At 44.9% G+C, this 72,089-nt stretch overlaps 1 protein-coding gene, 1 non-coding gene and 1 pseudogene across 2 annotated transcripts; all 3 read right to left on the bottom strand.

The window, feature by feature from the left end:
• Positions 1 to 13,156: 13,156 nt before the first annotated feature.
• Positions 13,157 to 48,452, bottom strand: ENDOD1 (endonuclease domain containing 1). Its single transcript, XM_028517237.2, has 2 exons — positions 48,033 to 48,452; positions 13,157 to 17,302 (listed from the first exon to the last, which is right to left on the bottom strand). The coding sequence occupies exons 1-2, from the start codon at positions 48,330 to 48,332 to the stop codon at positions 16,100 to 16,102; spliced, it is 1,503 nt and encodes a 500-aa protein (XP_028373038.1). The 5' UTR covers positions 48,333 to 48,452; the 3' UTR covers positions 13,157 to 16,099.
• LOC114501085 lies at positions 26,117 to 26,220 on the bottom strand. The gene has a single exon (XR_003684859.1). It is a non-coding gene; the product is annotated as a U6 spliceosomal RNA (small nuclear RNA).
• A 7,749-nt stretch (positions 48,453 to 56,201) lies between the features above and the next one.
• LOC114501053 lies at positions 56,202 to 56,371 on the bottom strand (annotated as a pseudogene).
• Between the last annotated feature and the right edge of the window lie 15,718 nt (positions 56,372 to 72,089).

Genomic DNA, 72,089 nt, shown 5'->3' with positions numbered 1-72,089 from the left:
GCAGGATTGGGAGACTTTTGGAAAGGAGAAGGGGATAGTAGAATGTGAACTCAGGACCCAGGGGCACATTTCCCTCTTGGTTTCTCAGTTTGGGTACTTTTCTCAAAAAGAGGGAGGAAGCATGGTGTCCTGGCAGTATGAATATGTTTTGGCAACATTTTAAAAATTGTGCCTTTTCTGATAAATGTACCCAACTCTAGTCTTCACCTCTTTTTTTTTTCTCTCGTTTCATCCCATTGCCCTGGAATCTCAATTAGGCCTTTTGAATCTCAATTTCATCATCGGAAAAGTTTGTCATTGGAGTAATTCATACAGTCATGATAAGTATTAAGTGAGATAACATATTCAATAAATTAATTCTATCTTCCTCATTGTTTCCTGTTCCTCGTTGACTTGTAATTCTCCTGTCTTCTCCTTCTTCCTGTTCCCCACAGGTAGTGAAGCCGAGGCTAGAGCTAGACCCGGTGCAGACATGAGGTCTGGGAAATGTACGATCCCTTTATTCATTCCTCCCTCTGTGGACAACACCCTGTGAAGATGAGCATCATTATGGTTGGCTCTTAACATCTTTTCTGCTAACAGTCTTTCACCACCAGCCTTTACTAGTGAATAGCTCTTGAATTACTTACTTTTAGGAACTCCTCATTGGGTGTGTGGTCACCATTTGGAATCCTAGAGTAAATAAATTCAATACTGTAAGTTGATTCAATTTGAGGCCATGCCTAAACCCAACAACATTAAAAATGTACCAGCCTAAGCTGCAGGCTCCTTGGGCAAGTTATATAGAGAGACTTTCAGTGTTTATCTGAACTTTTTGTTTGGGCTTAGAGATCTGGCTTCTTCTGAGGATTTTCTGAGTCTGGGCCCCAAATATTCTAGCACTGTACGGGAAAAGACCATCAGAGTCCAGAGCAGGTCCGGCTGCCCTTACACATAAGTGTTCCTCCCTCTGTGATGCTGCCTCCTTTCATAGTTCCACCCAGATTGGTTGCTTGATCCATTTGTTTACATGGTAAACTATTTGCTGTGATGGATGACTGCTATGGGGGTTGGGTTGGTAGTAAAGGTCTAGATCTTTTCCCCCTATCCAGGATAGCTCTGAAGGGTGATTTTGACTTCAGAGCTCTCCATGGGCCTGCTGAGTTCTTTGTTCTGACTGTATCACAGCCCACCTCCTCTTTGGCTGATCCTCTGTCTGTCCCTCCTGCAGCAGGTGTCGGGCCCTGAGCACTCCGCAGTTGCTCTCTTCACGCTACTCTCGTCTCAGAGCCTGCTTCCTGAGCCCAGTCTGCACCGTGGAGCAGCACAGGAAGTGGCCTGAGACATGTACCTGTGTTTAAATCCTGGCTGTGTCATTTAGTGGCTGGCTGACTTTGGGCAACTTGTTTAATCTCTTTAAATGTTGCTTTTCATCTGGGGAAGACAGAGTATTATGGGATTAAATGGGTTTATATATAGTGCATGAGTACCTGGGCCATGGAAGCAGCTCAGCAAATGTAGTTCTTCCCTCAGTAGTATTTCTCGTGCAGGACACTGCAAATCCTACTAGAACTCATTTCTAGTTTATAAATGTTACTAGATTTATGTCTTTACATTCTTAAAAATAATAGTGCATCTTTTAAAGGGGTGACTTTCACTATTAAAGTTTTAGAACACTGTCTAAAGTGGAGCATATGGTTAAGGCATCAGAGGGCATACGGGTTTGGGTCTCCTTAAATAAGCAGGCTAACCATATGGCCTAGCCAACTGTTCCAAAATGTTTTCACCTGTAAAATGGGATATTAACAGTACAGACTAATGGCAGATGGTATTTTCCTGAAATACCTACAAGTACGTTTCCTATCCCCGCTGCTCTTCTGAAATGACCTTGCATTCCTCCACCATTAGATAAAGTCTAATTCCTGTCCCCTCGTAACTGGACTGGCCTCAGTGACTTGCTTGACTATTAGCACAAATAGGAGCAAAGTTCTGGGACTTCCATAGCTAGTCCACATGAGGCTAATCATTTTGCCTGGGTCTCTTGTAGTGTTTTCTGTTGCAACTCAGCCCCGTGCTGTGGAAAACCCAAGCTTTGGAGAGGCCATGGTGTAGGTGTCTGCCTGTCAGCCAGCATCAGCTGTCAGCCAAGGGTGTGAGCCATCTGGAATGGCCAGCCCCTTTGGGCCTTCGGATACCTGTGGCTCCAGCCAACATCGGACTACAACTGCACGAGAATGGCCCCACTGAGCACAGTCAGCCTACAAGCTATGACAGACAGTGATAAACTGTTGTTATGAGCTGTCAAGTCACAGGGTGGTTTGTTATACATACAGCAATAGAAACAAGCACGCTTCCTCCTAGGGTTGTTGTGAAAGTTAGATAATGCATACAAGTTGATTAATAAAGTACTCAGTAAATATTACTACACTTATCAAAAAGGGTGAGCTAATTGTAAGGGGAGTAAACCATGGGTACAAATAACCCCAATATTAAGCAGGCATTGTTCGATTCCATATTTAGGGAGCACCTGTCACATTCCAGGCTCTCTACATGGTCATGAACTCTCTGAGTAGCAGAGAACCTTGGAATTCTTCTACCTCAACCTCTTACCCAGTGAGGACATTCCTTTTTGAATGTTTGTTTAATCCAACAATTATTTATTAACCCTGCTCTGTGCCAGGAAGTGTGGTGGATGGTAAGGCTGGGTAGTGCTGTGGCTGAGACACAGTCCAGTACCAGGGGGCAGACGCGCGGGCAGTTTCTGTGAAGGGGGCCGCATTTTCCCTGTATCACATGGGGTGAGTTGTCTCACTGTCGGCCAACTCTGATATATATTTTCTGTGTATCAACTTGTATTTTGAGCGGCAGTTCTTGGGTTCTTTGCTTTCTTGCTGCATATCCTGAAGCCAGCTGTTTACACATCCACTTACCCATCTCCACTCAAGCTGACCCTTGTGCTGGAAGGTGGGCTTTGCTTGGTACTTGAACACCAGCCCGCAGGCTCTTTGAGGGCAGTGCCTGGGCCTGGTTCATCACTGGGGCCTCAGCTTCTAGAGCAATCAAAAAAAAAAGAAAGAAAGTGAAAAAGAAAACAACAACTAAAAAATGCATCCCATTATGTGTGGGTTCAAAAAAATGCCAAAGATTCTTTTAATTCAGGTTCATTTCAAACAACGACAGCACAGAAAACTACCAGCATAAGCTTTCTCAAGCTTCACAAGCAACACTATGATTTTAATAGGCTGAGATTTTAATTGGTGGATGAAACCAGTTTTTTAAAACCCCCGAAAAGTTCACTTTGAGTTTACTACAGCAAAGTAGTTCCTGAGCCAACTGATGAGCCATCACTGTTTCCCATGCATAGTCATGTTTTATGGTTTCTGAAAACGATCTTTAAAATTGTTTTCCACACCATGAGCTTGATACAGATCTAAGGGCAAGGAATTTTATTTTAAATGGTAAACTTAAGTTCTACATCACATTTGAGAAAGCTCTTCTCTTCTATTCTTTAGAAACAGAACAAAAATACCACCCACCAGAGCAAAGACACAGCCCCCTGAATTGGGCCCTTTTCCCCCAGCCCCTCTCACTCCCAGGTGTTGGGGGCAGGAGCAGGTCACACGGAGACGGGGAAGTTTGCTCCAGTGCCCCACAGTTTGCCTTTAACCCTAAGTCACATCCCTTCTTCTCATTCCCTTCCTCCTTATTTTAAAATATTACCACTTATTTGTTTGTATTGTTTCCCTGCATGACTGCAATTGCAGTTTATATAAACATAGTACAGGGCTCTTTTATTTACAATTCATCATATTTTTGTTGCTATCATATAGTCGTACCATGGCAAAAGGGACAGAATCTGTTTAATCAACTTTAGACATAGGGCATCCTCTATACAAAAAATCACCCAAACTTTCCTATGGAGAAAAATATAGAAAATCAGAAGAAAAAAAGAAAATTGGTGGGGAAGGGGCAGAGCTTTACATGGGCAGAGAGGGAGAACGTTTCCAGGAACTTCGGAGACAGGGGGACCTCTCGTCGGGGAGCTGGGTGCCCTGTACCCTGTGGACTCTTGGACAAAGTCTCTCTCACCTGGACACCCACTCAAGGGAAAGACTGTTTGTGTGATGAAGGGGGTGAATACAGTAGTTTTCAGGGATAACATCGACGTACTTTTTTCAGTAATTAACAAGAATCAAAATAGATGCTGGGGTTTCTTTACTGATTGGCTGCATTTTCATTATATTCAAAACACTATCTCCCTCAGTGGGGATAGATGTAGTTTCTCATTATTGATTTCTCTTTTGTTCTTTTCACTAACTTAGTAAAAATCAACTCCCAACATTGTTCTTACTCATCCTTTTAAAAAAAGCAGTATCATGTCCTTACATAAGTTAGCCTGTGGAGAAATCCCTAAACAATGTCTGACTTCTCATGGTGAGTAATTCTGAAATTCAGTCCTTGCGGTAGTGTGCTGGAGAGAGAGGTGTGTGAACATCAGATCACCTGCCTTATCTTCTTTGTCCAGCCCAACCGCTTGGAGTTGGAGCCTTGCATAGAACAGTCTCAAAGTGCTTTTCTCGGCAAGAACATGGCTTAAGGGGCTGTGGCATGTGAGCACTTGCAACAGTATCACAAACCTGCAACTGGACTTCACACCCTCCACTCAGTAGCCTGTGGGGGAGTTAGGAGGCGGGGCAGGATGACTCCCAACACCTCTGAACAACAGAGGCTATTTAGGAAGCACAATGCATGTGCCCATCCCACTTTTCATCCATCACACTCTTCACAATGTAGTAATAACTGGTAATAAGTGAATAATTCCCCAGGATCACAAGGTTCTGGGAACATGTAAGTAGACAAAGAGGCAAGGACACCTGATGAACTGATCAATCTGAGGGTCAACTTGACCATGAGTTCCTCGAGGATCGGTTCTTCAGCTGACTCAGTTTTATCTCTGCAGACCGATGCACTAGAAGACTTACTAGACAGTTTCTGGACAGTGGCTTAAACAGGCCTCAAGGTTGAAGAGAGTGAGATTGGGTTGCTCATAGAGCAAGGTAAATTGCAAGATGCAAAACCACACTTAACAACTGTGGCCACCACGATGCTGTGGACAGCATTACAACATTGGGGATGGGGTTAGAGGAGCTGACATCTAAGGGACCTTGGACATTCAGAAGCACTTGGGAACTCCCTAGTGTGGCTCCTCTGGCCTGAGCCCTTCCACATGCAATGTTTCCCCGGTCAGCCTAGCAAGAGCCTTCGGTTGCTCTTCTGAAGCACCTGGGCCCCCTCGCTGAGAGTCTCTGTCAGAGCTTACTGCTGGGTTCTTCCTGTCCTCTGTCTCCAGCACAGGTGTGCCCACGATGTCACAAGCTGATACAGCTTGTGTACCACTGTAAGCCTCCACTGGCAGTCTCAGGGAGAACACCAGGTCTTCCCAGTGTGCAAACAGATCTTTTGTGTCTGAAGGACTGCATAATTGTAGGTAAAAAGAACAGCCAGTGGCATGCTTCACATGGAGCTGTTTTTTCTCCTGACTATAGATGGACAACTTTGTAAATTTCAAAGGAAGCAGCCTGGTCAGCTCCAAGCTCTTGGCTGACTTGGGTCCCCTTCCCCCGGTGGGTCGGTCATGACTGGCACCAACTGCACAGCTAACAGCCAGTCACACCAGCAGCATGACAGGTAATGTGAGGTCGGGTCCGGTGGATGCGATGCCCACAGTGACCATTTGCACATTGTGTGCACATTAAACATTTTTCTTTTGCTGATCTGGATAAAGTCACTCTCAAACTTGGGGTGTGCTTAAACATGGGGAGCTCGCCCATGCACAGCTGCTGCTGCAGCTTCCCCATGAAGCTGTGGAAGGCAGGCTGTACATGGCTGCTCTGGGCGCTGCCCTGCCATAGAGTCCTGTCGCTTCCCTTTCTCACTTTTTTCCCTCCTTCTTCCCTCCCTCCCTCTTTCTTTCTTTCTTTTTTTTTTTTTTCAGAGAGAGATTGAGAAGGGAAGGCAGAGAGAGAGAGAAAAAGATCAAGTTGTTGCTGCACTTACTTGTGCATTCATTGGTTGCTTTTTGTATGTGCCCTGACCAGGGATCAAACCCGCAACCTTGGCATATAGGGCTGAGTCTATAAGCAACTGATCTCTGTCTTTCATTAAGACTGCTGCATGCCCTCTAGTATGAACTACAGGCCGTGTGGGCCAGGCCACCTAGAAGCTTTTGCTGCCCATTGTGACCTGCAGCTGGTATGCACAGCACCTCATCTTCATCCTCATCCTCCTGCAGGAAGCAACAGCATCCTCCTGCAAACAGCTGCCCAACAAGGGCATGGAGAGTACTTGGCCTGTTTTTTTAAAAATAGTTAAAAACCAAAGTATCTGGTTCAGATGTAGTCCACTGATAAAGGCATAACAGCTTTATAAGTCATAAGGCACCTGATATTTGTAAATGGCATCGTTATATGCCGTACGTAAATCAAGCTGTGAGTCTATGAGGTGCTCTTGTAGCTGTCTACCTTGAAGCCCCTCCTCTGTCTTTCCTCTGACATCCAACACCACCATCCATGACCGGGCTGGGCTGCGTGTGTCACCGCATCTTCCCGGCCACAGTGATCGGCCCAGGATGGATTGTACTCAGTGGGGAGGGGAGGGGAGGGGAGGGGAGGGGAGGGGAGGGGAGAAGAACAGAAGAGAAAAAGAAAACTTCCTGGGAGTGTTCCTAGCCAGAGCTAACAGGGCTTTCCTCCCTCCCTGGATGTGAGGCCATGGGGGTGAAGATCCAGAGCTGCCTGTGAGCCTGCTCCTGGCTGTGTAACAAAAAGGCCATCGACTCCAGGGCTGAGTGAAGACAGCACAGAGAGTGTGACAGAAGCCTGTCACCACATGAGTCTCTGGTATCAATGAGCTTTTGTTACATGATCTAGTCAATTTGGAACTAGGCTAGCTTAAAGGGGTTTCTGTTGTATGCAACCAAAGGAATCCTGACAAACACATTTTGCCATCTTGAAACACAATGGCAGCTGACGAGTTTTCATCAAGTTTCAACACATTCCCGTAATATTTGGTTCATAGGTAGAGGATACATGGGTAGGAAATGAGCCTTGAGAGAAGAGATGGAAACGTGGCAGAGGTCTCAGGGAGGCGAGCCAGCGCTGTGCAGAACTCTCTGTGTTGATTTGACACCACAGCTTGAGAGATTTTCTCAGATTTGAAAGCACAGATGTGGGCTCTGATGAGCTTTGAGAAGTTATGTGATTTAGCAAAAAAGGATTCACACAAGGAAGCCTAAGAGGTTAAGGGCAACAGCACAGTGATATTTCATTAATTTACACTGAAAACACAGAGGTGATGTATAGACTGAAACACTTCTATTAGTATCTTTTTTTAAAGATTTTATTTTTAGAGGGGGGTGGAGAAAGAAAGAGAGAAACATCAATGTGTGGTTGCCTCTTGCAAACCCCACACCGGGGACCTGGCTTGCAACCTGGGCATGTGCCCTGATTGGGAATCAAATTGGTGACCCTTTGGTTCTCAGGCCCTTGCTCAATCCACTGAGCCACACCAGCAAGGGCTCCATTAGTGTCTTAATATTGATACATTATGTTCTAAAGCTATACAGGAAACCAAAACATAATCAAAAGCTACTTTGTTAAAATTTGCTGTGATAAAGCATTGTCAAGGGGGTTTGAAATCTATGTGTTCACCATACTCTAGCCATAAAGGTAAACCAACAAAAGAAGGCAGGTCATGATAGAAGAATAGGACTGAAAAAATCCATTAGGGTAAATTGAGGTTTAATGAAACTGAACTAAAAATAACTTGATACAATCATTTGACAAGGCAGGCATGTAGCCTTTAGAATTGGAAATCATCATAGTTCAAGTCCCAAGCCTTTTTCTCTCCTAGATAGTACTCATATGGGCATGGCCACAGTCTGTCTCAGTCAGTTTTCTTCCTCTGCCACATTGTGGCTGATCCACAACTTTTCTGCTGGAAACACTTTTTTCCATATAAATCTGACTGCACTCAATGGGATTACAAGGTTGTGGTACGGTGCAGAGGCCCCCAACCCCTTCGGCTCAAGAGCAAATTATGTGTCCCTCTCCCCGACTTCGCTTTCAGTGACATCACACTGGGAGCTTGAAACCAGCCACGGTGGGAGTATTTACACTACAGAAATTGGCAAACACTACAAATCAGGGTTTATCCCTGCTGCCCCAAAGCTGGTTGTTCATTAACTAGCACACCACCGGTTAGGAGTCAAATGGGCCGACAGCCTTGTTACTTCTTTCAGGTGTGTATTTCCACTTTGGTCCATTACAGGGCAGAGAACAACTGACACACAGAGAACAATTTTTGGCATTATTTCTTAAAGGGCAGCTCGCTGTGTCTCAGCCCCCATATTAATGGGCTCGCCTGGCTATGGCTCCAGCCCTATGGGAAGCTGGTCTGGGACAGCACCCCTGACCCTCGCACAGTGCTTCCCACCACCCCTCTCACCAATCAAAACTATTTCTGTGTGTTGTTCCAGCTACTGGGAAGGATTCCATAAAACCATTTATTCTAAGTTAGTATTGACACAATGTACTGACTCGCCTCAGACTATTTGTATTTTCATTGGAAACAGAGAATGTAAGGGAAGAGAGCCAAAGGGCGAGATTTCTAGCAGCATTGCAGACTGCTACAGGAGTTATTTGGGAGTAAGGAGCGTTAGGGTCTCTCTCGTTCTCTCTCTCTCTTTTTTCTTTTTTTGGTTGATTCTTACACGTGTCTCGACCAGGGATTGAATACACAACCTCCTTCACTGGGATGACTCTCCAACCAACTGAGCAACCCGGCCAGGGCAGGATATTTCTTTTTTTAAATTTTTTTTAAAGATTTTATTTATTTATTTTTAGAGGAAAGGGAGGGAGATAGAGAGAGAGAGAGAAACATCAATGTGCAGTTGCTGGGGGTTATGGCCTGCGACCCAGGCATGTACCCTGGCTGGGAATCGAACCTGGGACACTTTGGTTCCCAGCCCGCACTCAATCCACTGAGCTACGCCAGCCAGGGCTAGGATATTTCTTGAATGCTCTCAGGTTGGCTACCACCTAAGGGTAGTCCTGCCAACTAATTTTGCAAGTCTGGGAAGGAATGCTAATAATAATGACAATGACGATGATGTGGATGATGATGGTTCACTGTCCTCCTTGACAGTGTCCCAGGGGATTTCTCTGACTTTTGGTAATCCTTAAATAAGAGAGATAAGTTGACAAAACTTGATCAGAATCTCTGTGTCTCTATCAAAATCTCTGTGTCTTGATCATATAAAAGTACTTGTTGAAAAGCAAAGAGTTACTACTTGCAATTTGGCAGACCCTAACGGTGGCCCTGATCTGCAAATATACCAACAATGACATCCAGAAAAGGCGCCGTAACCCAAAGGCAGTGAACTCAGTCAGGTCTTGTGCGTCCCGGAGCACCCTCCCCTTTGACCAGACTGCTGATTCCTCACTTCTGGAACTTCCACTGCCCTGCAAGTTTACTGCTAGGTCCAGGGAACAGGACACACCTGGATTTGTCTAATCAATGTATACCTTGAGGAAACACACATTCATGAGAACCTTCAGATGCGTAATCTCAGGAGCCGCTGCCTGATGTTCTTGAGGACGGATGACTCGGTGGCAGGCCTGGGCTGGCCTTCAGTTTGCAGGCAGCCAGGAGAGGCCCAGGCAACTTCTGCCAGTTCTCAGAGGCTCCCCTGGGACTCTTCACTCTCTGGCACCTGCTTCTTGTTAAGCTCTTACTGTTTTATGACTCATACGGTGTCTTCTATTCAATGCCTATTATTTTAGGGATTCAGCTGACTCATGCAGGAGGAAAGCAAAGAGGTATGAGGTGGGTGCAGAGCAGTCTACTGAAGAGAGGGTTTATTGAGTTTTAAGAAAATAGGACTGAGGGATATGAGGCAGAATTCTGAGGACCTGAAGTTCAAAATCTTCCCAGAGCATAATGTTCAACATCAACCATCAAGCCCATTTTTTTGTGTAATTGTAAATGCAAATGGCTTAGCCATTTACTGCTTTTTCATTTATGTCTACTGCTCACAAAGCAGTAGACATAAGTGAATATTCTGAATAACTGCTTTAATTTTCATTTATGTCTACTTGCCTTCTTAAAAATGAACCATGCAGTAATTTTTAAGGAAATAGAACCAATCCCGAGGCCTCTTGTAATAATATATCTTACTTCTATGGTGCTTTATAGTTTACAAAGCATATTGTTTTGTTTGACCCTTACAAAAACCCATGAGGTTGATACTTTTGTTACCTACATTTCACAGAGAAGGAAGGAAAGCTCACAGAGGTTGGGTGCCTTTCCCCAAAGTATGATATCAAATGAAGATGTGAACCAGTCTGCAGAGCCCAGAGGGTGGACTGAAAAACAAACAAACCCCAAACCTTATACCATAGCTCTTCACAGAAACACCGTTGTGCAGAGTATAGTGATTTTGAATTTCATTTTCCTTCCCAAGACGCCCAAAATACCAAAGGCTCTGGTCAGGGCCTGGCCTGTCCTGCACCCACAGAGTCTTAGGGGTGGTTATTTATAGCCACCTTCCAAGTCAGAGTAGTATTGATTAATACAGCGCTGGAGGAAACTTCTCTTTTCATTCATAAAGTTTTTAAAAATCTATTTTTTTTCACTGAATATTGGCCTATCTCAGTGGTATACCCTTGTCCTACCCAAAAGAGAGCTGCACCCTCCCTAGGGAAAGAGGATGGAAACCGTGGACTCCGGCGGTCAGCGTCCAGAGGACAGCGGATGACCTGCTGACCCGCTGGGCTCACGCAGTGCTCGGGAAGATGCGATGGGTCCCTGCGGGAGCTGGGACTCCTGGAAATTTGGGTTCCGTATGGGTGAGTCTGTCCACTTCGGAAGAAAAGGAAACCTAAAACTTTTTCAGATGGGCAAGGAGTGTCCAACATCATACTTGTCTTCAGGAAGGGCCTACAGACGTACGTGAGAATCTTAATGTGCAAAACATCTACAGGCCCTCCTCCCCCGCCGTCACCACATTATTCTACATATTCTAAAAGCCCTTTTCATTAAGCAGGGAAAATTACATTTTTCCATACTTTAAAAATCATGTGAAGTTTAACTCTGGGTGGTTGCATGGGCCAAACTCCCCTTGTTACCTGTGTAAACTTCTCCCCCCACCCTGGGGCCTTTGCTTGCATTTGATGTGCCCAGGAGAAAGGACCTGTCTGACTGGGACTGCCTGAGCAGCTGCCCATAGGGAAGGGGTTCTGGGTTGGAAAAGTGATCTTTCTGGAGTGTGGCTGTTTCAAGACAAAGGAAGCAAGCAGGTGCTGAAGGGTCAAATCTTACAAACCTGGGAGGCACAGAATCCATGCATCATTTGGAGTGGGAGGCAGAGAGGAGATGCCCGGCCAGGAGGCCAGGAGGAGAGAGTGGAACTTGCCAAGGAAAAGGGTGGTTCACGAGCCAAGTCCACGAGCTCTGAGCTTCTGTCAGCTTCACCCTCAGTGTTTGAACCAGTGGTCCCAAGTTAGGACACGTAAAATAGATGGACCTCTTATTATTTCTTAATTATCAAAGTCATCTTTTGGTTCATCCGATTAGTATGGGTTCTTCTTTATAAAAATAATCTCTTAAAGAAATTATGCAGTCTTCAGAGGTAGAACACAGGTTTATAGCATACTCAAATCTGCAAAGTCAAAACCTGTTGTCAGTGTCTGTTTTGGATGTGGGTGTTAAGGACTAGATGAGATCCCCCAAAGGGGGCACTGAGGACAACAGGCAGGGCCTCGTGGAGACTGTACCTAGTGAATGGGTGGGGGGCATGTGGGTCGTCACTCTAGAGCAGGGCCCAGGGGTCAACCTTAACCCACCTCCTGAGAGTGTCTCCCTGTGCGCTTCCACACACTCAACACAATAAACAATGACAAGTGCTCATGTGCACTTTCTTTGTGGAAATTTAAGCTAAACAATACAGTTGACCTTTGGCTGGATGGCTTGGTTCGTTGGAACATCCAAAAGATTGCAGGTTCAATTCCTGCTCAGGACGCATATGGGAGGCAACCGAACCGATCACTATTTCTCTGTCACATTGATGTTTTGCTCTCTCTCCCCCTTTCTCTAAAATTAACATTTCCTTGGGTGAGGATTGAAAAAAAATACAGTTGGCCCTTGAACAACACTGGGGCTAATGGTGCTGACCCCCACATAGTTGAAATTCCATGTGTAACTTTTGACTCCCCCCAAACTTAAGTTGTCCCTTTGTACCCATAGAGGGTTGGTTCCAGAACTCTGTGCGAATACTAAGATCTTCAGAGGCTCCAGCCCCCTGTGTGAAATGGTGCAGAACAATGCACACAGTCAGCCTGCCACACCCGCAGACTCCTGACGGTGGGACACACAGTACAGGTATTTATTCTCAGAACTCTGCACATCAGTAAACCCACACAGTTCACACTCGTTGTTCAAGGGTCAGCTACAATTGGTTCAGAGAGTAATTGTTAGAAATCAGGCCAAGATCTGCGGGAAACGTATCTACAAAAAAAGAGACGGTGTGAAATCTGAGAACCCATTTATGAAAGGCAAGCAGTACACACTATATCGCTCACAGTGTCATTCTAAAAATTGCCTGTTGTGCGGTGAGCTTAGGGGAAATGCTGAGCAAGATAGTCACATATGTGAGCCTGGCCACCCTGGAAAGGCAGCCAAGGATTACTTCCACCTCCACCCAGAGAGGGCGCTACCAAAGGCCTGGGAGGAGACAGTGCCCCTGCAGAGACTGCTCATTATTTCGGACACCGTGGGAGTTTCCTAATGAATAAGCAAATAATTGAGTGTCTCTATCATTTCCTTTGTAATTCAGATCAGTGAAGTAATATGCCTTTGGTGCTTATTGACAAAGAACATACCACAGATATTTGCTATCCCAAATAGCTTTTCAGAAAAACAACACTAAAAAGTTTCACTGATCTAACCTTCTTTATGTTTTCCCATGTAGGATTCAAAATTTAAAAAAAAAAGCCAGGTGTAAGTTGAAACTGCTTGAATGGATCAAGAAAATGGAAAAAAACTAAAATCACAGGTAATTCCCAAACCTCATTTCAACCATTAGAATTCTCCCCGTTCAGACATTTAACGAAATGGCTAATGAGCTGTCAACAGTTACTTTATTGAGTGTTGCAAGGTGCACAGCATTGTATATAGCTTGGAAATGTCAAACTGACTTGTCACACCCTCTCTAAAGGCTTCCTGAATCTCCATGGTCCTGTGGTCTTTCCCCTCCTGCGCTCCAGGGAACGGGCTGCTGGTCAGTCCCTTTGGTGGAGCACTCACCATGATGGGTCACACGTCTCAGCTGCACCATGTGGTCTCTCCACTGGAGTTCTGAAGAAGGATGGGATCCATGTGTTTATCTCTGCAACCTTGATGTTCAAGTACACACTGGACAGATGAAGGACTGAATGAATGAAGAGCGCTTCACTCTAGTTCCTTCTCCCCACTCCCTAGTCTGTGTTTAGCTGGAAGTGTTAATGCCGAGTGAGAAGCCAACATTCAGAAGGCACAATGGAAAAGGAATGTCCACAAGTGTGGCTAGTCCACACCCTAGAAAATCGGCTTTATAGTAAAAGAGTTGGCCGACTTCCCCAAGAGCCTGAGAATACAACAGAGCCACAGACAAATCTTCAAGCCAGAGATGGGATTTATCAACCCAAACTCCCACCTCAAAACCCAAAGTAGCTCATGGGCAGCAGACCAGCAGTCCAGCCACCTGCTGGCTCACCAGTGAGCCAGAGGCACAGCCCCCTGGTGGTCCAAGGCAGAGAGTCTCAGCCGCCTAAACTTAAAGATTTTTTTTTTTGCTTTATTATCCCTTCCCAGAGTTCAAAAAAGGCCACACAAGAATAAATAAATAAGACACTTAACAAAAAGCAGTGAACCAGAAGATATTTCCAAATGGCTCTCAAGAAGCAGTCTGGATGCCTGCTCCTTGCATGGTTCCAAGGGGCTCAAGCTGCCACGGGGGCCTCCCCGGGCCTTGTGGTTTGCAGATATGCACAAGTGCGAGTGCAGAGTCTGTGGGAGGCGCTATGTGTGATGTTGTGCATGGATGGCTAATAGTGTCATCACATGGACCAAGCCCAACCGATTAGTCTGTTTGATGGATGGTGGAGCAAACTCCACCTCGGTCCAGGCAGGCAGCTGACCTGAACCGCTCACACTGCAGAGCTGACATCCCAGGTGTGATGGGGCACATGCAAAAGCTCCTGGCTCCTGCTATGCCATCAGGCAGCCGTGAGATCGAAGGCAAGCCCGCCTCCCTGTGCCTCGGGTTCCTCATCGAATGAAGGTTTGGCCAGACTGTCTCTCCAGTCACTTCTAAGATTCTGTCTTTAATCTGGCAGATGCTTGACCCATCAGTGCCCTCACCCTTCCACGTACCTTCACACTGTTGAGATGGAGGAAAGCCTGACTACAGATGTTAATGCTCACAGACAGAAGTGTTGGTGAAATACTGCTTAAGATTCTTAAATTCAGTTCAGTGCTCCCTGTCATAGACCAGTGTGGCGTCAGACTCCCCAGCCTTCATCACAAACTGATCAGGATGCCCTTCTACTTAGGGGCCAATTCAATTATTTTTCTGCAAAATGTACCTCACTACATTCATGGTTCTCACCCACCAACCCAAAGTAAACAGTTGATCCACCATTCTCTCCTGTTGTCCCACCGGACCCCAGGTTTCTGCATCTGTCTTTCAGATGAATGGTGGCCTGCTCCTCCCGCCCCCACACCCGTGCTTTATAACCTCACGGTGGCTCTTTAGAACACTCAGAAAAATCCAGACCATTTTTTCTCAGCTGCAGAGAGCGGAACAAAGTCTTCCTTTTCTTATCACTTTCAGTGCCAGGTTTTAAATGACAAATGTTTGATGAAAACATTGGGGATTAGCTCTCAAATCAAATTTGCATTAATGGGAGCGTTATGTTTTCAGGCCTCCAACACCATATACAAAAAAATTGCCTAAGAGATAATTCTTAATCAAGTTTATACATATATAAACTTTCCAGATAGCTAGAATAGTTTTTGTTCTGTGGCTCCTTTCTATACATTTATACCAAAACAATTATTTAAGGACAGAAGTCAGAGTGCTTTACTGAGCTGGGCATCTGCTCAATGGATGAGAAAGACTGATCTAGTAGGTTGCAGAGTGTGAATTTTCCTATTAGCTTAACATGTAGGTCTTTGAGCTCAATCTTGTCAGCCAGAGATTTGATATATTTCAAGTGAATCCAGCTTGGCTAGGGATGTCCTGGGACTTACAGCACCCACTCAGAGCTGGGCTCTCACCCTTGCGCCCTCTTGTTTATACCCAAGAAGACTGTACTACACTGTTCAAGGGGCAACAGTCTTTGCCCTGGCATTCAAAATGTGTTATGCCATGCTTGGCATAAAATGCTTATCATTACATACAAGAAAAATGCAGCAAAATTCAACTTTGGAGACAAAGTGTCCAAAGTGTCCAAAGTAAATGTCCTTGGGAGCCATGGAAAGCTAAAGGATACAGCAGATTCCACACCCTAAGAAAGTTATTTCAACAGCGAAGCAAGTCTGAACTTCACCAAGGTCAGCTGAGTCGAGGAGAAAGAGAAGCAAAAGATAAATTGGCCAAGAATATTCATATTGGTTTTGCCTTGAGTATCAGACAGTAATAGGAGGAATAAGATTCTTTCTCATCGTCTCAAAAACCCTTTGGTTTAAAGCTGTCCTCTAATTATTCCCTTTTGTAATTTTTAATTATCACACCTGAACACCAGAATATCTCAGGTGGTCATCTGTATCAGAGAATGTAACCAGTTTAGAAGTTTGCCCATTCACATCAGATGACCTACACATAACCCTACCCTGAACATTTCTTCGGGGTCAAGTCTAAGGTATACCATCTTCCTTTGCAAAAACATACAGACATCCCCAGGAAAGGCCAAAATATAATGATAATTGATAGTGAGCAGAAACCCATCATACAAAGTATTCCAGCCTTCTCTATTTAAAAAAAAAAATCAAATGTGACTGGTCACTATTAGTGTTTTGAGTTCTATAACTCCCCAGAACTGTCAAAAGCAACCTTGTAGCCAATTCGCTGGCAAACACTGAAAGCAACCTGAAACAGGCCACCCACTGTACCAAAAGCAGTGTCAAAGAGCAGAGAGATGGTGCCACCAAGGCCCACTGCGATGTCCTTGCACACGACCGGGATGGCGCTCATGGTGTACACGGGGAAGGTGGCCACGTCCACGAGGACTCGGACCGGGATGCCCAGGATGCGGCAGACAACCTTCAGCAGACAACAAAGGATCCGGAGAAGGGCCCTGATGATTTTGACTATGACTTTGAGTACCTTCCAGGGAATGCTTGCCAACTCTTCCCCAATGGCCAAGAAGTACGAGACAGCGGCTGAACCCAGGCGGTAAAGGCAACTTTCTATGCCATTGACCACCTGCTTGGTGACACACCACAGCAAACACACAATGCTCTTCAGGATTCCCACCACAAGGTAACAAATTAACTGGAAAAGCTTGATGAATGGGGTAGCGATGAAGCCTATGAGTCTCCCCCAAAAGCTACTCCTCTCCTCAGGTGCGTCGGGAGGCAGCAGCGCAGACCTCTTGCTCCGCGTGCCGGAGAGAGGACCAGAGTTCTCCTTGGAGCGCACCAATCGCTCTTCATCCTGGACCTGGTTAACCATTTCCAGGATTTTTTTCATTTTCTCTGTGTCCTGTTCTGCTTCACCACAGTTGTTCTGGAACAACTGAGGGCTAAACGGAAGCAGTTTCTCGAGTTCTTTCACCATCACATCTTCTATGACATCATCATCCCTGGTGTACTTGACAAAGCCCATGGCCCAGCCTCCTCCAGGGACAGCACAACAGGCTGCCAGCCAAACAAACTCAGGGATGGTCACTCTGTCTTTGACTCTGCTGTCTGAGGGCACGGCACCAGTGATGATATAGAGGTCATCCCCACTGCCACACTGTGGGGTCAGGGCCTGGTCCATCAGGCTGTTGAGATTCATGTACCACCGCTCCTGGAAGGTTGGGGTCATCGGAGCTGAATTTGTGAGAGTGAACATGACTGTGTGGAAGCCACTGCCGAGGGAGAATGGGTACAGCTGTCCTCTCTGATAATCAGAATCCAGGTAATCTGTGCTCAAGGCTTGCTTGCTTCCCAGGCTGCTCACAGTGGTGATGGCGTCGGCCTCATTCATCACCTCCTGAAGGTCGCTGTTGGGGTCATCGATCTGAAAGAAGAGAGGGAGTGTTCAGATGCACCAGTGCACAGCAGAGAGGGTGCCTTTGAATCACCCTGCCAAGATTCTAACAGAAGTCCCGGTTCCACTTCCTGCACTTGGGTTTGGAAGGGCTTGGCTTTCTGGTGCACACACACTTCATTCTGATATCTCCCAGTCCTGGTGTTCGAAAGCATCTTTCGAACATGTTTCCTAGTTCACACTCTGTGCATCCTCCACCCCTGCTCTGCAGCAACCCCCCGTCGCACACATATACCATCAGGACATCCACTTTCAAACTGCTGAAGTTTTATGAATTTCACAGCCCTCCTTTGGAATATTTTTCCATGAGATTCAAACTGACTGCACAAATGAAAACAAGGGGAAAGTAGATCTCAACAGGCCCCAAAATCAGAACTACAATTCAGATGATCAGCCACCAATGTTGGCTGCAATTTAATGAACACATTCTTAATGTTTATATACTTTGGGTTATATGAAAAAATCAACTCTAATCAGAGCATCTAAATCAAGTAAGGGAAAACATACAGCTATTGTCAGTTATCAGATACTTACCAAGCTAAACTAAAATTCAAATTTCACCAATTGCTCTTTGAACTTAATCTCCTTATGACATTGGCTATTATCGACAATTACTTGTCTGTCTAGGTCAGTCTACAGGTGTCCCAATACCGTACTAGAAAACCTACTTTTGCCCCACCCTGTGTGTGTAATCTTGATTTTACTTTTTCTCTTAAATTTTAAGTCGGCAGTATGATGCATTCCTTCACTTTACCAACCTGAAAGGACAAAAGGAGAGAGCTCAGTGCCGACCTGAAACTCTGTTTTCACCCCTCAAATGAGACCGTCAATTCCCGACACCTGGGCCCTGTGTATTTCCCACAGGACCCAGCCACGGACGGACACGCCGTAGAATCTCAAAGTACGCGCTCACTTTATGCCCTGAGGTAGTCGTCACGGCAGAGCAGCATAACAGTGGTTTCACATCTTCAAAAACAAGGAAAGTTAAGTAAGCGAGGTTGTATCTGTTCTGAAATATCTGAAAGTCATTGAAAAGCGTTGTATAGTAGTTATGAAGAATTTGAAATGGTGGGGAAATGTGTGCTATAGTGTTGAAAGGAAAAGGAAGGATATAAAATTTAATAAAAACAATGTTTAAAGCCTAAAAATAGTCAAGAAAAACTCTGGAAGGAAACCCAAGAAACTGTCTGCAGTGGTTGTGTGATTCCTGGGGATGCTAGTGATTTTCCCCTCTGTTGTTTTTCTCCCTACACCTCTCCTACTGACATCAACCCATGCATTATTTATATTATGTGTTACTTTCAAAAGAAAACAAACAAAAAAGAAACAAGTTAAAATAAGTAAATTCTTAATAACTGATGTCCTAGAGTCAATGCTGCCTATAAACCCAAGGAAGTCGAAGCCATGTGAATGGAGCTGTCCCTTCTGTCCGGAGGGAAGCCCGCAGTGCGTCTCTTTACCACGGCCGCAGCAAACGGAGGCAAGCCCAAGGGAGTGACACACAGGGATAGCAAGGGCAGTGGGTGAGCAAACTCACATGAAAGCAGGATTAACTACTGAAGTCTAACGGATCCCTCTGCAGCCTCACCCTCCAGGCTGTTCCATCCCTTCCCCCAGTCTTAGAATCTGCAAGGATCCTGGATGCTCTCCACTCCCACCAGATCCCCAGAGGACAGAGATAAGCAGCTCATTCATTTTGTAAAGCTTCTGCTGCTGCTCTCCTATGGCTGAAAGATATACCGCATGGAAATATCAGCCTCATTCCTGAATCATGAGCTCAAGGTACAGTGAAGCCAAGATTGTGGAGCCCTGGGTGTAAGGTCAACGATTTCAAGGTGTGTGTGTGTCCACGGTTCCCAGGTATTGTCTGCATTTAGTGCACAACTTCTGGATCCCCTCTAGGGAAAGTCTGGTGCTGGTTTTGGAACTGGTAGCCCTGTGTCAGCACAGGCAGCATGCTGCTGTGCTTTCAGCCGAGGGGCCACCCAGGGATGAAACAGTGACTGCAGGGACACATGACAGGCCTGGAACAGGAGCAGAGAAAAGACTCTTGGATGCAGAAGGGGAAGGAGCAAAAGAGAGAAGCAAAAGGGGAGGGGTAAAAGAAGAAAAGGGGAAAGATAAAAGGGGGAAGGAAAGGAGAGAAAGAGAGAGACACAGAGAGAGAAAGGCAGTTGTGTATATGTGTGTGAAAAAGATAATATTCTTTTAGGCTGAAACGAAGCCTGTGGGTTGATTTCATCCCAAGGTTTAGAACATGGTCTCTCGGCTGCCAAGGTCAGAGGAGACTTAGCTGGTTTCTTCTGCATCCTCTTGGGCCAGTTAGGTTCAAGGGGCTTCAAATTTCTGCTATGACCGAACACCTGGCAACCAGGTTAAACCTTTTCTGCCCACACTTCATAGGTCTGAGGGAAATGGGCCAGGAAGGCACCGAGGTTGCTGGGAAGGCCAGGGCCTACTTCTACAATGGGCTCTGTGCACCTCCCCGCCTTGGGCCTCCCTGGCAAAGGAGTAACTACACTATGTGCTGTGGGTACCCAGGCAGAAGAGAACCCATCTTCCCTTCCTTTGTTCTTGCTTTTACAGAACCCCATATGCATGGTCACTATATTCTTATGATCTCCAAATGTGGCTCTATGGGTTGCTGATAAGATGGAATATAATGTTGGAAATCAAGACAGAATGCCTGCACACTGCACCTACATAGTGATGCGGTGCAGGGTTCAGGGACTAATACAGTTTAACGACTAAATAACTGTTTTCAATGTAACACTATATGGAAGGTATTTTTTGCCTTATTTTATAGATGGGGGAACTATGACACAGAGAGACGATGTAACTTTTCAAAATCACCCAATAGTTAGCAGGAACAGGATCTGAACTTAGAACAGTCTTTTTATTCCTAAAGCATATATCCTTTATTAGTAAGTCATACTTTCCCTGATCTTAATGGACAACAGAAAACTGTTACACTAGTTTTCTCTATCACAGAGTAGGAAAAAAAAATGCTGCACCATCTGTAGTCTCCTTTGCTGTGTGTGTCACAGAATAAATGAAATTCCTCAAGGTTTCAGGGAGAGAAGTGGCCATCTGAGCCCCTGGTGCTGCAGCCCCAGGCTGGAGAGAGAGCAGAAAGGAGAAGGTAAAAGGCTGCCTGCACGACTCCTCTTTGCCTTTGCCCGGGGACCATGGCAGCCGAGCCACCAGCTCCACTGTCTAACAGTGTGGCAGCACAGGTGGGGGGCAGCTGGCCAGGGCAGTGCCCAGACTACGGTTACCCTTAGGAACCAGTTAGTGGTCTGGCCCACACGTTCCTATTAGCGCCTCACTCGGCTACTCCCTTCCCCCTCTATACCAGCAGGGAGAGCAGAGAACAGCAAGCACAGGAAAAGTTCTTGGACAAAAACTGTAAAATCAGTCCCCTCACCACAACCTCCTCCATTCCCACTCCACGGAATGGAGCTAAACAGTTAGAAAGGGGACTCTCTACAGCCGCGGTTACCTTAAGACTTTCTAGTGTGCTCCTTAAGACTTTCAATGAACAAAGACTCATTTGTGTTACCTCCTGGAAGGATGGTTCACTGGAAGGATAGATACAAAGGCACAGAAACCAAGAGAAATTGAACCAATAGGCTCCTGAAGACCCAGAACTGTGTAGCTTGGCATTGCTAGAGCCAGAATGGATTCCAGGCAGCTCTAAGGGATTTTGGCACCAAAAGTCTGTGGTTGAGACTGAATCGACATTCCTGATTGCCATCATTCTGCCACATTTGACCTATTGGACTGTTTCTATCTCTCCATCTTGGCTTCCTCACCTACTTCTTTCTGCATAGCTCTTTTCTACTTCATGGCTTCCACTGACTTACGGCTCTGTTTCATCATCACTTGAGCTTGAACATGGAGCCTCCTGGCCTCCCCAGACATGGACCATACAATTAACCTGCAGTTTTAGTTACTTCTGCTAATTTCCTACTTCAAATGTTCAAGAGACAGAACCCGATGTACCCAGCTTAACTTTTCATACAGGCCATGTCAAGATGAGCCTATGGGGGATGGCCATCCTGGAGTTGCAGGCTCACCCCTGGCTGATGAGCTTGGATGGGTGCTGGGGAAAACCTCTGGTGGTCCACACAGGGCTTCCCCACAGTCAGAGACCGTGGATGTGTCAGGCATTCTAGGTTTGGCTTGTCTAGTCATAACCTTCACTCACTGCACTAAATCAGTGTGAATAACTCTAGCCAAAATTAAAAGAAGAAATAAAAAATAAATTTCCCAAGGTTTATCTAATCCAGTATTATGCTCAGACAGAAGTAACAAAGGATATCTTATAAGATGACTTGTTGATCCTCCAAAAACCCTTTATTCTCTTCTTTGAGGATCTGATTAGATATACATCAAAACCTCTCCTTCTTTCTGTGTCTTTTTCATACTTTATATCTCATTAGCTCTCTATATGGTATCCTAGATGAGTTCCTCAGATATATCTTCCACTTCACAGGCTCTCTCTTTAGCTGTGTCTAGTCCACTAGTTTTGTTGAGATTTTTCTTTTTTCACCTTGACTTTTTTTCTTTTCTAGCATTTAAATTTGGTTCTATTTTAAATTCTCTTTGATTATTTTTTCTTGTGAAATTTGTTTTTATCTTTCAATAATTTAGACAGGCTTATCTTAAAATTTCTTTAAAATTTCTCTGTTTTTTATCAGTTTATTTTAATTGCTTTCTTTTATTTTATTCGTTAATTTCAAGATGGTGGGTATATTAAGTGTTTTTCAATTTTTGCTGGTGAGCTTGTTTTCCTAAAGAGATCTGTGCTGTTTTGTTGAAAAAACAAACAAATTTAATAGGATTACTCTTGAGGTTCCCTCTGCCAGAGCCCTGAAGAGTTCACTAATTCTGAACTACTACTATCTGAGTTACTTTTCAGCTCAGGGTTTCTACAAGGAGCAATCAGGGCAAATTTGGACCCACATAAAGGACAGATGCTGGCTCTAAACTTGCTTCTGGGCGTCTGACATGGGTAGGCAGCTACTTCCTTTAACAACTTGCAGACAATGTTCTGTTGGTTTACCAGGGCTGTAGCAATTTGCCAGCTTTCAGCTTTACTGCTGGAGCCGAGTTCAAGCTGCATGTCCTGAGTAGGGTGTTGTGACCTTGACTCCTGTGCCTGCCCAGGTAAGAGTCCAGCATCATGTGGCTTCCACTCATTGCTTTGGCCATTGGTTTCTCACATGTTTCTGGCACCTGAAAATGTCTTACTTTGTTGCTGAAATATGAATGTAAGTAAATAAACATATATTTTCAGTTTTTTAAACATCATACTTCGGTGTGACTGCAGTGGGAGGAGGGAGAGTCCACATCTGGCCAGGCATTTTGTTTTCCCCACTCTCTCAGGGTTAAAAAGTTTTCCGTAAAGTATGCCTTCTTTCTTTCCTTTTATAACTCATTATATATTTACTTTGCTTAAATTTCTTTTTTTTCCTATTTGAGTAGGAAAAAAATACTGTTCTGCTTACACCAAACACTTACCGAAGTGTTTGGTGTAAGTAGAACAGTATTTTTCAACACTTTTACTGATGATGTCAAGAACATTAGAGCCTAAAAGTTTCTCACTAAAAATAGGACACAGGGACTCCCCACCCTTTACCAAATTACATCAAACAGCCTACAAACAACCCGATTCTGTTTGTTTTGTTTGTAGTTATCAATTTCTTTGCATTATCTGTTACCTACAATTTTTTGTCTATTCATTCACAGGTATTTCTGTCTTCCTGAAGTTTATTTCCATTGATTTTATTTCTACAACTTTGGATTCATTCAAGAAATTAGTTATTACATTATGAAGTCACATCACCATATCAATTATAAAACATATTAATTCCCAAGGCCCTATAACAGTTTCCTAACTGACCTCCATGGACAGAAATGCCTGGTAGGGTTCCTGCTCCTTACCGTAACACCAGTTCCTAACCTATGGCAAAGCTTTCTTCTGATCCCAAGATGACTAATGTTTTATTATCTTTTGCTAAAAATCGCCTGAAAATCTACATAAAATCACTATGACAGCTTCCCATCATCACCACGCCTATTTAACTCGACAACCCAGTATATCTTGGTAGGCTCCCACTTTCTGAAGGAACCTGAAAGTGTGTGTGTAGCTAAAACACCTAATTCGTGTACAGGGAACAGTATTAAAAGTAGTACAAGTAGTTGATATTAAAAATCTAACATATTCTTTGGTACAGTGTCATGTAAAGGGCAGATGTATTTTTCCATGCTCTCTACAGACACAGTGTAGTGATCTGGTTATTGCAATTACAGTAAATTACCGACAACACTGCTCCCTAAAGACAAAAATGCACCTGTGATGTAAGAGGTAATTTTAGATTACAGTTTCTGGGCTACACTTACCCTTTTGTATGCACCATTAATCTTACTCTTTGGTTTCCCAGCAGGATCTCTGAAGTAGGGGCAGGTACAAAGATCTCTCTATGTAATCCTCCTCCCTGCTGACTTAGTCCCCCTGGGGCTGTCAGAGTAATTTGATATTGTTCTTGTGTTTAATGGAAACTTTTTTTCTAATCACAACATGTTAAGTAGGTTTTAGAAGAATGAGCTCCCTCCTCTCCCAGCATCCTGCCCCATAAATAATCTTATAATAAATTCCTTTCAAATTTAGTACCAAGAAAAAAATAGTTTCTCTCAACAAGCTGGTCTGTTTCCTTCTCCTGGACATTAAAAGCAACTTAAACCCATGGGATTTCTTTTTTTGCTTTGGAATTAAATGAAAGGAGACTTTCAGTTTTCCTGCTAATATGCATATTAAAAAAATCAGACTAGTAGAAAATTGAAAAGCAGTACTGGAGGGAAAATATGTGGCCATTGAACAATATTTATTAATTTATAATATTTGTAAGCACATATTTTTGTGACTGGAGCTGTGGGAGGGAGTGTTAGGACAGGTTTTGATAAGAAGAACAACAACAACACTTACCAAGCCCTTTATGCCGGGTGCTATCCCGAGAACTTTACCTGTATTAAATCAGTCAGTGGCTGTGCTAAGTATTGACTCATTCAAACTCACAAAACTAGGTCCTACTATTATGATCACCTGTTGACAGGTGAAGAAACTGAGTCACATCAAGATTAAGTGACTTGTTCAAGGTCACACAGTGAGTGAGTACTGGCATCAGGGTATGAACTCAGGAAGTCCAGTCCCACAGCTGGGGTTTTTATATGCTTCATATGCCTCAAAATAGGCCTTTACCTCAAGAAACTCACTGTCTGCTTAGGAAAACAAGACATAGATGCATATGAAGTTGCCCTGGAAATCAAGAAAAAACAGTGTAATGCAGTTTATGTTAAGTGCCAAATATTAAACAGTATAAAGAGAAAGGAACAATCAGATTTCTGAGGAAGGAAGGGCACAGTGAGTGCAGTCAAGGAAGAGCTTCTTGGAGAAAACAAAAGCTGAGGTGGGATTAGAAGGATGTGCAAGACTTTGACAAATTTAGAGAAATAGAAAGGTCAATAACGCTTAACAAGACTTTACTTCTGCACAAAGGCTTGGGGGTAGAGATGAGTAACCTGTGAAAACAGGATTCCAAGTAAGGAAAAGTGAATAGTTTAATTGGAAAGGAGAGCAGGGGACCAGATTATAGGTGACCTGACATACAGGTAACTAATCCCAGAATAACTCTAACGACCACTTATTGAGTGCTCTCTGCGTTCTAGGCACCAGGGTAAGAGCTTTACCTACGGTATCTTCTTTAATCCAAACAGAATCTCTGTTACTTCCTTTTACAGCAGGAAAACTCGAGGCTCAGACAAAGAAACCTGTCAGATGTCACACTGCCAGTGAGGGTGGCTGAGGTCACAAACCACATGGTGTGACCTCGGCAGCTATAACGCACTACTGCTCCGTTCAGCCGCTGGGCACTTTCAGTGCTATGCTTCCAAATTTGGCCTTTACCTGGACACAGTGGAAGTTCCCTGATGCATCTAAGGACCAGAGTATCACTAGGAATGGGTAGTTCCAGGGAGATATACTTGCTGCACTGGGCAGGAAAGCCTGGACCACAGAGGCAGAGGAGGGAATGGAAAGGGAAGGACATGTGCAGGACTCCGGAAGGAAGCGGCTCATCTGGGAGGGTCCATGGAAACTAAAAGATGACAGCAAGGGCCCGAGCTGAGATCACAAGGAAATGAGGGACTGTGGAGGAAAAGTAAACAGGCTGACCTTTAAACAAAACTAAACTGAGCAGCAAAAATATTTTATAGCAGCTGGACATTCAGAGCTGGAGTATGGGTTCAGAAGCAAGGTGGGAACAACAGATAGGGAGTTAGCCATGGAGGCTATGAACAGCGAAGACTCAGCCTGCTCACACCCTCTCCGTGGCCCAGGCGCTGTGGCGGGAGACTCGCATGAGAGGTTCATGCTGCAGTGCATGGAGGCCCGTGGTACCCAGAATAACTGAAGTATATATGAATGAATGTTTTTATTTTGATTGCTGTAGATTTATGTTTAATATGTCCTAGGAAAATAGGACCAGCATTTCATATACATCATTTCCTGGATATTATTATTATTTAGGAAAATACTAAGTTGGCCTGCCAAGGAGTTGATTTAAAATCAGTGTAAAGGCCAATTTCTTTTTTCTTTTTTTTTATTTTAATCATTGTTCAAGTACAGTTTTCTCCCTTTTACTCCCAATCCAGCCCACGCACCCAACCCTCCCCACTTCCCTCCCATTACCATCCTCCCCCTAGTTTTTGTCCATGTGTTCTTTAAATTTGTTCCTGTAAAATTTGCGTGTCATCTTTGCACAGGGGCCACGCTAATCTTCTCTGTATTGTTCCAATTTTAGTATACGTGCTGCCGAAGCGAGCACAGGCCAATTTCAAGTAAACAGAAGTAAAGGTAGTACTAGATATGGCAAAAATTACAAAGCAGGTTTGCAAATGACTACAAACAGCACCGCTGCAGCCCACTTACTCGTCACCTAAACCGACCACGTGGGCACCGTTATCACCTGACACACAGCAAAATTAAAACTCAGATGAGTGACATGCACAAGGTCATCTGATATGTGTCAGAGCCAAAGCTCATGCCCAGCTTCCTAGACTCCAAAGCCACTCACCACGTGCCCTCAGCAGCCCACAGCTCTGGATGAGAGAGCCGCAGGGTGGCCCCTTTGGACGTCGGAGGGAGGGGACAAAGAGAAGCTGTAAGACACAGATGGAGCCCTAGGAGAATCAACTGTCTAGTGTCACATCAAAAAGAGGACAAAGCTTTGTTCAGGGAAGGATCCACAGCGCGGCACCCGCCTCAGAGAGGAAAGGGAAGATGGAGACAAAAACCAAGGCATTTCATGATTAGAGACTTCAAAAGGCAATTTCCACAGAGGGCTCAGGAAGGAGGACAGGGGGCGGCAGTGCCTGGATATGGGCAGGAGGAGGCCGCAGAAACAGACCTCTTGTCTTTAGGTGAAGGCAGGAGATAAGCAGGACCTTAGCTTGAGGAGCAGGATTTACAGGGATAAGCAAAGACTGTCTTCCAGCCCCCCACCCCCCAACATACAGAGCCCAAGGAAGAGGGGGCATTGGCAGAGGGTGTTACTTAGGTCTCTGCACAAGGGAGCATCTTGGGGGGGGGGGGGTGGTGATGAGAAGATGTCGGCCTAGAGGAGCAGTGAGCCACTGAGCAGAGGCCCAGTCCCTGAGGGTTTCTGGGCTGTGAAATCCCTGAGAGCCTCAGGGACCACGGTCACCTGGTGCAGATCTACCACAGGGAAATTTGTCAGGGAGGAAGTGGGGGAGCTGCGTGTTGAAAGTGGCGTTGATCTGCAGGAGAATGCAAACGCGAAGCTCCAGCACTTGTCAGCCCTACTCTGCTGACATACACACTCCCCCCACCACACACACTCTACCCGCCTCCTCTGCTTCCTCGTCTGTCCTCCTTCCTCTCACTCTCTCCTCAACTCCTCCACGGACAGAATCACACTAACTGCTCAAACTTTCTGTAACATTGATCAGAGATGTGGCAGGTACAGGGGAGTCCCTTAATTCCCTTGCCAGCACCAAGCCTGCACAAGAGTTTTGATGTGACAAAGAACCTCACAGGGCCAGGAGAGTAGGAATGCAGCAGGGGCCCAGCTAAGGCCCCTAGGCTAGTCAGAGGGAGGGGTGCACCACGGAGCAAGGGAGTGGGGGCAGCTCTGAGCTCCAGCGGAGGGTCACAGAACGTCTCAGAACACACAGGAGCACAAGGAGGCTTTGCAGAGGGCTGGGGTGACTGGGTGGGAAGGTCGGGAATGAGGAGCAGCTTACACTTAGTTACCATGATTAGTCTTAACGAGCAGTCACCCTGGACCCAACAGGGGGCTTAAAAGTCAAAAAGAAAGAGTTATCAGAGAGGGAGATCTGTGCGCAGGAGGACTGCATTTCTGTGTGTTCACTCCTATCTTTACAGCCGGTGAGCCCTCAAGCATTGAGACAGCCTCTTGCACAATACTTTCGTCTGCCTAATGACAATGAAGGCCTTGCCTGTGGCAGGTCTTGATAGGCCTTTGCTGACCACTATGCTATGACCACAGCAGTGGCAGAGGGGAGGGTGTCATCAGCACAGGACTGACGCTGGAGCTCAAGGAGGAGAGTCACCCTGGCACGAGGGAGCCTCTTCTGAGAAGGCCGGAGAGGAGGGTCCATGAGGACCTGGTGTTCTCAGTTCTCACAAGGAAGTGGTGGTCAGCTTGTCTGCCACAAGCGGGAACATAGTGGCCTGACTGTAGGGAGGACAGGGATGGTCTGCAAACCTCCTGAGGTCACTGTGCCAGGGAACTCTTGAGAGGAAAGAAAGGCTGCTGGAAGGAAAGGAAGGCTCTACAAAGGCCAAACAGGATTCACGGGGCAGGCCAGCTCTGCTGAGACCAGGCTGGTAGTCTGGCACTTACCAGGGACAGGTATGGAGAACAAACGGGCTACACACTCTCTGTGGTGGGAATGAAGTGTGGGGACCTTGTCACTGCGACCAACTGAAGTGCCTGACCTCGGAGCCCAGGTAGGCAAGGGACAAGGGTCGTTGCAGGTGGGACCTAATGGCATTCCTAGTGTGAAGAGACTGTTAACTCAATACGCCAAGGTTGTTGGTCCAATCTCTGGTCAGGGCACATATAAGAAGCAACCAATGAATGTATAAATAAATGGAACAATAAATTAAATGTATCTCTCAAAAAAATCAATTACAAAAATTTTTTTTGAAAAAGAGACTGTGCAGGTACAAGTACAGGGGAGGAGCAAGACTGGCTTCGGGGCCATGGGGTGGGGGTTGGTGGCTGAAGAAAAGGAGCATCATGTCAGCAGCTGGCAGGTGGAGGGGACAGGTGTGACCCTGCTGCTGATGGGTGGCTGAGTGGGCGACACCAGCAGACAGTCAAGTTAGACAGGCTGCCCACCAAAGACAAAGCGGGGAGACGTCTGCCAGGCAGAGAGACGACGCGGATCCATCAGTCTGTCCCACTGAGTTGGAGGGTCGGGGCCAGTGCTTGATGATCTGTGTGTCCCCTGCCGCTATTATGAGGGCCCTTCAACCAGGCAGTGACCAGCATTTGTTGAATTATCTCATTTGGCCTGCACAACAATCTTCTGGTGCACCCCTGGTTTTCTCCAACGTGTAGACATGAACAGACAGCCCTAGAGAGTAGGGGCTGTGCTCTAGATCTGCTCCTGGATCTGCCCGAGGAGAAGGTGGCTATCGAAAAGAACCATCAAAACGGTTACGAAACTTTGCAATGATTCGGGAGGGGTGGCCTTCCCTTCCCCTGGTGAATCTATGGCTGAGGACAGATAAGCAAATACAGGGACGATTCAGACCAGATCCTGTGGTCAGGAGACAACCTACTGAGATCCTACCCAACCCTGTGGGCAGAGAGAAGCTAGGTCCTCTGGGGTTTGTTTTATTTTTCAACAAGAGTGAAGAAATCAGATGAGCTGAACAGTAGGTGTTCCAATTTTGTTCCTGTTCAGTTTTTTGAACTATGAAATTCACACAGAAGAACATTTAAAGAGATGCTTTCACCCCACTGGCCATCACCAGGTGGGAGACAGGGCCTCTCGTATAAGAAAATGGAGACAACTGTATTCAAAAATCAATTAAAAAGTTAAAAAAACAAAAACAAAACAAAACAAAACAAAAAACCAGTGAGTGTAGCTGATAAGTGGAGCAGCAGATAATCTCATCGGAGCTGGATCTGGAAGGGGCAGACGGGCCCCTGCAACTTCACGTGCCCTGGACTGAACTAGATCTGAGGCTGGGGTGAGTCCACAGAGAATGCGCTCACCACAGAAGATACTTGGCACCAGGAAAGAGCCCCTTGGAGAAAAGAAGCAGGAGGCTGGCAGGGCCACAGAGCCCACGAAGACATTGGGAGGAATCAGTCAGGAGAACTTGGAGCTCTCAGGAAAGGAATAAACAGAGTTCCAACCCACCCATTTTAAAAAAAGAACTCCTCCCTGCCTGAGATCCAAAATATTCTTTATCCTCTTGGGGACAGAAAGAGCTTTAGAAGAATTAGAAGGATTTCTTTCTTTCTTTCTTTTTTAAGGAAAGAGAAACTCAGAGCTTTTCCTTTCCTGACCAGCCGACTAGCCCTCAGGCAGACTCCTGGGTCCTCTCTGCCTTCCTCCCTGTGAATCACCCTTCCTCTGGGCTCCCAGGGCCACTTGCACACCTTCCTGCCTTCCAGCAGAAGCAGGCACTGCCAGCTCTCCCTGTGATGTGCAAACTGTAGGTGTTTAGCAAGTGTCAGGTGAACTATGGAGATGCAGAGGCAAATGGCTCAAGAGTTTTCTCCTCCTAAAGTCAGAAGATTATGGAACAGGAGAAAGAATGAAAGGACATTCCACTTCTGTTTTACACTTTTCTTTTCTTGAAAATTAAAAGAATAAAATAAGGGGGGGGGGTAGCAAAAAAAAAAAAGCACCAAACCTGAACTGGTGATACATGCAGGCAGGGGAGGCCTGACGGGAGACCAGGGGGCAGCCTCAAGGGCAACTCCCTGCCCCCCAACCCCCATGGGACTCCTCTGACTGCCTTCTCACACAAAGCTCCAAGCTTCAAACTCCTGGGAGCCTAAGAAAGTGTGCCAAGTCCTTTAAGACCTTTCCAGAACTGCAGTACCTTCTCAGGTTACATCATCCCTGGTCTTCTCTGGTTTCCTTCCTCATTACTCACTGAAGTCTGTTTTCCACTCTGGACTCTGCTTTCTTTTCCAGGGCAATTATTCTTAGCCTTTAACTGTGTGGAGCAGAATTCAGAAGAGTCAGTTAAGGGGAGATGTCTCCATTCCTAATGTTTTCCACCTTCCAAGTTCAGACAACATAAGAGGTTCTTAGGCCTGGCTGCTCAACAGAATCACCTGGAAGTTTAGAAAAAAAAAAACACCTCCAGGCCTTACCCCAGACCAGTCAAATCAGAATCTCTGGGGCAGGGGCAGGGCTGGGAATCAGGATGTTTTTAAAGTTCTCCAGATGATTCTTTAAAAAATTTTTAAAAAATATTTATTATTAATTAATTAATGGATTTATTTATTTATTTTAGAGAAGGAGAAAGAGAAGGAGAGAAATATCAGTGTGTTGTTGCCTCTTGAGCACCCTGTACTGGAGACCTGGCCTGCAACCCAGGCATGTTCCCTGACCGGGAATCGAACTGGCAACCCTTTGGTTTTCAGCCCGTGCTCAATCCACTGAGCTACACTAGTCAGGGACAGATGATTCTAAATTACGAACCTGCTGGGCCAGATCTTTATCACATGCTTATTTATCAGTCTGATGAAATTAAGCCCCTGACCAAACTGATGCTACAAGAAATTAGTAATGTGTCCTTAAAGTACTAGTTCTCAAAATTCACTTTGTATTAGAAGCACCTTGGTCCTTACTTAAAAATGTGGATTCTTGTGCTTCACACCCAAGACCTATTCACTAGGTCTGGAGAAGGGTTCTGAAATGCATTTTCCACCACCACCCCTAGCATTACTGATGCAGAGGGTCCATGAAGCCCACACTGAAATACAAATGTTTAAATTATCTTTGGTAGAGCTCCAGCTGGGCTTAATTTATTCACATACCATTCATACTTTTTGACAGGTATTATGCACACATTTCAAGAGCTGTGATGATAGCAAAGGAGAGCACAACGTGTTATAGGACCATCTGGGTCCTCCACCTATCAGAGCAGCTAGTATTCCAATTATAAAAATGTATAAACATAGATTTCTTGCCTTATTCACATATGGAATGAAATGTCTGTTTCTGCTCTTTCTACTCTTAGAGTAGTGAAGCATATCTCACTACTCTAACATCTTCAATAACATCCTGGTTAGTGACAAACAGGCATATTCATGGGGTCCTTCCAAAACTCCTCCAACTCTGCTCTCAAATCTTCCCTCACATTCAACCGAAACAGGCCAATCAACCATGTCAATTTTATGGCTATAATATAAGTGCCTCCCTGCTTCTCTCTGTGCTGCTGCCCATGTCATCAATGGCTGGGGCTGCCTCTGCCCTTCCTTTAGGCCGCATACATTCTACTTGGATGCCAAAGCCGACGTCAACCTCACAGCTCTTGTGCTGGGCAGCCTCTCTTGGCCTCCCAGGTTCTCCTCTCTCCTCTGCCCTGCTCTGGGTCGCAGCAGGCTGGCTCTTTGGGACACCATCTGAGCTCTCTTGCCCTCTGGCTTCTGACTAGAGCTGCCAATGGGATGGTGGGAATACAGAGACCAGAGTATCTATTCCTTTGCTCCCTCCCCACCTGGTTGCTGCAGTTCTGGCTCTGGCTGAGTTTCTCTGTAGTCAGGGCTCTCACTGGGCTTCCTGCTGACCCTATGGAAGAGGGATGGTGACAATTTCCTATGATGGCTAGGCCCCAGGTGCTTCACCATGTCTTGCTGACTCCCTTAATTCTCCAGAAATCATTTCTTCATTCAGTTCTGTTGGTTAAGCTACTTTGAGAGTTCCAACTATTTCTTTCCAGAACCCTGGTTGATACAGTCACAGTGAGATCTTTCCCCAAAACCAACTCACCCAGTCCTGGGAGATCATACCCACCTCAGGGCGTTGGTAGCATGAATTATATGGATAGTACTCAGAAGAGGTTCTGCTGATATTCTGCTGAGTAGGGTCCCTCAAATACCCAATCTGGCTGCCCACTCTGGGCTCTCCTAGCCAACTACTGGGTATACCAGCCCTTGTCAATCAATGTGCCACAGTCAACTTTCACTTCTGACTTAACTGAGTAGTTCTGACAGTCTCTCTGAAACAGCAGCATTTGTTACTCCATGACCCCCTCCTACACACTTCCATGTCTTGCCAGCCACAACCAAGGGACAGCCTATCAGGCCAACAACCACCCCCACAACTCTCTTGGCTTTCCTGTCCAAGAAACTCAGTGAATGACAACAGTCAGGGTGTGAAAGTTGTCAGATGCAGTTTGGAGTTGGCAGCCAGGCAGACCCATGTGAAAGCAGATAGAAGACAGAGGGTAGGAGAAAGACCCGGAAGACTAGGTCCCCACTTGGCCTGTAGAAGCTTCCCAGCCCTGGTTCCTTGAGGCTTTTGTGATCTCTGTTCCTGTGCCCTGGCCCTACCAGTGATCTCGTACAGCAGCCCTGCCCTTCACCCGAGCGAGCTCGGGGAAGCTTATGATTCATGCACCAACACGTCTGAAATGTCCGGAGTCCAAGTGTTAGGAGAGCTCAGCGCGCTGAGGGAACCTGCCCTGCCCTGGTTCTGTGGGAACCAGGGCAGGGACCTTTTAGGCATGGAACCTTCTAGACCCCTGGATTAAATCTTGGGAAGAAATGAACATACAAGGCTGCCTTGGCCCCAGAAGTCTGGAAATAGATCAGAGGGGCAGATAGAAGGAACTTCTGTCACATTCTTCAACAGAGAATGGACAAAGTGACAGAGAGGATAGTGCAGGAGCAACTGAACTTGGAGGCAAGGTGGCAATGGAGCAGGGATGGGGAATTTTGTTTTTGTTGTGACAGGGCTAAGTGGCTTTATTAGAGAAAGCTGGTATTACAAAGGACTTCACAGCTGGCATCGGAGCTTTTCTTCTTTCCTAAAGGTGGCCACGACATGGACAAACACCAGCTGTACTGCATCTGTCGCTTGGCCTGGCCTGGCGTCTTCTTCTCCTATTTGGCCACCTTGGGACTGTCCTCTCACTTTCCCATCATGGACCAAAGAGCCATTTCAGCCATAACACTAGGTCAGCTCAGGAGCACGGTAACCCTCATCCTGATGGTCTCCAAGGCAGGCATACTCTGAGACACACAGGTTACTTATCCATGCAGCATGCTTAAAGTGTTTGTACTGAGTTCTCAGACACAAGCAGAGTGCCTGTGAATACACTATCGTACTGAATCTTTCTAACTCCTCTGTAAAACAGGGATTTCTTAGCCCCATGCCATCGACGGGAAACTGAGCTCCATCAGATCTGGTAACATTTCCAAGGTCACACAGCTGGTAAATGACAGAGCTGGGATGCAACCCAACTTTGCCCCTTTATGAAACCCATTTTCTTAACCACTTTGTCTTTCAGTCTTTGCTCTTTCAGGGCTAACAGTCTCTTGAGGGAAAGAGTTAAGTAAACTACTTCTTTTTGGTCAGGACCTGCCTTCCTGACTAAGCAACAAGACACCTGCAGGGAGGGACCAGATCTTGTTCCAGGACCATGTCTTAGACTATTTCTTGGCTTAGTCCTGAGAACTCAATAAATGGTTTTGCTGCTGCTGATGGTGACAATACCAATAAAAGTACCAATCAGCAGTTGGAGGTCTGACTATTCCTCTTTTCCTATGAAAAAATTCTAGACCTGCTGACCAGGAACAAATAAATGCACAAACAGATGATAAACAGGGTCGGAGATCCTGTATTCCCCTGCCTACTTGCCAACCTCTTAAACCCCAGCTCATTGATAGAGAAGAGAACAAATTTATGATCAACTACTGCCTCTGACTGGTCATGACCACGTCTGAGATAAATGAATGAGATGGAACACATGAGCCCTGGCCTGTGGCCATACAAGAGGGACAGAATGGTACCTGATACTGACAGCAGCAAAAGCAACAGCAGGAACAAGCCTGGTCAATGAGCTCCCTGGGCACAGCACCGCAGCCTGCGAGTCACCACTGTCACCGCAGTTAGGGACTCCCCTCCTCAGAAAACTGGGAAAGGCTCTTAGCCTGTTTCCACACAGGATTACAGCTGTACAAGACAGGTAACAGGCAAAGTGTGCCCATCCTTATAAAGTTCATTCCAGAAGGGGACTTGACAGCCCTTAGACCTTTTCCCACCACATAGTGACTCTCACTGTCAGGAAATGGCTTATTTGCATCCAACCTAAACCTTCCCAGATTGTTCAAGTTTGTATCCTCTTATCTTAAGCACAAAGGAGATAGCATCTACTGCTCCATGTGGTCTGATAAATACCATTTCAAGCTACTAAGGCTGCCTCAGGTAAAATAATTTCCATTTCTTTCCCCCTTTCTCCAGTGTTTTTGGAATGTCCCTCTTTTTCAAGTTCCTCTAAACAGGGACTGTAGGGCAGCAGGGTTTGGAATCAGAAATAGAGGCCTCAGCTGCATAGCTCAGCTGGTTAGAGCATCATCCTGATACGCCAAGGTTGCGGGTCTGATCCTGGTCAGGGCGCATAAAGGCAGGAGCCAATGAATGCATAAATAAGTGAAACAACAAACTAATGTTTCTCTCTTTCTAATCAATAATAGAAAAAAAGAATTAGAAGTAGAACACTGGGTTAGAAATGAGGCGATCTGTCAGCTCTGCCACTGACTGTGACTTTGGGCAGACAGCGACTCCCTAGGCCTCTGTCTCCATCAGAGGGAAACACACCTTCGCCCAGGAACACGGGAAGGGGAAAGATGGCAGGATTATTTCAAGCCATCCACGAGTTATGGGTGATATAAACTTGAAAGAAAAATGTGATGAGCTGGACTTTGCATTTGCAATCCCTAGGTCTCCTATTTCTAAGTGAAATAAATAGTTGTGTTGATCAAAAGAGCCCCCTCACCCTCCCACTCCCCGGGTACGATGGCTGTTTGAAAGCCTGTTAAATATGGCTCCACAGAGTCCAATAGTGAGGTGAGACTTGTTGACTAGAATACAGGGCGTGCAAACATACACGTACATCTGAATGATGGAAATTCATGGAATGTTAGCACAGGCACATATATGAACTGTAATGATTTATTATCTGTGAGAAGTGAGATCTTTGTCTTTATTTACTTCCAAAATGCTCAATACATTTTATCATAAACACACATTACTTGTATAATCCAAAAAACCCCCCTAATATTATAAATAATGACAACCACAACCACATTTAAAAGTGAGTTGAAAACTCCAGGTCTAGACCTAGGGCTGCCATGACACAGCAGGAGTAGGACTGCACAGCCTTCACATCTCACCGTTGCTGCTCAGTCCATATTTGCCCAGTGCTCCACAGGCCACATTATTAATCACTCACCAAGTGATGGCATTCTGCAAGACCAGGAGGTGGCAAACTATAGCCTGTGAGCCAAACCCAGCCTACCACCTGCTTTCATAAAGTTCCCTTGGAACATAGCTACACTTATTCATTTATGTATTGTCTGCGGCTGTTTTTGTGCTCAAACAGCCCGGCTGAATAGCTGCAACAGAGACTACATGGTCTGCAAAGCCCAAAATATTTACTATTTGCCCCTTGAGAGAAAAGTGTATTAGTCCCTGCATTAGACATAAGGATTCAGTGGGGAGCAACAACAGCCCTGGGACCTGCCTACCCTCATGGAAGTCAGTGTCTAGTTAGGTGGCACTCAGTCAGTCATGCAAATACATGTATAACTGCAACACACTAGCACAAAAAGGCATGTCTGCTGCTCCTAGAGAGTACTCCAGATAGTTGGCCTAGTTGGGAATATCATGGAAGATAAAACAACAACACAAAAACCAAAATAAAATAGCAGGTACAAAGGTCCTATGATGGAAGAGAAATAGACATTTAAAAATTTGTTTAAAGTTTTCCAGCCTCGATCGAGGCCACCCCTGCTGTGTTTTCTAGGGCACCAGTGTCTGGATGTTTTCTCCCTGCTCGTGGTGGCCACCTTGCTTTCTGGTGGAGGCATGAAGTTGGTGGCCACAGCCTCTTGGCTGGGATGAACCACGTTCTTGGTGGAGGCAGGGGAGCCGAGCTGGAGCCACAGCCAGCACAGTGGTCGCAGTTGGACCGACCATCCTTGCTGCTGCAGGATCTTCAGACCATTGTATCATGCAAGCCATGAAGCATACGGAGCCTCAAGTCAAACAAGTTTTTCAAAGCCTTCCAAAGTCTGCCTTCAGTGGTGGCTACTACAGAGGTGGATTTAAACCCAAAATGAAGAAATGGCAAGCAGCATTAATACTAGCAGTAAGCCCTACTGCCAATAAAGGAAAAACAAGAGATGCTCATTGATGAATTATGCTTTTAAATCACCCAGACAATAGAAATATTATGATGGAATTAGCATTAAGTTGTTACAGTAGACTCATCTCATTGGGAAGAAAGATTAAGGTACACAGAGAGGTAGCTCAGTGGCTTAGAGCTGTGAATTTAAAAGTGAATTTAGTGGCACCCCTGGATGATGTGGCTCAATGGACTGAGTGCCAACCTGTAAACCGAGAGGTCACTGGTTGATTCTTGGTCAGGGCACATGCCTGGGTTTCAGGCCAGGTCCCAGCTGGGGGTGTGTGTGTGAGAAGCAACCAACTGATATATCTCTCACACATTGATGCTTCTCTCCCTCTCATTCTCCTTTGCTTCCATTCTCTCTAAAAATAGATAAATAAAATCTTTGAAAAACGTGAATTTGGACACAACTTTTTTTTAAGAAAGGGGGTGGGAGGGAGAAAGAGAGGGAGAAAAACATCAATGCGTGGCTGCCTCTCACACACTCCCTACTGGGGACCTGACCTAGCCCTGCAACCCAGACATGAGCCCTGGCTGGGAAATGAACCAGCAACCCTTTGGTTTGCAGACCGGTGATCAATCCACTGAGCCACAGCAGCCAAGGCAGAGTCACAACTTTGACCTAAAAAAATTGATGTAGTTATATATATATGTCACTGACAGAATTCATATTTCATACATTAAAAACTTCATAAAAATAAATAAACACAAATAAGCCAAAGTGGCTAGAGGCCAAGGCCTGGCAAGGAGGTCTGTGACACCAGATAAGGCTGGGAAGGGATGGCAGACAGACTGCGCAGGACTCTGGAGACCCCGATAAGGGCTTATTTTTATCTGAAGAAAAGTGGGGAGTCCTGAAGGGTTTCCAGTGAGACTGTCAGAGGCATGATGGGATTAACATTTTGAGAGGACTTCTCTGGCCTCAAAGTAGAGGAAGGCAGGGGTTAAGCAGTCAGGAAGCCGCTTTGCAGAGGGGCCTGGATGAAGATGTGGGGGCCTGGACCTCAGAGTGCAGATGGTCGGGACTGCGGGGGTGAAGTCTGTCCAACCGAGGGGCCGAAGCAAGGGCATCGACCATCCCAAACAGGCCACTCAGCCTGACCGAATCATCTGATGTCGTGGGTACTACAGTCCAGATACAACAGAGATAGTCAAGAATGAGAAAGGACTTTTTATGCTTCATAAACTCAGCTTTCCTTCCCCCATGTGCCTGTGTCCTGAGATTATGGTAGATGCCCAACCTTTCAGAAACATAGTGGCCATTTTCTCACATGGCCCCTGTTTAATCCTGTGTCTTGGTCAATTGAATCAACAAACTGATGCGACATGGATCAACTTCTTCCCTATGTTATAAATATGAAGATAATTTTCTGAAACCAACACTGCCAACTTCCAAACACACAGCAAAGGCTCATTTACCACACTGGGTGGAAGCTAGATAAGCCAGGACATGAGGGCAAATGTAGGAACCTGTACAGGGTAAGGACTTCAGCTTGCTACCGGTCATAAAGGAAAAGGGAATTTCTGCCCGTTCGAGGAGGTCAGGCGTTCTGCACTGGAGCGAAGGCCCTCTTCTCATCCCAGAGCAGAGCTTACTGCATTACTGGGTTAAGTTTAAGGATGTGCTGGGTTCAGCTGGCATCACTTCCCTGGGGAAACAGGCTGGGTGCATAGCAGGGGCTCCTGAATTGATGAGGGTGAAGAATGAATGAGTGGCTCCTCTACTTCTGCACCACAGATGCATCCCTGGAGGGGAAGGGGTTCGCCTGCACCCCTTTCCCTCAGGCAAAGGGCACCTAGTCAGGATCTGGGCTCACCCGAGATTCAGGCACTATACCCAACCCACCTCCAGCAGCCACAGCTCAATGTCCCCACAGATGCAAGACCCCTTCCTTATTCCTGCCACATTCAGTGTGACCCAGGGGACAGCACTTACTGCTTGGCAGAGTTTTGGGGTGATCCATTCTCCTCCACCCCACTCTGGTACATTATGGAGGATGTCCGTTAGAATAGTGACCACAGGAAGTGCTCGCCATGGATAAGAACAGAGCAAAACTGCAAAAGTGGGCAACAGCACCCTCAGCCCAGTGTAGCACGAAGGCACCAGAGGCTGTGAGTGTCGGACATGCACTGGCATGAAGCTATGGGGCTGCAAACATGCTCTGCTCTATAAAGTCCTAGTAAATGAATGTGTGACCTTTCAAAAGAGAAACTTCTTTCAGGAGAGTTAAATGGGGAGTTCTCCCAATACATTAATGGTTTGTTAACGCTGGCAGCTGCACGTGTTCTCCAGTGTCAGACAGCTCAAGTTCAAACCCCCGTTCCACCACTTCCCAGCTCCAGGAACATGGAATAATTTAACCTTCCCATGCCTCGGTTTCCTCTTCTGTCTAAGGAGGATAATAATAGCACCTATTTCCTATGGTTGCTGTGAGGATTAAAAGTACCTATGGAACAAAATGCCTGGAAGCGTGCCTGGTGTGTGCTAAGTGCCCAGTGAGCTCTACACCTCCACTCCCAGAAAACCTGAAGGTGTCTCACACACACTCAGCACGTCTCGCACCAGCTTCTCCACAGTGTCCTCACCTTGGTCATGGCAGTGCCATTCTTCCGGTTGTTCTCGCCAAAGTCCTTCGAGTCATCTGTGACTCCTCCCTCTCTCTCACCCCAAAGACTCTTGGCTCTTTCTTCAAAATATATCCAGAACTAGACTGTCACTACCCCGTCCAAGCCACCACTATCTCTTGTCAGATTACTGAAGTCCCTTGTCTGGTCTCTCTGCTTCTGTCCTGGAACCCCAGAGTCTGTTCTCACTGTGGCAGCCAAAATGACGCCATGAAAATGTAAGTCAGCTCTCCAGTGACGATCTCCCCCTACAACACGCCTCATGCCGAGGATCGCCCCATGCAGAGCCCCGGCTCCCACTTCATGGCTGTGAAACGCCCAGGGTGCTGTAAAATCACCGCTGTCACTGGCTGAGCAGCAGCGGTTGTTCTGGGGGCTGGCTGCTCCAGCGGCCTCTGTCAGCCCGGAGAAGGAGAAACAAGGCTTCCGGAGGACGCTTCTTCAGAAGGAAGCAGCACTAAACGCACCCTGAATCAAGATAAGTGGGAAACCATCCCAATAAACACATTTTGGATACAAAAAATATATGTCAGATCATATCAAAACTCTCTGCTCCAAGCTGGTCTCATGGCTTCCTGACTCAGGTGGAGTAAAAGCCCAGTTTCCTACAAATAGTCCAGAGGGCCTTAAATGACCTGTCACTTCCTGCCCCACCTGTCTGACCTCATCTCCTGCTCCTTTCCTCATTTATCTTTCTCTAGCCACACTGGCCTCTTCTTCAAACACAGGGGAACTCACGCTTCAGGGCCTTTGCACTTATTCTTCCCTCTATGGAGCAATCTTCCCTCAGATACCTGTATGACTGGCTTCGTCACTTCCTTCAGGTCTGTACACAGAGGCACCTCCTCAGTCACGTCTTCCCCGGAAAACCTTCTAAAACTTAACCTCTTCCCTGATAACATATCCTTCTACCTTGCATTTTTTCTCCTCAGTACTTTTTACTATTTAATATGCTATGTCTTTTATTTATTTTATCATCTGTGTCTTCTACTAGATATTAAGCTCCGTGAGAGTAGGTATTTTTGTTTGTTTGACTCACTGCTCTATCCCCAGAACCTAGGACAGTGCCTGGTGCATAGCAGGTGCTGGAATAAATATCGGAGAACCCAGGGCTTTGTTAAAGCATTAAGTATTCTGGCCGACTGAAGGTTAGCTAAATCTTGAGACACTACTCTTTAAAATGAAGGTGAAAGTCAATGGGAACATGTAATTTAATTTATATTTTTAAATACTATTTCAGCCATCTGTTTACTTTGCAAATGAAATGTACCCTTACTGGCAGTTTTCATTGAAAATATGAAATGCCCTCAGCTACACCCTTCTGACTAAGCCACACTTCCGTCAAGTGTGGTCCGGTCAGTAAAAGGAGGACCAGAATGCTAAGTGCTGCTTCTAATTTTGGTTCACCCTATGAGTCGGTTTCTTCTTTATTTCTCCTTCATTTCAGTGGCTATATAGATTGATCAGCAGGCAGTGAATTGTTGCTGCCACAGACGTCAGGTTCTATGGGAAGAAAGGGTATGTGACCAATCGGAAGACATGATATGCAACGTGAAGGGGAAACATTCTTGCACTGACAGTAATTCTAGAAGCAAGACCACTGGAAGTGAGCACTACTGGCAAGTGGGAGGATTTATTTTATCAAATTTTCACTTGTTGAACTGACAGCATAAAAGAAAGAGAAATTTGAAACCCAAAGAATAAAATCTTTATTTCTCAAGGAAAGCACCATTCAATTACCAAAAGTGAATAACTGAGCTAATGACAATCCGAAGGCAGAATTTTCAGAATAGTGTGTTAGAAGCAAAGCTGTAAATCATCCAAAGAACTGAACTGATTCAGCAAAATAAAAATAAAGTAACACATCTAGTCAGTCGATTCGGAATCTGGAGAGAACACACTGATATTGCGATTGGAAGACAGAACGATGGATGGAAAGAGGGCTGAGAGCTTTGGAGGTGGGCAGCCACAAGCTTCCACCCAGCTTTGCCACCTGACAGCTGTGTGGCCTTGGTAAGTTACGTAATCGCTCTGAACCTTGGTTCCCTAAACTGTAAAACATGGATCATAATGTCTAGAGTTATATGAATCAGCTAATTTGTGAACATCTTTGCACACAATAGGGGACCAATAAACAATAGTTCCTTTTCTGGACTGTCCACATGTAAGTCTAAACTGGAAGAATGGTGTACAGATCTGTCACCACAGAACTGTTTCAGGACAAGATGTCCCTGAAACGTTCTGCCAATGTAGGGCAAGTACCTTAACTTGCTCTTGAGAATGACCACAAATCAAATGGAAACACAGAATTCAGAGATAAATAAAAAGCCACAAAAGGAAAAAAATGCAATGGAGAATAGCCAACACGACTCCTGTCTTTGCGTTTTGCATTCCAGTAAAGAAGAAAGTAAGCGACTGATGTTGGAACCATCCCCTTGAGTCAGGCGCTTCCCAGCCCTACCCAGGACCAGTGTAATAGATTGGAATGTAATTGCTTGCTGTTTGTTTTGTGACAGCATAGCTCCTGGTTGATCAGGACAGGGAGGGTAAAGGTATTTCTGGCACCTGTTTTGTTTTTGTTTTCTCAGTTACCTAAATCCACCCATTTGATCTTCCATTCATTCAACCTTCCACCACGCACTCTCTGAGCACCTGTTGTGTGAACAAGGGCCGTATGCCTTGTATTTGAGAAGATACGCAGACTGACATTTCATGTTTTAGGAGAGATTTATGGAATTGTAGGAGTCACCTGTGTATTCCAACATCCGTGTATGTGTGCATTTGTGTGTGTCTAACACTTATTACAGTAAGATCTTAATAAAGTGTTCACATGAATATTTGCTGAGACCTCACCATACTCCAGGTACTATGCTACATGCTTATATGTGTTATGTTTATTTGTCACTACCACCTTATGAAAATAACAGTTGTTATACCTTTAATGAACAAATCATAAAAACAGAACTGGAAGAATTTAAGGTCACATAGACTATAAAGGTCAGAGAAGGGACCTGAACTCGAGTCTCTTAACTAGGAAGTAAGAGTCAGAATTGTCCTATTTGCTGCATCCTTTATGCAGAAATTGAAGCATGTGATGTCTTTGTTATATTTGTTCTCTGATCTGATGAGAAGAGGACTGATTATAGAGTAAATTAGACAGATTGGACAGTGTGTCTAACAGTCTCAGGGTGTGTAAGCAAGAAGCCACTGGTAGAAATTAAAGATCAAGAAATTAAGGCCCTAAGTTGTAACAACTATTTGCATGCATTTACTAAAATTCAAAACGGGATCTCACTGGGTGCTTTAGGAAAATGCTTCTGTGGCTAGCCAGAATCTCACCTTCACTGCAGAGCCACTGATGCCTGAACAACGTTTATGCAGCCAAATATGTGCTCTAACTTGTATTGGGTTGGCCAAAAAGTCTATTTAGTTTTTTTTTTTCATAAAATAAAAGACAAATTTTTCATTTCATCAATAACTTTACTGATTTGGATATTTTGAGTATGTCAGCTATCTCCCACATGGTATAACGTTGATTGTTCTCAGTGAATGTCTCCTTTGGATCACTATCAACATCAATGGGTCTACCTGACCGTGGAGCATCGTCCAGTGAGAAACCTCCATCACAAAACTTTACAAACTGACACATTCTGACACATTCTGAAAACTTTACAAACTGACACAACTGACACATTCGATCAGTCACAGCACCTTCTCCACACGCTGCACAAATCTGTGTGTGTTTCAGTTGTGTTTTGACCTTTCTTGAAATAATAAAACATAGTATGCCAAAAGTGTTGCATATTTTCTTCCATCTTCAGTACTAAAGTAACCACACAAAAATTCACCGATCTGGTAAGTTTTTTAAAAAAATGCATGCTGGGCCCTGGCTGGTGTGGCTTAGTAGACTGAGTCCTGGCCTGTGAACCAAAGGGTCGCTGGTTCAATCGCCAGTCAAGGCACATGCCTGGGCTGCGGCCAGGTCCCCAGTAGTGGGCACGCAAGAGGCAACCACTCATTGATGTTTCTCTCTTTATTCCTTCCCCTCTCTCTAAAAAGAAATAAACAAAATCTAAAAAAAAAAAAAATGCACACTGACATGACAACTGTCACAACACAATCTAACAAAATTGTTTTGAATGAAGTTAAAGACAACTAAGTGCTACTACAGCCATCTTACAGAAAAAGAGAACCAAATGAACTTTTTGGCCAACCCTAATACAACTGGTTGAGAAAGAGAAATGGAGTAGAAATTAAGATTCTTATATAAAAGATGAGAATTGAATTCCTACCACCGTTAATGTAGTGGATCTCCTGTGAGGTCAGAGAATCTCCATGGAGCATGGAGCAAAAAGTCATGAGTTCAGATTCAAGCTGTGTGATCCTGGGCCCATCAATTATTCTCTCTGAGCCAGTTTCCTCATCTCTACAATAAACAGAATGATATGTACCTCACAGGATTTCTGTAAGATTAAATAAGTATGTGCTGAATATAAAACCAGATCTTCCCAGTATTCATGTTTATAAAGTGATAGGGTCTTATATGTTGGTTTCCAGCATGAATGGACAAAGTACTTTGGAAAGGCATCACTGGCACCTCATCCACAAATCCTCCCATTAAATGGAAAGGAGTTCAGAAACTGAATGGTTTGGGGCTCCCTATACTAAACCAGAACCCAGTTCTCAGGTATCTGGAGTCTTGACTGGAAACCTCTACACCACTGCCATCGTGCTAGTGGGAACGAATTCTTCATCTCTCATCTCTCTCTCTTTGCCTTCTCCCCATTCTTAATTAAAAAGCGACCACATTCCACATAGAACTTAAGACAATCCTGTTTTCCCTGCTTCTTTTATTTATTTTTAATTGATTTTAAAGACAGAGGTGGGGGGTGGGGAGACATTTGTTTGTCATTCCACTGATTTATGCATTTATTGATTGATTCTTGTATGTGCCCTGACCAGGGACTGACCCACAACCTTGGTCAATCATGACAACACTCTAACCCCTGTAGCTACCTGGCCAGGCCTCTCTGCTTCCTTTTAAAGTTCTCACTCTGTTCCTCAGAAGACCCCATTTAAATCCCTCCATCACTAGCAGTCATGGGATCCCGTGCCTGATGCTACAGAGCTGTTACAAAGAGCAGAGATCCAGATTATCTGGGGGTGGACTTAGAGGAAGACCAGCTCTGCCCATGAAATACGTCTGTAGCAGTGGCTGCTGGCCAGCTGTCGGCCCAGCTTCCACAGCAGAGAGCTCCCCACCAAGAAAACTCAAGCCAAACATCTCACCCACTGCCTGATTGGACCTAATATCCAATTATGTTATTCAACACTTATTGAGGGCTTTCTATACCCTAGGCACTTGGAATATAAGCATGAATATGATGCAGTCCTCAGGGGTTCATGTCAAAGAGATAGACGCATAAGCAGGTAATTATAAAACAATGTGGTAAGTGCAAAAATAGAGAAATTACAGGATCACTGAGAAGCGAACCTAACTCAGGTGGGCAGTTCTTTCTGGAGGAGGTGACACGTGGGCAGTTTTACAGGATGGCTCAGGGGAGGAAGAAGTGAGGAGCGGGATGGGGGCAGTGTGGAAAGGGTGTTTGGGGCAACAGCAATCAGCATGAGCAAAGAAACAAATGTCACAAACAGCATGGTTTATGAGAGGCACTCAAGGCCTCGGAGAATGCCAGAACCTAACCTGTGAGAATGGGACTGGAGACAGGGCACGGGGGCCCTGTATGCTGTGTTCTACAAGATGAACTTTGTCCTTAGGTGTGGGGCAGCCAACTCTTTAAAGGTTTTAAGCACAAGAATGATGCAGTTTCTATATTCTTCCATTTAGTTTTTTTTTCCCCCAAGGGGAAACTGCAGGACAGCCAAGAAAGCTACTGAGCTGGGCTTTGGGGATCCCAGGGCCAGTGCAGCCCTGCCTGACTCATGGCCAAAAGCAAGCCCAATTCTCTTTCGATCTCTGGCCTCTTCCTCCCGTCTGCTCAGCCTCTCTGTAATGCTGACCTCATTGGAAGGTGATGTGGGTACAAGGTGACTCAGTATTACAAATGGCTTTGAAGCAGGCAGAAGGCCACACTGAGCCCTGGGCATCTTTCCGCAGAGGGGACCTTGGCAATGAGGCAGGCCTGGTGAGCAGGCCACAGGGCGGTCAGGTTGACTGCAGCACACTCAGGAGCCTGGCTGCATCTCATCTTGCAGCTTCTCCTCCCTCCCTCCTAATAGCCTCTGGGCCCTGGTTGGCTTCACCTGACATTGTAGTGGAAGGGGGCGGGCAGGAGGACACAAGCCCACCTTGTAGAGGGAGCAGCAGTCACTGTGGCCACTGGGACCTCCCCAGCTAAGAACTCTGGCTTCTATGCTTTTCCAAACCACTGCATGTCTTACCTCTAGAGCTGCCATTTGAAACTATCCCCCACCCCCAACCTCTTTTATCTCCTTAGTCCTATTCCTCACTACCTGCCCCCACACCCAGAAGCCCAGGCGTAGGTGAGGTTCTGTCCACTTCCTCTCTGCTGAATCCTGCTCCTCTGTGACTTGTTCAATAGCTCACTCCCTAAGCCTCCCCTGATTACTCTTTCACACCTGACCCCTCCCTTCCATCATTCCCCTTCATTCTGAACACCTGAGTAGATTAAAATCTACTCACTTTACAGTTTGGCTGCTGTAACCACTTCCCACACTAATCACTAATCCCTGAATCTCATTTCTCACTTATGATGTTCCCTCCCCATGCAATGTCTTCCTCCTCCCCCTCCTCCCCCTCTGACCTCTGCTTCATCCTTCAAGGCACAGCACAAATGTCATCCTGACCCTGAGGCTTTCCCCCATCACCTCCAAGACAGATTAACTCTAATAGGAATTTGTTTACCTTTATTAAATTATGGGGTTTTGCTTATATCATAATAACCTAGTACTCGGGTGCCAGGCACCTCTCAGAGGACATTGTATATAGTAACTCATTTAATCCACAGAACCACCCTGTTATTATCTCCAAGTTTACAGCTAGTCAATGGAAGAACTAACCTACGTCACCTCTCTCCCCAGCATGCTTCACCTTCAGACCAGGAAGCCTTTGAGTTAGGAGCTACAATCTATTCTGCTGCTACTATAAGTGCCTGGCATACAGTTGGTGATTACTAAATGCGTTCTGAATTTAACTCAAATTTATTCAGCACACATTCCTGTGTTTTCCTCACATGTATGTTCTGCCTTCCACAGGCATGCATGAGATCCTCAAGGAGAAAAAACCAGAGCATCTCTTTTCTGCACAGGCCCACAGTGCCGAGGCATAATGAGCTGGGGGAAATGTAGAGAAGTCTGGGGGTGCAGCTGGGGGCAAACTAATTTTAGATAATATATGTCTCAGGTGTGCACAACTCTGACATCAGCAAGTGAGGAAGATGGAATGGAGGTGGTGAAGATAAGAAGACTGAGGTACAGGTTGCCTGAGACCTGGCGAAACTCTGAGGTAGAAATACCTGAATGAAATTATGGAGATTACACCCCAGGGTTCTGAACGAAGCCCCTGCAAGCAGGTCTCCCGTTCACCCTTGTGGTCCTGCACAGCTGCCGCCGTCATGAATGGACGGGCTGAGTGGGTCAGCTCCTCGGGCAGCCAGGGTGGCTTTGGCAGCTGGCGCAGGTGCAGAGGCAGAGGCAGGTGGGAGGCTGGCGAGGGGCAGAGAACTGGCCAAAGGGGAGGCTGGCTGAGCTGAGGTGGGGAAGCGTGGGTTAAGTCAGGTTTGGTCACCCTCACCAGACATGACAGAACACCCGAGAGTGACATGATTTCCAAGTGGTCGGATAATACAGATATAAAGAGTCAAGAAAAACTGGTTTGTCCTTTGCATTAATTGAAGGCAGTCAATGTTTCCATGTTATTTATAACTATCCCATTGCATTTCCTAAAATCTATATTTTATTGTCCTAACTCAACACAATTTCAGATAGAATTTACTTGATGTTGTGCGCATAGGGAAGGGTTTTCAGGCTCAGACAGCCTCTGCAGAAAGGGACGCTTTTTCCTAATAGAAAGGGCAGTGAGCTTCTATCCAAAAGCCCTGGCCTAGCTTACCAACAGGGTGGTCTTCCTTCCCCCAAGTCTCTTCTTCCCCTGAGCCTTGATCTCCCTCTATTACAAAATGGTCATGAAAATGCCCATCCACTCCCTAGAAATTGTGGCAATGACCTGTGCCAAGGCCTGTGAGCTGATCTGAAAGATCTCAGGGGTCTTGGTCTCACGCTCCTCACTATTCAGGAAACGAATGAGATACTACAGATGTCTGCACCGAAATGTGCACAGAAGCACCTCTCACTGGGAAACCCCCGCCCCCTGCAGCTTAAGCGAAGGTTCTAAGATCGCCAAGCTCCTACAGTGGCATCGGCGCGAGCAAGATAGGCTGTGTAACTACCAGGGCGCGGTGGAGTGGATACGAAACTGGGGTTTCCTGACCACGGCACACGGGGGCGTGGGGGCTGCTTTTCCCCCTTTCTGACTGTGTCTGTAAGGCTCCCCTGGAGGCCAGCCGAGCTCCGGGGTTGGAGAAACACCTCGCTTACCTGCGGCTCCACCAACCAGCGCTGCTCCGCGCCGGCGGGCAGGGGGCGCGGGGCGCGGAACGCCGAGTACACGGGGATGCGGTCCCGGGTGCTGTACAGGGTAGCGAAGTGCTCAGTGCCCTCGGAGCGCTGACAGATCTTCACGTGGCCCTCGGCCGCCAGCCCCGCTGGCGGAGTCCCGGCGTAGAAGAACTGGTCACATTCGCCAAAGCCGGGGTCCTCTAGGTTCACGAGCCGGCCTTCCAGCGGCGCGCTCAGGGCTAGGAGGCTGCCGAGGGCGAGCCAGCGCGCGGGGCCCATGTCGACCTCTGCGAGCGCTGGGCGGCCGCGGCGCGGGCTCTGCTGGCCGGGCGGGGAGCGCGAGACCGCCAGCCAGGCTGGAGGGGAAGTCGGAACCCGGGTGCGGCGGGGCGAACGCGCGGCTGGGCTGCTGGGCGGCTGGGCGGCTGGGCGGCCCCGGCGGCGGGGGCGTGTCCGCGTCCCAAGGCCGCGCCTCCCTCGCACCCTCCCTTCCCGAAGATGGTGGCTGCCGAGGCTGGCGGCCGAGGCTCGGGGATGCAGACTACGTCCCCGAGGCTGAACTCGGGCACAGAGACGAAAGGCACCTGCAACCGCTCTCCCTCGTCTCCACAGTCTGCGGGAACGCGCGCTCCGAAGAGTGGAAGATCTGAGCGGGTCAGTCTTATCGGAGGGGCTGGGAAAGGATGGTCCCCTGGGCGGGGCACCAGGAAGCCTCTGGAGCAATAGCGCCACAGGGAGTCTTGGGGATACAAAGGGGCGGTGTGAGGTGCTTAGATAACTGTTCTCTTTGAAGCAGGTGGGCAGATAGATACCCCCTCTAATATCCGATGAAAATTAGCCTCCTGCTCCCAACGAAGTGTTCAACTGCCTGCACGGTAACACGACTTGAACAGATCCTTAGCAGATCAGAAGCGGGGAGACCCAAGTTAAGGAATCCTGTTATAGCAAGTTCCTAACCTAGGCAGTGAAGCCCTTGTGGTTTAGTGATGCAAAGCGTAGAAACAAAACCAATACCAAGGCAACAAAGGAGACTAGTCAACATCCCTGGCCGGTAGGTTGGTTGATATACTGCTTCATTCATCCCACAGAGTGCCTGTGTGCTAGCCTGGGCCAGGTATTTAAGCAGGACAGGGTTCCTGCGGTCTTGAGGAAGACAGCCTAGTGGGGAAACTTGTCATTAATCACAGAATCATGCTATAAAAGGAATAATTAAACACTGGCCTTGAATCAGTGAGAACCTGACCCCCACAGGGATTCAGGGTTTGTAGCCTGAAGAACTGAAGTCTGAGCTGGGACTGGATAGATGACATTAACCGGGCAGAGAGTAAAAGAGCATGTGTTGGCCGAATTTAAGGAAGGCTGGTCCACACCAGCCCACCCACAAAACTGTTTCTGTGACTGTGGGTCTAGAGCAGAGAACTGGGAGGAGATTGCGAGAAATGAGGCTAAAGAAGGAGGTAGGGTCATATCATTCAGGGTGTCATAGGCCAGAAGCCTTCAAACACTTTTGACAGGATGCACAATGAGAAAACAAGTTTCATGTCATAATACTTGTGCTCATGATTGGCAGTGCAGTCTGGTATTTCTATTTCATTCTACTTTGTACCACTTTTTAAAAATGCCAATGGTGATCCACAAAACTGTTGGTGTGACCCACTAGTGATCCATGGCCTACCATTTGGAAGGAAGTATTATAAATTACATTGAGGATTTTCATCTTTCATCAGTAGTGCTGCAATCCCATTTGCTCTTTGTGCAGAAACAGGTGGAGCGGAGTGGTCAAGAATGAATGAAGAAAAATATTTTCAATAATCCACGCGAGCAATGGTAGCTCGAATGATGGTGGTGGTAGAGGTAGAGCCAGAGCACCTTCTCAGGGCCAGGTGCCCGCACTTACAGCTAATCATTTCATCTTATTCCCCCAGTGTGCCCCACGGGGAACTGAGAACAAAAACATTCTGACGTTTGCCTAAGACGGCATAGCCAGAGTCCTGCGCCAGCTTTGAATGAGGTCTGTCTGGTTTCCTCTAAATCACAGCAAATCTGTAAGGTGAACCTACAAAGTAGGAGACACATTGTCAGGACGTATTTTGGAGTTTAAGAACAAATTCCATACAGGCTTCAATTCCTGAAAGTGTTGACTAGGTTTGGTCCCTAAATGATACTTAACTTTGTATGTTTTTTTTAAAGGCACATTTAGTGTAATGTCACAGAAGAGGCTAGCTAGACTTGGAGTCCCCTTTGATGTGGAGTTGCTGACCGTGGTCACCCAGGCCTTGTGTCTCCACCAAGTCTTCTCACCTGGTAGACCTCAAGCATGTCCTGTCATAGACAACGCCTCTCCTAAGAGGCTGTGAAAATTGTAGATTTTATGGGGGTTTTAATATTTATATTATTATATGGGGTTATATGTATTCCCCAATGTCGATTCATGCTGTCAACTGTAAAGAACTATATAAGCAGCTATAAATCAATCTCCCTCTGTTCTTTGTAAGCACTTCTATTATAATGTCAGGATGTTAATAATCCCTGTGTCTGTCCTCTTTACCGACCACGTGCTCCTGTGGACAAGGGTGAGGTCTGCTTGGTCTCTAGTTAGACCTGGTGGCTACCACAGATTCTTGAGTCATAGAAGTCAGATGTGATGCTGATGTTATATTTTAGCAAATGCAGGAGATATAATAAAATAAATTCTTGGTCTCTATAACTTAAAGTATTTACATGACTTTAATTCATTGTTTCTGAAACTTTGTGGATCACTTGGATAAGCACGACTATCTCTGCGGGTCATCCCCGACCCCTGGGGTAGGTTCCCGTCCCCCCCAATCCCCCGACAAATATCCACACGCACACAGCACTAGCACATCTCACAGCCAGGATGGGTTTGTCTGCTTTATTTCCTTTAATTTATAGCACAAGACAACAGAGGCTATTTTTTTTATTTGCTTGCCTTCCAAAGATCAAATTATTGTAATATTGAACATGCTTTTGCAAATTACAAATGTCCTCACCCCAAGATTCTGAAACACATTATAGCACATTATAGGGTGGGAGCGTCTTGATCTAATTTTAGTTTTTGCTGACTGCTCATTCCAGGGGGAGACTGTCTTCAGCTGCATCTGTGTGCACAGCACATCGTCCGTCGATAGTTCAGTGCTATCTCTGGCCTCCAGTCCCTTCCCTTGCCCGCTGACTGTTCTCACAGGGAGGAGGTTTTGGATCGATTCTCCCGAGCCTCTGTGCTCACACCCATGCCAGGCTAGCCAGCATCTGTCTGCAGCCTTCAGCAAAGATCCAAAGAGGGAAAGTAATGGCTGATGCGGATGGAATAAAATGACATTCTACTTGTATATCTGAGGTTTGATTGTTTCTTTCTGAAGCTGCTTGAAAACACGCGCCAACTAGACACATCGCCAGCGCCCTCCCCAGTCCTCACTGCCATGGTGCTCTGGTGGCAAGTGCATCCCCACCACTGTCACCTGAGACCAAGCTGCCCTCATTCACCTCTCATCCCAGGTTTATGCTTTCATCTCCTCCAATCCATTTTCCAGCTGCAATGACTTCCTGAAATAAATCTGATGATGTCATCCTATTCTTACAGCCCTTCAATCACTCTCCATTCATTTTTGGAGACTCTCCATCTGACACCCACCCTCCACCTGATGCCCAGACCACTGAGACTGGCCCCTCCCTCCCCGGCTGGGACTGCTGCCACTCCCACCTGGCCCTCTGTGCTCCAGTGGTTCCTTGAATGTAGTTCCTTTCTCTTGCCCTGAAGCCTTTATACCATAAACTACCTCCCTTGGCCTGGAATTCTCACCACACATTTAAATCCTTTCACATCTTTCATTTACTTTTAGATTTTTTTTCTGTAATCCAGCTAAACATTAGTTCCTCAGGTCACCCACATTCCTGACAAGTGAGCCCTCACCTCTTGTCCCCTCCTGCCCTATGTGAGGTTAAGGGTGTTTATTAAACCATTATTTCCCCTGTATCTAATTACTACCTTTCCACTTAGACATAAACATAGTGTATTCAATACAGTAACTGAGTGAATGAATGAATGAAAAAACCCTTTGTCCATTTAACTTCATTTAGATTTTCATGGTCTAATTCATTTATTTACTTTCAAAACATGTTTTAAAAAACATCTACTGTGAGCTAGCCATTATGCTAAATGCTGGTGATTCATGGGGAGCAAAGTTAAGCCTGGTCACTGCTCCCCATGGCAGTCATGGGCAACCTCTGCCAGCCACTCTGCTCGGCCAGGAAAGGGCAAGGCTGGGAACTTTTCTGCAGACCACCAGTTCTGAAACATTGGCTTCATATTATATCCAGCTCCATTCCAGTGCAATACTGATACAGACCTTTGCAACACAGAACTTTCAGTAGGTAAGGAAGACTGACAGACAAGCAATTACAATACAGTGTGGGAAATGCTCTTTAAGGGAAGTACTATGTGCTATGAGGGCTGAGAAGGGTCACCTACACTAATCTGAGGAGGAACAGCCCTGGAAAGACAATGGGAATGGTAGAAAGTCACACTTAATGATAAGATATGTTGAGCCCTGGCTGGTGTGACTCAGTGGATTGAGGCTGGCCTGCGCACTGAACAGTTGCTGGTTCGATTCCTAGTCAGGGCACATGCCTGGGTTGTGGGCCAGGTCTCCAGTTGGGGGCATGTGAGTAGCAACCACACATTGATGTTTCTCTCCCTCTCTTTTTCCCTCCCTTCCCCTCTGTCTAAAAATAATACAATCTTTAAAAAATATATTGACACAATGGCTTATAAACTAGAGTAATAAGTTATAAGCACCTAAAGCTACTTCATTATCTCTCTTCTCAGTAGACTGTCTAGCGCTTATGTAAAACTGTCAAATAATAAATTAACCCCATTTGGATTACTAGGTGAGGTGAAGAGGCGGAGGAGTAGGTCCAATACGGCTAGAATGCCCGATTTGTTTTCCTAACAATGACTAAAACTAAGAAAGCATGCCTGGTTCACATCCCCTAGTGAGAGGCAGAAGGCCTCTGAGTCAAAAGGGATGTTGACACTCCAGCCAATAGGAGGCTGAATCATGCTCAGCTGAAACTGTGGGCAGAGCCACCTTCTTTCCATTAAAGCTACTCTTTGGATGATGCCTAAAAGTAACATTGGAGAACTTCAGTTGCCCTGGAAGATGCACATATGTGTCCACATCCACAGTCTCTCCCCATTAGCCTACACTAAAAGGGACACTTGGCCCACAGAACCACTGGGTACTTCTGGTTGGTAAACTGTCTTTGCATATTTGTCCAGATGTTAGAGAATTACTTCAGCCAGGAATAACTTTGAATCCCTTCATGCAGAGACATATTTACATGAAAACAATTTTTCTGATATATGTCAACAAAAAGTAAATAAATAAAAATTAAAAAGTAATTTTTCTGGAACTTTTTCTGGCTTTCCACCTTGATAAGGAGAAGAATATAGGGGTTATGAGCTTGAACTCTGAAGTCAGACTGTCTGGGTTCAAATGCCGACTCCTCTTTCTAAGCCTTAATTTTCTCATCTATAAAAGGAGGATAATGACAGAACCTACCTCCTAGTGTTAAATATTAAATGCATTTAACATCTCTAAAATTGAAGTGCATTTTACAATTGATAGGTGGCATAGTTTAATTGCTTCAGTGGTATGTAAAATGATGGTGTATCTTATAATCAGTGGAGGTTCCGATGAAGTTTGGTGACCAAAATCTCCCTCCTCCAGATATGGATAGACTGCCTGGCTTGGCTTTCTTGCCTAACCCTATTAATATTATTTAGTATTTGTCACAATCCTTTCAGGCTGAAACAAAATGCCATAGACTGGGTAGCTTATAAACAACAAATATTTATTTCTTATAGTTCTGGGAAGCCTAAAATAGAAGTGCCAGAAGAATCAGTGTCTGGTAAGAGCCCACCAGGTTCATAGACATGTGTCCCCACATGTCAGAAGGGGCAAGCAAGCTCTTTGGGGCTTCTTTTATAAGGCCACTAATCCATTTCACGAGGCTCCACTGTCTGACCTAATCACCTCCCAATGGCCCTACTTCTAAATAGCTCAGTCACACATTAGGTTTCAATGCATGAATTTTGGGGATCACAAACATCAATCTATGGCAGTATTATTGAAGACAACACTGTGTCCAGTGGATGAAGGAAGTCCTTTTAAACTAAGTAGATGGTCCCTTTCTTCCAAATACTGACATGTATAGAGGAGAAATTTATTCATTCATCTAACAAGTGCTGAGTAACCCTTGTGGGCCAGGCGCAGTACTAATTGCTGGGGGCACAGAGTGAATAAAATGTGGTCTCAGCTGTCCTGGAACTCACAGTCTAAGCTACCAGCTTGTCTCTATTTTTAACAAAGAACTTTAAATATTTGTTTTGGAAACTCATCTGCCCAAGTATCCATTTCATTATAATCACTTATTAATTCAAAACAATTTCTGTTTATTTTTATCACTATAAAAAAATTAAGGAAAACACTGAGTCCTATGTCTATGAGTGTCTGTCCATTGTGCATGTAATATTATTTGGGAGTTGTACAAAAGCTGTAAAAGTGCATATAAATGGAAACAGCACAGGTTTGAGCATCAGAAAATTTTAGTTTAAACTTCTGCCACTTACAAGCTGTTGGAGGTCCCTGAGCCTTAAATCCCTCATCCACAAAATGGGGATCATAACACCTACTTCATATTGTTGACATGAGAATTAAATGAAATAACCAATGCGAAGAACTTAACCTATAGCAAAACTCAGTAAATGTTTGTTCATTTCTTTCATATAGTTCCTTTATAGGTAGGTGGTCAGATTCTCATTTGGGGGAAAAATCTCAATTTAGGAGGCTTCTGGCCAAGATGGAGGTATAGGTAGATACACTTTGCTTTCTCATACAACTAAAAGAAGGATAACAACCAATTTAAAAACAAACAAACAAACAAACAACAACAATGACGACGAAAAACAACCAGAACTGCCAGAAAATTGAATTGTATGAAAGTCTGACAACCAAGGAGTAAAAGAAGTAACATTCATCCAGACTGGTAGGAGCAGCAGAGGTGGGAAGCTGGAGCAGCAAGGACACACAGGCAGACTGGTGGTTCCACATCTGCATGCGGATAAGCTGGAAAGAACAACTGGGCAGCAAGACACACTCCGTAATCCAGGGTTCCAGTGCAGGAAACTGAAGCCTCAAAACCTCTGGTATAAAATCTGTGGGGGTTGTGGAGGCAGGACAAACTCCCAGTCTCATAGGAGAGTCTGTTGGAGGGGCCCTTCGGATGCTAGAATGTACGCAAGCCCATTCATTCCCACTTGGGAATCTGCAACTAAAAAAGCACAATCTGCTTGTGGGAAGCAAAGGAAGTGACCGAAAGTGGGGGCAAGAGCTGAGCAAGCAGCAATGTTCCCTCTCTGACCCCTCCCCCACAGACAGAGCCATAACACAGCAAAGTGGCTTGCCCCACCCTGGGAAATACCTAAGGCTCGGCCCCTTACAACATAACAGGTGCACCTCGACAAAGAAATATGGCTCAAATGAAAGAACAGATTGAAACTTCAGAAAAAGAACTAAGCAACAAGGAGATAGCCAACCTGTCACATGCAGAGTTCAAAACACTGTAATCATGATGCTTACAGACACTGAGTATGGTCACAAAATAAAGGAAGACATGAAGGCTATACGAAGTGAAATAAAGAAAAATATACAAGGAACCAACAGTGAAGGTAAGGAAACTGGGACTCAAATCAACGGTTTGGAGCAGAAGGAAGAAATAAGCGTTCAACCAGAACAGAATGAAGAAACAGAATTCAAAGACATGAGGAGAGGCTTAGAAGCCTCTGGGGCAACTTTAAACGTTCCAGCATCCAAATCATAGGGGTGTCAGAAGGAGAAGAAGAAGAGCAAGAAACTGAAAACTTATTTGAAAATGTAATGAAGGAGAACTTCCCCAATCTGGCAAAGGAAATAGACATGCAAGTCCAGGAAGCTCAGAGAGTCCTGAAGAGTTGGATCCAAAGAGAAACACACCAAGACACATCATAATTACATTACCTAAGACTAAAGACAATGAGAGAATTTTAAAAGCGCCAAGAGAAAAGGAGACAGTTCCCTACAAAGGAATTCCCATAAGACTATCAGCTGATTTCTCAAAAGAAATCTGATAGGCAAGAAGGGGCTGTAAAGAAGTATTCAAAGTCATGAAAGTCAAGGATCTACATCCGAGATTACTCTATCCAGCAAAACTATCATTTAGTAATAAACTATAGAAATGATCCCCGAAAGTATAGTCTTCAGCAAAGCTATCATTTAGAGTGGAAGAGCAGATAAAGTGCTTCACTGATAAGGTCAGATTAAAGGAGTTCATCATCACCAAGCCCTTATTATATGAAATGTTAAAGGGACTTATCTAAGAAAAAGGAGATCCATACTATGAACAATAAAAAGATAACAAACTCACAACTAGTAACAAAAGAAACTAAAAACAAAACAAAACAAAAACAAGCACAAGCTAAGCAAACAACTAGAACAGGAACAGAATCACAGAGATGGAGATCACATGGAGGGCTATCAGCAGGGATGGGGAGGTCTGGAAATGGAGGAAAGGTGCAGGGAACAAGAAGCACAAATGGTAGGCACAAAATAGGGGAGGTTAAGAATAATATGGGAAATGGAGAAGCCAAAACACTTATGTGTATGACCCAGGGACATGAACTAAGAGGAGGGAGGGAGTGTGCAGGGTGAAGGGGGATAAAGGAGAGAAAGAAGAATGGGGCAACTGTAACAGCATAATCAATAAAATGTCACTTAAAATCACAGTTATAAAAAATTGGAATGTACAAGACAGGTATTTCAGAGCTCTGGTTTTATTTTCAAAAAAAGTTAAATTTATTTTATAGATAGGTTAGCTGCAGGATTCAACTTGACAATTCAATGGCAAATCAAGGTAGGACTTGTAGAGCACAGCACCTTTTCAGCACAATCCCCCTGAGACCACAGGCCCTTGATTCACTGGCTTTGACCAAGTCTCGGCTAGCCTCTGAATCATTGTGGGCAGAAAAGGCTCAGGAGGACCATGTCTGTAAGAATGTGGCATGTGGAGGAGGCAGCAGAGTCGGACACGACCTCCACCACACTGTACACATTAACTTCCACAGGATTCAAGCAACTAAATAAAAGTTGCAGGAAAAAAACCACATAGATATTAAGAAACTCTTAAAACATCTAGCAGAAGTGAGATGAGAGCATTCTGAAGACACGAGAGAGAGGCTAAAAAAGTCCCAGTGGTTCATGCCCAAAACCAAGAGGTTCATAGTATGTGACCATTCTCCTCTAATTTGTTTAAAAAGGGAGTTTATTGAGGAAAATGGAAGAGAGGAGGAAGAACCATGACATTGGCCATGGTCACTGAACTATCTACTGTCCTGCTAGACTTGCCATCTGGGTCTCCTGGGTCCTAATTTCGGCTACACGGGGTGTCTTGATGACTTGCCATTTTCACCAGACCCTGGTATTATTACTGTTTGTCTCCATGTGAAGAGGCCATATGTTGATGTTTTAAGCCCCCTGTTGGCTTCCCCTAGAGCTCTCCCTACATTTCCAAAGTTACCTAGACTGTGGACTCAGTTCCTGGGTGTCTCATAGGCCTGTTGTCGGCACCTTGCCTAACGCGTTGGGACCCCCTGCCCCTTGCAGCAAGTTCTGCTGTTAGAGCCACTGGACATTTGAGGCCTTTGTCTTTGCTTTATTAATCTGCTCCACATGCACCCAGAGCATCTGTTGCTAGTCTAATATTAGCAACAAACACAGTCACATCATCTTGTATAAAGAGAACATTGAGGGAGAAACATTCGGTCACTAGGAGAGATGTAGCAGCATGAAACAAGGAGCTCTGTCAAACGCTGGGCTGCCTGCTCTTCAGGGATGGAGGAGGGGTAGAGAGGGAGAAGACTGAAAATAGAAATCCTTCTTTCTTTCCTTCTGATCTGCAGTCCTGGGGAAATACGATATGCTCTGCACAGCTCCTAGATACCTGGCCCCAGGTCAGGCAGAGGTCCAGTGTGACCATGGAAGGAGCAGCCAAGCTTTGGCCTAGATATATGAAAAGCATGCATTCAGCAGAAGGTCTACCTAACTAACAAGTCCCCTGGGTTACAAACCTTTGACCACATGACTTAGAGGACTCGAGGTGTCACACACTTTCGATGAGTTCTGAATGTAAAGCAAGAGCATTTAGGTTAGCTGCCGTGGGCTCCCGGAACCTTTGCAACCCAAAGAAAGTTTTGAACAGGGGGCGTGTCTCTGAAGCCAATGGGCCAACTCTGGCCTCTGGAAATATTTTATTTACCCAACGGAGCTTTTACATTTTTTGAACTAGCTGCCAACATTTTAAAATCTTAAGATTTTTTTTTCATAAAATTCCAAGTTTGCAGCTTCTCTTGAAAATTCAGAAACCAACAACTCCATGCCCCCGATTCCCACAACATTGTAGGCTGGTGCTAGGTGGGGTCCTTGACCTTATGATGGTGTGTGATACGTCACCTCGACAACAATGCTCATTGATAACTCACTGAGCCCAGTGGGACTGTGAATTTTCCTCTTGGGATCGAGGTGGGCATAGGAAAGATTAGCTCTCTGGCTGAGTTTTCTCTAATCAAGCAGCCTGTGCAAGCTACAGTGTACAGTGGGCAGGGGATGAAGGAAGGTGAAAGAGCCCATTTCAAGAAAACGCAAACTCCCGCTGTGCTGAAAAGCTGAGCTCTGTCTGCATAGGGCTGCGTGAGAGAAACATGCCAGCCAGTGCAGCCTGGACACTGGGACCCAGCACAAAGAGAAGCAGAAACGGTGGCCAAGAAGCCAGGACAGAGCCTTGTCACGTGTCCCATGAGCTGGAATGAAGGCTGGGGAATGGCGGGGGTGGGAGAGAAGAATGTGTCCTCTCCATGGCCCTTCATGCTTCCACTGGGCCTGAAGAGAAAGAAAGAAAACAAACCAGAACTCTCGTTGGCAGTGACTGCAGAGACTAAACTCCCATCCACCCCTGCAGCCTAACCCCCTGGGGAACAGATGCTAGATGGGTGCTTCGCAACTTGGTTGCACGTGGGCGTTACCCAAAGAGCTGTGGACATTTTGTCCTCTAGCCAGTGACAATGGAAGTTTGGAGAAGGGCGGTGGGCATCCAGGCGTAAGTGTGTTTCACATGCGATGCCAATGGATTGAGAACTGATGTGCTGCAATTGTGCTTCTCAACCTTACACTTGCCTGTGGCTCACCTGGGATCCGGCTAAAATGCAGATTCTGAGTCGTAGAGGTCGGGGCTGGAGTCTGAGCTTCTGCATTTTCACCAGACTCAAAGGCAATGTCCGGGCTTCGCATCTGGCTGTACTTTGAGTGAAAAGAAGCTACAGCCCTTTTCCTTTGTTGTTCTCTATTCTAGTAGTTTAGCAGGGAAGACTGCAGGACTGTCACCTCTAAGTAAGTCTGAAGGTAATAATAGTAATAAAAATAATGCAAATAATATTGAAATAATGCAAAATGAGTGGTAATAAAAATATCAGTAATAACTAGACTGGTGCATGCTTCTTGCCAAAGACTGTGCTGTAGTTAATTTTAAAAAATATTCAATAAGATGTGAAATAGTAGTTTGTTCTCACTCAGGTTGGTTACTCTTCAAAGTGTTGTACTTGTATGAGCACATTTGACTTTTACCACCACCCTCTGGGTACCGTTGCGACCATTTCTACATTAGAGCAAAGCAAGAGGAAGCACACAGATGAAGCAGCTTGCCAAGTCACACAGAGCATAAAAGCAGATCGGGGTTCAAACGTTGGGTGTGTGTGGCGACCACTTAGCTGTGGCCTCTCCTGGAGCCTCAAAGTTGTGAGTCTCTTGCTCATAGCCACGCTAAGGAATGACAGCTCTGGGCTTCAGATCTCCATGGCCTTGACTCTGTAGACGAGCTCCTGGAAGGGAAAACGAATGATGTATGGAAACTGTAAGTCAGGGTTCTTGGCACGCTGACACTCACAACACAGACAGTTTGCTTGGCCCTGTGGCCTCCTTCTTTTTACCTTTCTCCTCAAGTAGCCAGTGCAAACTTTAGACAAGCAGTTTGGGGTGTGTTTTTGTTCACCACAGCTGCTATAACAAATACCATAAACTGGGGGTGGGGTGGGCCTTAAACAACATTCATTCCTCACAGTTCTGGAGGCTGAAAGTCCAAGATCAAGGTGGCAGCAGAGTGGGGTTCTTAGTGAGGGCCAATTCTGTGGTGTACAGACAGCTCCCGTCTTGCTGTATCCTCACACGGTGGAGAGAGAGGTCATCTCTCTTGTGTCTCTTCTTAGAAGGGCACTAATCCCATTCATGAGGGCTTCCCCTCCTGTCCTAATCCTTTCCCAAAGACCCCACCTGCAAACATCATCACACTGGGAATTAGGGTGTCAATACATGAATAGGGGGGAGGAGATACATTCAGTCCATACCTAGGGTGTGGGTCGTGGGGAGGTACAATGGAACACAGGGAATGTTATGTAAATGACCCGGCCCCCTGAAGGAACCAAGGGCTGTCCATGGCATGGACAGAGGCAGGAGTGGTCTGACAGTAGACCACATTCACTTCCTAGAGTGGACCAGCCAGTGGGGGCATTCAAAACCAACCCCCTGCACCTTGCCTTTCTAGAACTGGCAAGGAAGGACTACAGATGCTTGGGGCAGCCGAGATTCCCTCAAACTCTGCATGTGTCCATTTGCCAGACATGACTGAGAAAAGGCAACCAAAGGACTGCTGTGAGTCCTGGAATAGACTGAAACACCTCTGAGAGCCCCACTGGGGCTTTGGCCCTGAACTTGAAAGACACATCTCTTTAGGGGCCCTAAATTGTCAGCCTGGGGAGGGTCTGGATATTGTCACGGTTGCTGTGAAGAATCTGTGGCATGGTGAAATGGCCTTGACTGCTGGCCTGTCTCCCCAGGCAGGCTGTCAGTCCATATTGTGCTGTACCCTTGGCATCTAGCACGGTGCCTGGCACAGTCAGGGCACTTAACAGGATCTGCTGAGTGAATGAATGAAGGTCCTATATTGAAACAGGAGAAACCCAGTTTGTTCTCTGGCTCTGCAACTTATTTCATCCCCCATCTTAGAACTGGATCTCTTATTTTAAAAGGTAATTAATGTGAAAGCACCAATGCTATTGTACAGACTTTTCATTTATTTTAGCTGTTTCTTATGATGCTAACTTTTTCATCTCTATTGATGGTTTCAAGAAATGTATTCCTTCAATCAATAATGCTGATTGAATCTCCACAGTACAGAGAAAACAAAGAAAGATAATAACCAGTTGTATTGCTCTGGTTTAATCCATGGATGGGCCATAGGTAAAAATGAAGTTCTTAGGGTCCTAGAGGGTCAACTCTAAGTACAATCAAAGTGGTACCACAGGAGAGGTGAGGTTAGGCTGTCTCGCTCCTAAGGAGTTTCTCGGGTTGCAGACACATGTTCAGTGGGCCCTCGATATTCACAGGGAATGGATTCTGAGGTCTTTGCAGATTCCTAATCCTAGTAGCCCTGAGTACTGTCCTTGTCTGGAGCCCAGATTTTGCTGTGCAGTCACACACTCCGAATCTGCTGCCTACTCCACCCTTGCACCTGTCCTTTCACCTACTAGCTGTTTTTCCAGAAACTTCCTATTGCAGACTCTCCAGGAGCCTTGTGTCTCTCTTTTTCACACCAGCTTCACAGCCATCTGCATTGTTCAAATAAGGACCCCTGCAAAATTCCAAAATACTGCCCACATGCCATCGATTTGAGGTGGCTAATAACGAGTTGAAATGGCTGTTGTCAACTTAGTGAGTGCCAGGGACCTGCTGTGTCCACCCAAGTCCCATCTAATCCAAGTCCGAAGTACCTCCTGAGTCAGATAGATTCCATGTTAGCTGATACCACAGGGAGCCTAAACAGAGCTCCTGCTCTCAGGATTTGTGTTGCTAGGGAAGACGGAGCTATTCTCAGGGATGGCCGTGAGTTACAAATTCTTTCCAAGGCTCTGTGGTTTCTGAGTTCCTCCCTCCCAGCCTACCTAAAACCCTAGCTGCTCCAGTCACTCAGCGTTTTTCTGGGGGAGCATGCATTTCCTGAGGCACATTGTGCCCATCCCCGGTCCAGATCCCTGCCTCAGCTCCTGGCCCCTCATGCCTACTGTCCACCTGCTTGGCTAGTCTGTGAGCCCATTAAGGATGAGCCCACCTCAGGTCATTTTCACATGTTGTCCCTTTTCATATAATGATGCCCCCACACCCATGTTCACATGGTGCACACAAAGACCACATCCCCCAAAAGTCCACCCTACCAAATACAGCAGCACATATGCTGTTTTGTTTCTCCTTAGCCTTTATGACTACTTGGCATGTTATTATATATCACTCCTTATCATGCTCCAGGGGACTTGAAACTCTGTCTTTTTCACTGTTGTGTCCCTAATTAGAAGAACCGTGCCTGGCACACAGTAGGTGCTCCCTTAACATGTGCTGAGTAAATGAGCGAATCAATGAATGGGCCTTGAAATACAGACATAATGTGAATCTTTTGAGAAGAGGCTCTGAGAGATGGGACAAGGTGCCCTCTGAGGTCTACAGGCCTCGATGCAGTCCTTTTGGGGAGTGGGATGAACAATCAGGACACAAGGCTACTGGGTGCCAGCATACTAGAGGTGAGGTAAGAAAATGCAGAAACCCCACAACATAAAGGCCACGTTTCTGTAGGGTGGCACCTCTAACAATGACACCCTCTCCACGGTGCTCAGTTCTGTGTCCTCTCTGAAATGGCTTATCTCCAAAAATCCACCAAAATAATAACGGGATAACAATAATAGAGGGTCTCACTATTGCACCACAGTCACTGCAAGTCCGTGGCAAGGAGGGTAACAGGAGCATGTGAGGAATTTCTGTGGGAGAGGCTGCGGCGCAGGCAGGATGGACAAGGCAGCTGCAGGGAGGAGCTGCTCCAAACCAGGGTTCTGTTCTACTAGATTGATCTTCTTTCTGCTTATCTCTGTAGCTAATTCCTAGCAACTGTTTGTGGTTTCCTATTTAAAGTAATGAAAGGTAACACCAACACTGGGGAAAAAGGCAACTTTGAGTCCATATATAGCCACCACCCAGTGAAATAAGTATCACAGGAAGTGATTGTTAACTATCTGAAAAGGACTCCCTGCACACGCAGAAACTGAATTGATGTAGGGTTAGTCTCTGTGAATAAGTCAGTGTGGCCAGGTGGCAGGCAAATCCATAACTGAAAATTTTTATAAATCTTAGAGGAGTTCCAAAACCCAAACACCAACTCTCCAAGTTGCATTCAAACACAACTTCTAGTGTCTGTCTTATAATAATGATAATGGCTGATATTTTCTTAGCACAAATTGTGTTTGCACAGGTCTGAAGTTGTGTGTAAACTCCAGCGCAGGTGCAGTGTGGCTAAGGGGCCTCTTTGACTAAATGCGAAAGTGGAGACACAGGGGAAAGAGCTGATTTATTGAAAATTTGTTTAAAAAGTCCGGGTAAGAGTCTGAATGAAGGTTGGGTCTTCTGGCTCCTGATTATATATAAAATTTTGACTTTGTCTTGGTCACATTGCAACCAGCCAAGCATGAAGAGAAGTGGAAGTTGCAAATGAGCACGTGTGGCATTTTGTACAAACACTATGTGGTAGATCATGAGAAAAAGGAACACTTTCCTACTAGTAAAAATAATGGGTGCAGGACAGTTTGGCAGTTCCTCCAAAACTAAATAGAGTCTTACCAAATGATACAATAATTTCATTCCTTGAAATTTACCCAAATTAGTTGAAAACTTACGTCCACACAGGAACCTGTACATGAATGTTTATGATAGTTCTGTTTGTAATTGCCAAAACCGGGAAAAAAACAAATGTCCTACAGTAGGTGAATGAATGAGTTGTGGTACATCCACGCAGCAGAATATTATTCAGCAAGATAAAGAAATGAGCTATAGCCCTGCCTGGATATCTCAGTTGGTTGGAGCATCATCCCATACATCAAAGAGTCATGAGTTCGATTCCTAGTCAGGTCACATTCCTGGGTTGCACGCTCAGTCCTCGGTAGGGGCACGTATGAAAGGTAATACATTGTTGTTTCTCTTAGATTGATCTCTCTCTCTCTCTCTCTCCCCCCCCTCCTCCCTTTCTTTCTCTATAAAATCAATAAACCATATCCTCAGGTGAGGATTTAAAAGAAGAAAGAAATGAGCTATAAAGCTGCAAGATATGGAGGACACTTGAATGCATATAACTGCTAAGTGATATAAGTAAATTAGAAAAGACAACATACTACATGCTTCTAACTATATGACATTCTGGAAAAAAACTATGGGGGTGGTAAAAATATCAGTGGTTGCCAGGTGTTTGGGAAAGGGGGAGAGATGAATAGGCAGAAGGTTAATAGGCAGAAAAACTATCCTGTGTGGTATTATAAGAGCCAATGCATGCCATTGTACATTTGTCAACCCCATAGAGTGTATACCACCAAAAATGACCCCTAATGTAAACTGCAGACTTCGGAGGACAGAGACGTGTCAGTGTAGGTTCATCAGTTGTAACACATGCACTAAGATGGTGTGGATTCTGGTGGAGGGGGCAGGGGTATGTGAGAATTGTCTGTACTTTCAGCTTAATTTTTCTGTGAAATACTCTAAAAAATAAAGCCTATTAATTTTTTTTTAAAAAAATGGGTAAATCTATGGGGGTGGTGACAAGAGCGACCACACATTCTAACTTGAACTCTAAGCAGTTATAATTATCTCCTTGCTTGCCAGATCATTTAGAACTAAATCCTAGCATACTGTCAGTGCTCAATAAGGAATTATAGAATGTGTGTTATAGAAGTTCAGAGGAAAGAGATCTGGGATAATTAGGGAACCTTCATCAGTAATTTGGGGTCTGCAAAAAATAAGAAGAATGATAAAATGAAATTTCTGGGGAAGGTAGAAAGTTTGAAATAGTGACTGCCTGTAGGTGACCATTGATATAAGAAAGAAACATGTGAAAGGTCTCAAGAGAGGTGTTTTCTTTTTCTTTTTTTAACATTGTTCAGCAAGCTCATCTCCTTCCCACTTTTTTTTTTTAAATCCTCACTTTTTTTAAGTCCCCTGGTCCAAGGGACTTCTGACCAAGATGGAGGTATAGGTAGGTATGCTGTGTCTCCCTGTACAACCAAAAGAAGGACAACAACAAATTGAAAAAACAAACAAACAAACAAAACAGAACAGAACTGCCAGAAAATTGAACTTTATGGAAGTCCAAGAAGTTAAAGAAGACACATTCATCCAGGCTGGTAGGAGGGGCAGAGATGGGCAGCTCAGGCAGAGAGGACTTGTGGCAAGGTGGTGGCTGGAGGACTAGGATGTGTGGCAGCTGGCAGAGTGGACTGTCCCACATTTGTGTGTAGATAAACTGGGAGGAACTGGGGATTGAGGCAGTCCGAGCAACTGAGGGTTCCAGCATGGGGAAATAAAGCCTCAAAACCTCTGACTGAATAAACCTGTAGGTATTGCAGCAGTGGAAGAAATGACCAGCCTCACAGGAGAGTTTGCTGGAGAGGCCCACAGGGCCCTAGAATGTACACAAACCCACCCACCTGGGAATCAGCACTGGAAGGGCCCAATTTGCTTGTGGGTAGCAGAGGAAGTGACTGAAAGCTGGCTGAGAGCTGAGCAAGCAGCACTGTTCCCTCTCAGACCCCACCCCCACAGGTAGCGCCACTATGTGGGTTGCCCTGCCTTGGAAAATACCTAAACCTCTGACCCTTACTGCATAACAGGCACTCTGAGACAAAAAAAAATATGGCCCAAATGAAAGAGCAGATCAAAACTCCAGAAAAAGAACTAAGCAACAAGGAGATAGCCAACCTGTCACATGCAGAGTTCAAAACACTGGTAAATCACAATGCCTACAGACATTGAGTATGGTCACAAAATAAAGGAAGAAGTGAAGGCTATACACAGTGAAATAAAGAAAAATATACAGGGAACCAACAGTGAAGGTAAGGAAACTGGGACTCAAATCAACGGTTTGGAGCAGGAGGAAGAAATAAGCGTTCAACCAGAACAGAATGAAGAAACAAGAGTTCAAAGACACAAGAAGAGGCTTAGGAGCCTTTGGGGCAACTTTAACCATTCCAACATGCAAGTCATAGGGTGCCAGAAGGAGAAGAAGAAGAGCAAGAAACTGAAAACTTATTTGAAAATATAATGAAGGAGAACTTCCCCAGTCTGGCAAAGGAAATAGACTTCTGGGAAGTTGAGGATGCTCAGGGAGTCCCAAAGAAGTTGGACCTAAGGAAGCACACACCAAGGCACATCATAATTACATTAGCCAAGATTAGAGATAAGGAGAGAATCTTTGGTTCGAAGGCCTGCACTCAATCCACTGGGACACACCAGCCAAGGCAATAAGGAGAGAATCTTAAAAGCAGCAAGAGAAAAGGAGACAGTTACCTACAAAGGAGTGCCCATAAGACTATCAGCTGATTTCTCAAAAGAAATCTTATAGGCAAGAAGGGGCTGTAAAGGAGTATTTGAAGTCATGAAAGGCAAGGTCCTACATCCAAGATTACTCTATCCAGCAAGGCTCTCATTTAGAATGAAAGGCGGATAAAGTACTTCTCAGGTAAGGTCAAGTTAAAGAAGTTCTTCATCACCAAATCCTTGTTATATGAAATGTTAAAGGGACTTATCTAAGAAAAAGAAGAGGATCTGAACTATGAACAATAAAAAGACAACAAACTCACAACTATCAACAAATGAACCTAAAAATAAAAAGCAAAACCAAAAACAAGCTAAGCAAACAACTAGAACAGGAACAGAATCACAGAAATGGAGAACACATGGAGGGTTATCTGTGGGGAGGTGGAGTGGGGAGAATGGGGGAGAAGGTACAGAGAATAAGAAGCATGAATGGTAGGTACAGAATAGACAGGGGGAGGTTAAGAATAGTATAGGAAATGTAGAAGCCAAAGAACTTATATGTACGACCTGTGGACATGATCTAAGTTGGGGGTAGGAATTGGGGGTTGGAGGTGGGGTGCAGGGTGGAGGGGAATAAGGGGGCGGGGAGAATAGGACAGCTGTAATAGCATAATCAATATAATATATTTAAAAGAAAAAATAAATCTCACTTAAGGACATGTTTATTGATGAGAGAGAGAGGAAGGGAGAGACAGAAATATCCATGTGAAAAAGATGAGCAGTTGCCTCCCATACCCTAACTTAGATACGTGCCCTGACTGTGAATTGAACCCAGAACCTTTTGGTGTATGAGCGGCACTACAACTGACTGAGTCACCAGCCAGAGCTCCTCCTCTGTCTTAAATAACCTTTTCCCCAACCTCAACTGAGTCACCCTTGTAACCTCACCTTTTCTGAAATCTGGATTCTAAGAATCCTTAACTGAAGCTGATTATACTTTCCATATACAATAATACTCAACAATTTTTTACCTGAGACTTCCCAAATGTTTGGCCCTCTTTGATTCTTTTATTTTTACTCATTTTAGATGTACAACAAAGTTCTGATTGAATTATACTTATCTACACCCACCCCAGCTTCTTGCTTTAGGAGGGTTAATGTCCGCCTCCACTGCAGATGTGCTCTTGACTGTGTCCCAAGAAGAAAATCTGGGCAGCACAGAGCCCTGTAATGTGAAGAGCAAGAGACAAACAAGTATGGTATAATTAGCCTCTTCCTTGGGTTTCTAGGTATTCAGTCTTAACCAAAAAGAAAACAAATTTTTTTGTCAATCCTTTTCATCACTTACAGCTCAGATAGTTTGCATTGGTTAATACCTCTAATTGTATTTTAATTATTGGCAAAAATGTCTCCAAATTTCACTGAAGTAAAATTCTGACTTTGGGGCTAACTATGTAAATAGAGAAAATGTAAATAGAGAAAATGTTTTCATTTTAAGGAAATATCCATTGGTTCCTATGTGGAGGTGTGTTTAAAACAAGACTGTTGAATTTTGTCAAATACTGTACCAGAACATTGAAAATAATAAAATGACTTTTCTTCTTGTGTCTACTAATAGGATAAGTTATATTACTTATTTCCTTATTTTAAACCATCACTGCCTTCTTAGAATAAACCCCAGTCATTATACTGTTTTTAATGTAGTTAGATTGTCTTAGGTAATTATTCATCAATAACTTTATTATTTTTTCTCCTTACACAGTTTGTCAGTTTTTTCTATCAGCATTGTTCTTACTTTAAAATTTTGAAGTTTTTTTTTTTTCTTTCTCAATGCCAAGTAGATTTGGAAATCTTGCTCTTCAAAGTTTCACACATTTCCTTGTGGGACTAACTGGTACTGGTGGCTCTTGAAGAGGCAGATCTTTTGATGTCTTTCTATATTTCTTTTTTTTAAGATTTTATTTATTTATTTCTGGAGAGAGGGAAAGGGATAGAGAAAGAGAGGAAGGAAACATCAATGTGTGGTTGCCTCTCATGTGCCCCCCCAACTGGGGACCTGGTGCAGAACCCACACATGTGCCACGACTGGGAGTCGAACCAGAGACCCTTTGGTTCACAGGCCAGCACTGAATCCACTGAGCCACACCAGCTGGGGCTAAGACAAATTTCTATGTAAGAAATATAGAAAGACACTCTGGCTGGTATGGTTCAGTGGATTGAGTGCTGGCCTGTGAACCAAAGGGTCTCTGGTTCGACTCCCAGTCGTGGCACATGCGTGGGTTCTGCACCAGGTCCCCAGTAGGGGGTGATTGAAAGGCAACCACACATTGATGTTTCTCTCCCTCTCTTTCTCCCTCCCTTCCCCTTTTTTCTAAAAATAAATGCATAAAATCTTTTTTAAAAAAGAAATTTCTCTTAGATTTCTTGAGTCTTCTGAAATCAGTTTTAGTTCATTTTGCCTAGAAAAGTATGTGTATTATCTGAGCTTTTTGTTGATTTACTAGTTATATTATTTTTCTAACTCATTAATTTCTGCATGTGTATTAATTCCTTTCTGCTGCTTTCTGTGTTTGTTTTTCCCTAACTTTGTGAGACAGAAGCTTAATCCAATTAATTCCATTATTTCAATTTTATTGATAAAAATACTTAAGGCTGTACATTTTCCTCAGTTCTATTTTAACTGAATCCCATATAGTACTATGTGTTTTTCATTCATATTTAAATCTATAAAACTTTGGTAACACTTATGGTCTTTTAGATACCCGTTTTAGCGTTTCACACATATTAACTGGTAGAACTGTCACACCAATAGTAGCAGATACTCTCCCCATTTTACAGTTGAAGAAACTGAGTCACCAGGAAGTTAAGTAATTTGCCAAGGTCATACAAACTGGTAAAAGTGAAACTGGAATTCAAAACAGGGCATCACATTTCCAGAGTTCACAGAGTTAACGAATATTGTTTCCTTGTTTCCTGGGAATTAGAGGGATTTCTGTCCCTATAGTCTACAAGTTGTTCGATTGAAAATTAACTTTCCAGAAAGAAGGACCTCTATATTTTTCATTTAACATTAATGCCTACTTTTACTGTATGAAAATTAAGAAGTTTGATTTTTTCTTATTTTGTAATTTATTGCTGTTTTCTCTTCACCTTAATATACTGTCAAGTTTGTGATGATCAATTGGCACTTTACAGAAGTGCTCTATTACCAGGCACATAAATTCTACTCTATTGTTAGTGGTTTTTAAGTTTTCTTTATCCTTAAGCTTATTTATTTATTCATTTTTTGTCTTGCACTGTATGAGGAGGGGGTTCTGAACACGCAATTCCAATGGGAGGGGAAGGTTTCTCCTCACATCAACACCAACAATGCTCAGGGCATCAGCAATCTGTCATACAATTAAACTCACTTCTGATACTTCCTACCTGGAGATAGCGTCAGATCTCACAGGTAGAGTGCTCAGTCCTACAATACTGCCATCCCCCCTTCAAATGCCAGTCACAAGTCCAGGTACTTCTGACCCATTGGCTATAAATCAGAGGTTCTTCTGGCCAACTCCTTGGGTTTTATTAATTTGCTAGTGCATCTCCCTGAACTCAGAAAACATTTTCCCTATTTTATAGGGAAAATGTTTATAACAAACTGGTAATCTTACCAGTTTGTTATAAAAGTTTATAACTCAGGAAGAGCCTGATGGAAGAGATGTATAGGGCAAAGGTATGGGCCAGGGCACCGAGCTTCCATGCCCTCCCCAGGAGTACCACTCTCCCAACACCTCGATGTGTTACCCAACCTGGTAGCTCCCCAAATCCTGCCTTTTCTGGCTTTTAGAGAGTATCCATTACATAATGATGACTGATTAAATCACAGGCCATGGCATTGATTCAATCTCAAGGCCCTCTCTCCTCCCAAGGGATGGGGCTAGGAGCTCAGGGTTGGGACTTGAAGTTCCAAACCTCTAATCACAAGGTTAGCTTCTCAGGTGACTAGCTCTCATCCTTAGGTGACCAAGGGGCATTTCTAAAGTTAACTCATTAACATAACAAAAGACACCTTTATAGCTCCCATCTCTTAAGAGCTCTGTACCAGAAACAGGGATGAAGACCAAATAAATATTTGTTGTAACTCACCACATCACACAAGAAGATTCTATTTTTAGTGTTTCTTTCAATTTGTTTTATTTTCTGTAATTTACACTTTACCAAAGTTGCATAGGTATTCATGACTGCCATATTTTCATGGTGAAACTTATCCTTTCTATGTACCTTTGAGCCTCAGTTCTAATTTGTCTGACATTTAGATCCATGACTCTTGCTTTCTGATTGTATTTGCCTCATAGAGTTTTGCCTGTCTTTTTACTTTTAACTTTTCTGAATCATTTTGTTTCATATTGTTAAAAGGTAAACTAAGGTATGTTAAAAATGTTGAGTGATTCAAATCAGGTAGCATCCAATCTAGCAGGCAGAAAGGAGCTCAAAGAAGCTGTACCAAATGAAAGGCTTGCGGCTGGTTTTTGAAAGCCTTTTTTTTTTTGCAGCTGAAATTTTATTCATAAAAAACCAAAGCAGTTGAAAAAGAAAAGCACTGTATGTGAAAGTTTGCAGTTCGCTGATGGTTTCACATGCGAAGAAACTTCTGTTTGAATTTGGTTGATGTTTGCCCTTGAGATTTTCTAGGTTTGGGGAATTTTCTTTTATCTTTATTTAGGGGAATCCTTGTTCCAGTGATAATTCCTGGGTGGGGAGTGGATGTGAGTTCCCTTTCTGGCTTTTTGACAAGGCTGCTGGACAGGAGTTGTCTCCTCAGGTTTTCTTTATGTCAGGTAGAAAATTAAATATGGGGGTGGAGAAGAGGGAAAGAGAGATGTCTAATGAATTTCTGATCGGGTACCTTCTGGTTTAAAAAGCAAAATGAATTAAATTAAAACAGAACGTCAACAGTAAAGACCGGAGCCAGCCATATTTATTTGAAAATTAATACCCACATAATATCTACAATAATGTCCATATGATATCTAGATAGAAAGGAAGACAAATGTATAAACGATAGAGATGATTAATAAACACAGCAATCTGTTACTTCGAAGGAGAATCGAGCCCTGACTGGTGAGGCTCAGTGGGGTGGGTGTTGGTCTGCAAGGTGCACTGTCTCTGGTTTGATTCCCTGTCAGGCAGGGCACATGCCCAGGCTGCAGGCCAGGTCCCCCATTGGGACCAAAGCACAGATGTTTATCTCCTTCTCTTCCCCTCTAAAAACAAACAAATGAAATCTTTGAAGATAATTGAAATAAAGAACTGGCGATACTAATGAGGTGGGAAAGGTGTTAGGACGCTGGCAGGAAATATATGACATGAACCTGGAGCATCTCTCAGTGCCTGAAATTAAGGCACAGGAGCCCAAGGAAAGAGCTCCCAATTTCAGCAGCTCAATAAAGTAGTACTGAACTGTAATCCAAAGTAGAAAATAAACATCTATGAGTCATACTGACATAAATGATTGAGTAAAGAAAAGATTGGGAAGAGGAGAAAAATCTTT

This window comes from Phyllostomus discolor, chromosome 6 (assembly GCF_004126475.2).
Source record: "Phyllostomus discolor isolate MPI-MPIP mPhyDis1 chromosome 6, mPhyDis1.pri.v3, whole genome shotgun sequence".
NCBI classification, from domain to species: Eukaryota; Metazoa; Chordata; class Mammalia; order Chiroptera; family Phyllostomidae; genus Phyllostomus; species Phyllostomus discolor.
Note: the sequence above shows the minus strand (reverse complement) of the source record. Positions and strands in the feature narration are given on the sequence as shown.

Bases quoted from the DNA above. Each gene is read 5' to 3' on its own strand.
- ENDOD1 (XM_028517237.2), bottom strand. From the start codon at position 48,332: ATGGGCCCCGCGCGCTGGCTCGCCCTCGGCAGCCTCCTAGCCCTGAGC. The intron at 17,303-48,032 runs GTAAGCGAGGTG...CTCTTCTTTCAG, and splicing joins GCTGGTTGGTGGAGCCGCAG to ATCGATGACCCCAACAGCGA.